Source organism: Cibotium barometz, chromosome 45, assembly GCF_041138505.1.
Source record: "Cibotium barometz isolate CiBa-2024 chromosome 45, ASM4113850v1, whole genome shotgun sequence".
Classification (NCBI taxonomy): domain Eukaryota; kingdom Viridiplantae; phylum Streptophyta; class Polypodiopsida; order Cyatheales; family Cibotiaceae; genus Cibotium; species Cibotium barometz.
In genome coordinates, this window is record NC_141090.1 from 12829880 (window position 1) to 12901968 (window position 72089).

At 43.1% G+C, this 72089-nt stretch overlaps 1 protein-coding gene across 3 annotated transcripts; it reads right to left on the reverse strand.

Annotated features, from left to right (window-relative positions):
- Nucleotides 1–2441: 2441 nt before the first annotated feature.
- Nucleotides 2442–30011, reverse strand: LOC147612456 (pentatricopeptide repeat-containing protein At2g33680-like). 3 transcript variants are annotated; one of them, XM_086783061.1, is made up of 2 exons: nt 29701–30011; nt 2442–5553 (listed from the first exon to the last, which is right to left on the reverse strand). In XM_086783061.1, exons 1-2 carry the CDS (start codon nt 29886–29888, stop codon nt 3657–3659), a joined length of 2085 nt encoding a protein of 694 aa, XP_086639187.1. In that variant the 5' UTR covers nt 29889–30011; the 3' UTR covers nt 2442–3656. The 3 variants fall into 3 exon arrangements, with proteins under 3 accessions (XP_086639187.1, XP_086639188.1, XP_086639189.1); XM_086783062.1 differs by having other exon boundaries at nt 2442–5570; XM_086783063.1 differs by having other exon boundaries at nt 2442–5549; nt 29701–29981.
- Nucleotides 30012–72089: the final 42078 nt, after the last annotated feature.

Here is a 72089-nt window from a genome sequence, read left to right on the forward strand (position 1 = left end):
GTGCATTCCTGCAACCCTAATTCCAACAAGCTCTGTCATCTCTTCCTAAGGTGATTGAAGTAGTCTTTCTAACTCATTTACACGCTGAGTTTGTGAGATCACAATGTCTTCTAATCCTTTAACATATTGCTTGTACACAACAAGCATAGTTTCAACCATGTGTGTGTGGATAATAAAAAATGATAGCTTGATTGTTCAATCTTGATGAGCAGTACCCAAATAAGCCTTCTCTACTATTCCCAATGAATCGAACAAGATCATGCAGAGTGTTGAATGATGGAGTCTTACCAATTGATGGGTTAAGAGGGTATCGATCTCCTTGAATAATCTACAAATCCACAAGTTTCTTCCTTGCTTCAACCTCTTCATGTAGAGATTTATGATAAATACTTCTCCATGTGCAATAGTCTTTGTCAAGCACCAAGTTGATATGGTGTCTTTTCTTTGAGTGAGGGTCAACCCCTTGAGTCACCATAGCAAGAAGAAGAAAGAAAGCAATATTGAACACAAAATGATGAAGATTCAAAGAGAAAGCAAGAGATGAAAGGAAGAGAGAAAAAGACAGTAAAAAGAAAGGAAGGAAAAAACTCGCACCATGCTCTATGGAAGAGAGAAGTATGTTAGATTCAAATTTTTGAAATAAGGTTAACATTCAAGAGTGTACTAAAGAAGGTAAGACGACTGCCAAGTATAGGTGAATTAAAGACACTATAGATACGTGATGGATGGCATATTAAAGATAATATCCTCTAAATATAAGTAACAAGGACACATTTAATATAGCTATTTATCTTTACTTTTTTAAGTAAATCACTTTGATTAAAAAAGTTAATCCAATCCTTACACGGTCCTAATTTTTTTTGTTTTTGACCCTAATGTGGAGCAAAGGTGCAATCACGCTCCAAGGGGATGTCATGTGCACTCTTCCAAGGTGTAACAAGGACATGCTTCTAAGTTCTACCCATCGGCAAGCTCAGAGGCCAAGTGCTTGGCTGGATTCATACATTTCTAAGCGCATTTGTACCAATTCATTGTATTCTTGTCCAGGCACTGAATGAGTAGCCAAGTGGGAACAACATTATTATTATTATTATTATTGTGTGAAGGGTTGGCTAGCCAACTAGCCCAAAAGTCATTAAAATAAGGAGACTATGGCTGAGGGTCATATCATTCATTCATCATTGAGTCATTGAGAGCTCACAAGCAGTGTGCTACCATTGAGTATCTCTATTCCATTGTAAATAAGTCATGCATACAAATAAATCAAGTAGTTATCTCTTCATCTACCGGGTATCTTGCACAAAGAAGGAGTATGTGCATGGATTCAAGACTCTTCTTAGGCATTAATCTTTAGATTTGTCAAAATAAACTAATCTTAAATCACTTCCACAAAGCACCTATGTTATATCTATGCATAGGCTAGCTCATGTTTATATGGCCCCCATTATCAAGAGTAGCTATGGTTGGGCACCCTAGGTGCCCACGCGACATCCTCGTATTCACACAATATGATGACCTAAGAGGCCAGATGCTTTAGAGACAACTTAGACTAGATTTGGCACATTGCCAAATAGGCTGCATTCTACAATGGACCATTACCCCATAGGTAGACTTTCCTTTTGGACACACTATTTGACAGTACTATGGAAGGTGAAGTAACTGCGTAGCAGTTTCTAGTCCATCTTTATGGGCCTATACGGAGTAGGTAGACTTTACTTTAGACCACACTTTCTGACATTATGGGACCCAAATAGAGCCTAAGATAACCTTGGATGGCCGCGGGAGGTGAAGTAACCACATAGCAAACAGACCAACGGGGTCATGTCATGGCCGCTTTGCATATACAGACCTATAAATACACAGCTATCCCCTTTTCCACACAGCTCATCTGTCATTACCATGAGTTTACTCCCTAGCTTCTATTAGCATATAGCCTCCGTCTCAACAGTTTCGGATCAACCATCAAAGCTCCCTTTCACACAAGCACAAGGCTATTAGACTGCTTTGTCATCTATTGTATCACATAATAATACAGCATTGTTCTCTCTCTCTCTCTCTATTATTGTGCAATTTGGTACTGTGAAAGATTCTACTACTTGGCATTCTCTTGCATGCACCGTGAAGTTTTGTACTGTAAAAGATACTACTTGCCAGCATTCTATTGCATGCACCACACGTTGTATCCTCTTATCAGGCTATGTCCTAACCCTAATCAAGCAACCAACATACTGAGAAAATAGTTAGGAGAGGAAAAAAAACCCTAAGCTCGAATACTAAATGTAAGGTTTATCTATCTAAAGTGCAAGTGAACAATGAAGATAGAAAACGCAACAAAAGAGCACAGGCCATAGTTACCAAAACGTCCCAACATAATGAAAACCACCACCTCCAAAATGTTTTGAAAACCGTAAAATCTGAAAACAAAAGCGGATCCCAACACCTTTTCATCATGCCATGTCATAGGGTTAATTGCATTCCATGAAGTTGATGAATGTGCGAGGTTACAAGTTGGTTGAAGGTGCACCACATTGGCAATTGTACAACTGCCATTACAATGGCACTCACTTTCCATCCACAACAAGGTAAGACAATATTTCAGTAAGGCTAAGCTTAATGTGAGTTGCCTTTCCTAACTTGCCAATCAACACTTTCCAATGTTGGTGGAAAAGGTTGACTTGCAAGTTCAGATACAAACATCATAGGAAAAAAATCTGAGAACGGGATTGAGGCCGGCCTAGCCCAACGCCAAGTTTTTTTTTTCCGACTGGCCTTAGGCCCAAGATCCTACCGTAGTTACCATTTTTCACCACCTGTAGGCGCTTTTGTATCCGCCCATAGGCGATGCCGCCGAGGAAGCACCCAGTGGGGTTTTGAACCCAAGACCTCTTGGTCCTAGACAAACACTTACACCACTTGAGCTATCACATCAACGCCAAGTTTTAACAACTATGCCATGGGCACATACGGATACTAAACTTCTGCATACTATATCACTTAAGCAAGTAAAACCTCTCTATACAAGCCTCCTAAGACTATTGCTGAAGGCTAAAAATGAAAATAAGGCTAAACAACTTGCCCAATCTACCAACCAAGCCTTCGTGAACCTCTATCAACACACGAACGCTGGCTGCAACTGAAGGGTAACTAACCTTACTGCCGATCCCTTGGTTTCCAGGGCTGTTCATACGCTATGGAGAGGCTGGTGAGGCAAAGGCTGAAGTTCAACAACAAATTGATGAAGAATGGGGAATCTAAACGCAGCCCATATTTAGCAATTTGCTCGCCGTCTGCTGGTTGAGCTGCTTCTTGCTTACAAACATAATTACTTTGCTTGCTAAGGTTCAAAATTTATGCTTTGACCAGGTGCAGCTACACTTAGGCACCTTACCAGGGCGAGCCCTATCCCTGCCTGGACACTGTCTGACCTGCCCTGCCTAGAGCTGGTCCAACCTGCCTTGCCCAGACACAGTCTGGCCTGCACACGCATGTAAACTCACTCCAACTCTTCGGTCCTTGGGCAGCCCGTCCCTGATGAGAGTTGCCTGCCCATGTCCAGATGCACGAAGCCTCTTCCACTGAGGTGATTTTGATGGAAAATTTTATGGCTCTTAAACCCATGTTTCAACATGTAATTTCCCCATTTAAGCTAAATTATCTTATCTATCATCTGCTACATGCATGTTTGACAGCAGTATGTATGACGGAGCTTCCTTTGGATTAATGTCAATGATACTTTCTGCAGCATACTGTCCCCGCTCTCTATCACCGTGGAAACTACATGCAGCTAGAAAGCTTTTCCATGCCACAGAATCAGGTGATATTGGCATTTTTTCAATGAAATCCTCCACCTTTTCCAGCTGTCCAGCTCGCCCCAAAAGGTCAATTACACACCCATAGTGCTCCATTGTTGGTTCTATACCAAAATCTTTACTCATTAAAAAGAAATGATTCAAGCCTTCAAGAATCAAGCCAGCATGGCTGCAAGCAGACAGAACACTGATAAACGTGACTTCATCAGGCTTCACGCCTTGCTGCTGCATTTGTTTGAATGATCGGAAGGCCTCATTGTAATGCCCATGCTGGGTATATGCTGCAATGATGGCATTCCATGAAATCACATCCTGCTCAGGCATTTTACTAAAAATTGCAAATGCATCTTTCAAACTCCCACACTTGCCATACATGCTCACGAGAGCATTCCCAATTATACAAAGTGACTCTAACCCATGTTTGGTGATGCTTGCATGGATGGACTTGCCCTCGGGTAAAGATGCAAGGATTCCACATGCAGAAAGTACATTTACAAACGTTATTTCAGTAGGCTTGACACCCTCTGAAAACATTTGCCAATAGAGTTCAAGAGCCTCGTTGCCATCCCCTCGCTGAACATATGCTGTGATCAATGCATTCCAAGTGACCACGGTCCGTCCACACATTTTGTCAAACACAATGTGTGCATCCTGAGGACACCCACACTTGCCAAACATGTTTACAATCGCACTCGCTATGACAAAATCCAATTCCAAACCACCACTCACTATCATATGATAGATAACCTTACCATCCACCAAATTTGCCAGGCCTGCACAAGCACTAATAATGCTAACAAATGTAACCTCATTAGACTCTATACCCTCCTGCTGCATTTGCCTGAAAATTTGAAGAGCCTTTTCGCCATGTCCCAACTGCACATAGGCTGTTATCAATGCAGTAAATAACGTTACATTTCTTTCATGCGTTTTGGCAAAGACAATCTCTGCATCCTCAAAGTTACTGCACTTGCCATACATGTTGATAAGTGCAGTTTCAATAACGATGTTTGACCCAAAGCCACTTTCAATAATGATGGCATGGATCAATCTACCCTCCTCTACAGCTCCTGGGCCAGAACATGCCCCAAGTATAGTGCTAAGACAAAACTCATCTAGTTTATTTTCTGTTTTGAGCATACATCTAAACAGCTCTACGGCATCTTTGTCTTGCCCTTGCTGTGCATATGCTGCTATCATGGCTGTAAAGGATACTACATTACGTTCACATAGCCTGTTGAACACCATTTCTGCATCACTCGTACTCCCACACTTGCCATACATGTTGATCAGTGCAGTCCCGATAACAATGTCGGTATCGAAACCACTATACACGACAGTATCATGAACCAATCTGCCTTCATCTAGAGCTTCTAGGTTGGCACATGCACCCAAAATAATGCCGAAGGTGAAGTTAGTAGGGGGGACAGATTTTATCATTTGGTGAAACAAGTGCAAAGCTTCCACATCATGCCTGCGGTGGGTATATGCTGCAATAATATTATTCCACGTGTACACATTCCGTACCTTCGAGCTGTCAAAGGTAAGTCGGGCTTCCTCGAGAGCCCCACATTTTTCGTACATCTCAACTAGGATGTTTCCTAGATAGCGATCATCATCGAGACCATTTCTAATAATGCAGTCATGAATTTGCATGCCTTCTACAAGAGTCTTGGAATCAATGCATTCACGCAACAAAGATGCATAGTTATCAGGATCTGGATGTGTGTGCAGCATCAACTGTCTTTCCAATGTGCAAACCTGACATAGAGTTAGAATTTATTCCAAAATTTGGCGCACGCATGTACACATACACACACACACACCCACTTTTTTTTGGTGAAGTCTATTTATATTTATGTTACAGTAAGCAGTCCCCAGAAAGAGGACATGCAGCTACAACATCAAAAGATAGCAATGTATGACAAGTATGCAGGGTAATCCAAATCACGGGCACGCAGACAGTCGAAGAACAATTGTCGCAGAGACGGCCGGAAGAAGTGGTATTTAGCTAGAGGCGGATCACCAAATACTCTATGGTTTCTATCTTTCCATAGAGTCCAGAGAGCCTAGTAGCGAACCCAAGTGAAAAAAAGATCATACCCCTGCCTAGCAGGAAGAACTCCAAATAGCCAGTACAGTTTGCCAAAGGAAGCACTAGGGAAGCGTGCGTGCAAAAGCTGCCAAAGAAACTATAGGAAATCACGAGTCTCAGGACAATGCCAGAAGAGATGGGCCATGGACTCCCACAGGGCCATACATCTGTGACAAGTTGATGGACTAATGTGTCTGTGTGCCAAAACCTGTCCAACTGGGCAAACCTCAAGCATGACCCGCCACAAGAAAACCCGCTGGCAAAGCGGCAGTTTGCAAGCCTAGAGATGCCACAATCTTCTTTGCCACCAACGTGCATCACGAGTCATAGACCAAATGACATTTGCATGATCTGAAATCCAAGGGGGTGGCAGAAAAATCTTATACAACTTGGCTACTGTTACAGGACTGAATATTTTACCTCTTTTTCTTAAGCATTGTAATCATGTTTTGAGCATGTTTAACATTCACTAATCATGTTTTGATATGTATATGCATATGTAAGTTTGTACACGTGTGAGGATATAGATACATGTTTAGTATGTGTGTGAGTACATGTTTGTGCATGCGCATTTGTATGTACATGTGCATGTTTTTGGTCTTTCTCTTACCTTGATGCAAGAGCAGCAGCTGAGGCATCCTGTGGGTCAGCGGTCAGCCCAGTCAACAGCTGATGTGGCACTGGTGCAGGTGACGTGGCACACTGCAGTTGAGTCGACTAGCTGCAGGCGTGCCTTGTAGATGGCTGGCTGCAGCAGGGGATGACATGGCTGGCTGACGTGGCTGGCTAGACTGCATGTGTGCAGGTGCTGCCACATAGCAGGCGCTGCAGTGCAGCCAAGCGCATGAGAAAGAAGCGAAGCAAAGAAGCATGGGCGCTGGGCAGCAACGAAGCATGGGCGCCGGGCAACAGCAAAGCTCAATGGGCGCCGGGCAAAGAAAAACGCGAAAAAGAAAAGCATGGGATTTTATTTTTTTCGAAAAGCTAGGCGCCGTGTTTTTTTTTTTGTTTTTTTTAAGAAAGAAAAAAAAAGAACTATTCGATAAGTTTCATGGGAAAGCTTTTGTAATAGTTTTTGGGAAAAAAAGCTCTTCTATTAGATTTTTCCTAAGGGGAAAAAGCATAGCTTTTTTCCCCAAACTTGTATAAATAAGGGGCCAAGGCTCTCGTATCCCACAACACATCTTCGGTACTTCACAAGCGTTCTGCACCCTATCATCCCCAGACCAATGGACAAGCTGAGAGTACTAACAAGATTCTCTGCACAGCACTCACAAAGATTGTTGAGGGACATAGGACGGATTGGGAGCAAAAGTTGCATATAGGACAGCCTATAAAACATCTGTGGGCACAACCCCATTTGAGCTTGCTTTTGGGCTAGATGGAATTCTTCCTATTGAATTTCTTGTACCTACCCTACAGGTTGCTAAACAATTGAGCTTTCACAGAACATTGATGAATTGGAAAAGCTTGATGAGACCCGCAATTGGCGGTAATGGGGATGTATACCGAGAAGAGGAGACAAAAGCAATGGTATGATAGAAATGTAACAACTGGCCGATTCAAAAAAGGGGACCTTGTGCTCTTGTACACACTTAAGGAAAGCTAGAAGGAGATCTCCTCTACTTGGAGCAGGGGGATTTCTTCTTGGGAATTGTACAAGGGCTACGCCGACTTGAGTTATAAATAAATACCTACGGGGGGCGCCACGCTTTGGGGCCAATTGGTCTTTTGTGCAGGAGCACTCTAGCTCCACTTATTTATTTTCTTCTTCCAAATTTATTATTCCAGTTCGTAAAGCGATTAAAGTGTGATTAAGTGTGTTCACCGCCCGTCAAGTTTCTGAAGGCCGGTTTCAAGGTTCCATTGCCGGGATTCATCGTCAACTTTTTCAAGAGGACGAGCCTGTGGTCGACATATTTAATTCTATGGCTGGAACTAGTGCAGAGATGAAGGATTTATGTTCGGAAGAGGACGACTACTTCTATGAAGATTAGGAAAGCGAGCAAGAAATACCTTCCGATATGCCAGAACTTGAAAATGATGATGCCACCTATGAAGCAAAGATGCAAAGCTTGATGGAGCGATTAATGGAACTCGCGAAGGACTCACGTTTCCACAAAACTTCAAAGCCGATTCTAAACCACAGAAGCAGGGGTCTGAGAAGAAAGCTAAGCCTCAACATTCGGCTCCCATCCACCCAAATTTTCAGCCATACCCCGATTCTTCTTCTTCTTTTCCCCCACCTATCCATGGAAACCCTTTTAATACTTCTCATCCTGGTTACTTTGGCGGAGGCTCTGTCTTTCATTCCATGCCGGGTGTACCCAACATGGGCATGACTTGGGAGCTATGGTATGCATGGAGGTATGCCAGGAGGTATGTATGGAACTTTTGGTGGTGGTGGTGGAAGTGCTTTTGGTATGCCTGGTATGGAAGGTGGTATGATGGGCATGGGATCTAATGCTGTGGGCAATTCTTTTCTCAAACCACATCCCTATGATAATCTTGTTCAGGGCGAGAAGCCAAAAGATTATAAAGAGGGTGGTGCTGTAATAAAGTTTGATACTTTTAGTGGTGCAAAGGATCGTTTGAAGGTTCTCACCTTCATTCAACAGTTTGATGCAGCATTTTCTGGTGGTAACTTCACAGAGGCATCTAAGGTACGAAAGGCAGCTTCTTTCCTAAAGGGTAATGCTCTTCAATGGTGGTCAACACTTCTTCATTAGGGAATAGCACCAAGCACTTGGGTGGAGTTCAAGCAAAACTTCTCTTCCTTATGGTTGACACCGACTTTTGAGGTGGATGTTATGACAACTTGGCATCGATTAGATTCCAGAGATTGTAGCAATCTGGAAGAATATAACAAGAAATTTTGGGATGCTCTGCTAACTGGTCACATCCTTTAGGCCCGTGTCACTAGTTGAGCAGGTAGAGACATATTGCTGTGGGTTACCCAAGGAGCTTCGAGATTATTGCATCAAAACAAAGGTCATTAATATGACTCAGATGATAGAAAATGCTCAGACTGGATATGCCATGCTTACTGGTGAGATGTCAAGATTCAAGGATCAACGTCTCTTCTCCAAGAAAGTATCAAAGGAGTCAAAGGAGACCAAAAACACTAAACCACGAGAGAAGGGGCAATCCAAGAAGAGAAAATTTCAGCCCTTACCTCAAAGGACAAATGAGGAAAAGAAAGAGCTTATAGCTGGCAACAAATGTTTCTCTTGTGGAGAAGCGGGACATCGGTACTATAGGTGTCCGAAGAGAGCACCTAAAAACGCAGATGACTCACAGGAAGAGTCTAAAACCAAGAAACAAAAACCGCCTATTGGACTAGTACCTGACTTGATAGGGTTGAAGCAAGGGGATGCATCTTCAAAGATATGCAGAGCATGGGGAAGACTTCGAGATCAAGAGGTTTTGATCTTTTTCGATCCTGGGGCTCGTGCAAACTTCATCACCCCTGAGCTTGCAGCAAAGTTGGGCATCAAACCAGAGGAGATGGGTGTGTTGCATGAGGCTACTTTGGCTTATCCTGGATATTCGATTGAGGTTACACCGATCATTGGGAAACTGCGTCTCAGTGTGCAGACTTACACGGACAGAGAGGATAATTTCTTCATAATGCCTTTGGAGGGTTGTGATGTTTTGTTGGGTATGCCTTGGTGCCATAAGGTTAAAGCGGTAGTAGATACTTTCAACAAGAAAATCTCTCAGTAATAAGAATAAGGAACACACTCTTAATGTAAAGCTTCAAGGAGAATCTATCCTGTTGTATCGGCCTCAGCCATTTCTCGTTTAGTAAAGAAACATCTTTCTGTTTACTTAGTGTTTGTTAAAGAGAATCAAGATACCACATATTCTAACCTGTCTAAGTTGGATAAGGAAATATTGGATTTTCTCAAAAGTTTTCAAGATTGTTTTTCAGAGGCTTTGCCAAGGGGAGTTGCCGCCTACTAGGCCTGAGGATCATGGGATTGACTTGATTCCTGGAAGTTCACCACCGAAGAAGCCACCCTATAGAGTGAGTGCAGCCCAACAAGAAGAGATTATGAGCCAAGTGCGTGATCTGTTGGACAAAGGGTTGATTCAGCCGAGCTCTTCGCCCTATTGTTCACCAGTGCTTTTGGTACAAAAGAAAGATGGTTCTTGGCGGATGTGCATTAATTACAGGGCACTGAATAAGATTACTATCAAGAATAGATTCCCTATACCTTGAATTGATGATATTTTGGATCGGTTACAAGGAGCAGCTTACTTCAATCGCATTGATCTGAAGAGTGGATATCATCAAATTTGCATCAGGCCAAAAGATGTGCACAAGACAACTTTCAGGACAACTTTTGGACTTTATGAGTTTTTGGTCATGCCTTTTGGTCTTACGAATGCTCCAACAACTTTTAACAGAATGATGGATCGGATTTTTCGACCCCACCGTGCTTTTGTGGGCACCTTCTTTGATGATATGATTGTGTTTTCTCATTAAGAGAAGGAGCATCAGGAGCATTTGACCAAAGTCTTTGAGGAACTCAGAAAGCATAGATTGGTTGTCAACGAAAAGAAGAGTGAATTTTTCATGCAGGAGATTCACTTTCTTGGGCACATAGTGTCTAAGGATGGCGTCAAGATGGATCCAGCAAAAATTGAAGCAATAAAGAATTGGCCGGATTTGCAAACTATTCATGATGTGAGAAGTTTCTTAGGACTTTGTTCATACTACAGGAGGTTTATCCGATTCTTTGCTGCAGAGATTGCTTCACCTTTACATCACCTGACCAAAAAGGATGTAAAATTCCAATGGACAGAAAAGGAAGTGGAAGCTTTCAACAAGCTTAAGGAAGGTCTAGTTTTGGTTTTACCGGATCTTCATAAACCTTTTGTGGTACAGTGTGATGTATGCGGGAATAGCGTTGGAGCTATTCTTATGCAAGATGGACATGTTATTGCTTATGAGAGTAGAACTTTGTCACCAACACAAAGGAATCTACAAGTATATGAGAAGGAGCTTCTTGCGATTATTCATGCTCTTTCTACTTCGAAGCATTACCTTCTTGGGGCTGATTTCATTGTTCAGAGTGATCATCAGACTCTTCGCTATTTCCTTACCCAAACAAAGCTTTCAGAGAAGCATATGAGATGGGCAAACTTTTTGTCCATGTTTCACTTTCAGATTGTTCATGTGGATGGCAAAAAGAATGTGGTAGCGGATGCCTTGTCTAGGAAACCACATGTGGCTGCCGTCTCCATTATCTTTCATCATGAACTTGATGATATGCGAGAACAGTATGCTCATGACTCAAGTTTTGAGCGGATTTTTGATCGTTTCACCGAAGGAGAGCGAGTTGATCATTATTCTCTCAAGGAAGGATTTTTTATGATGCATGACAAATTGTGTGTCACATCTCAGTTGAGGCAGAAGGTTTTGACAGAATGCCATGCTCCGCCTTATGCAGGCCATCATGGTATTGAGGCTATAGTGAAGGCTTTGGAGGCATTCTTTTATTGGCCTACTATGTGCAGGCATGCTGATGCTTTTGTTCGTGATTGTATCATTTGCCAGAAGGTGAAGTATGATCGTCAAAAGACACCTGGGTTACTTCATCCTTTGCCTATTCCAGATAGACCGTGGGAGAGTATTGCTATGGTTTTTATCTTTGATCTTCCTAGGACAAAGAGTGGGAATGATGGCATCTGGACTATCGTAGATCATTTCAGCAAGCAGGCTCATTTCATTCCAGTTAGGAAGAAGATTTATGCAGAGCAAATGGTGAGGATATTTTTGACGAATATCTTCAAATACCATGGGATGCCCACATCTATTGTTAGTGACCGAGATCCTCGAATGACAAGTTTATTTTGGAGAGCATTGTTCGAGAACATTAAGACTTCGTTGAAGTTCTCATCGTCTTTTCATCCACAAACAGATGGGCAATCGGAAATTGCCAACTCAGTTGTATTGGATCTTCTAAAGTGTTATGTTTCGGATCATAAGGAACAGTGGGAAAAGTATCTTCCTTTGTTGGAGTTTGCTTACAACAACACCATTCACACTTCGACGGCAGGTAAGGCACCTTTTGAGATTGTGGAAGGCGGGAAGAAAGTACCTCCGATCCTACATACAAAAGATAAGATCTTCGAGGCAGATCGTTTTGTGGAGAATATGGATGAGGCTTACAAGAAGATCAAGGTGGCTCTTCAAAGGACTCAAGAGAAACAGAGGAAAGCAACAAACCTTCATCGTCGATTATTGGTTTTTGATTTGGGTGATTGGGTGCTTTTGAGATTTGAGAAGGCTACACTCAGGAAAATGAAGAGCTTAAATACTAAATTGAGTATGCGGTACTATGGGCCTTTTCAGGTGATTGAGAAGATGAGTGATGTTTCCTATCGTCTTCAGTTACCGGATCATTGGAAGATTCGTAATTCATTCCATGTGAGTCTTCTTAGACCTTTCAGAGGTGCAGTGCCTACAAATCAGGTTGATGAGCCACAACCAGAGGTAGAAGAACTTGATGAGATTCTTCAACCGGAACAAATTTTGGCACATAAAGAAAGAAAAGTCAGAGGAAAAGTTTCACGTCAATATTTGGTGAAGTTTGTGAACTATTCACCTATGGATTCGAAGTGGATGGAGGAGGGTGACTTGGCAGATTCACCGAGGATACTACAACTTTACCTCGAGGCTTTTGGTTTGGAGCCTACCTTAGAAAGTGCTTCAACAGGTTCAGTTGTGGATTCTGGAGTACTACCTGTTACTCAAGAGGGGGGTGACTCTGCTCCTTTGTCACAGAGTTCACTTGGATGAGATCTGGAAGTCGCTTGGTGTTCTTATCAGTACACCCGAGATACTGAACTGAGAGTATATCTGCCTATGGGATTTCTATGATATATGTATACTAGTCACATGGTTTGATTCGTGGATATACGAATCTCTTCAAAGAATGGGGACGCCTATTCTAGACTTTTGTTTCATATGCTTCAATGTTTACTCATGTTCATGATATACTGCTAATAGTGGGTCCTATGGGATGGCCATGAGCAGAGCAGGTAAAGCATCCAGGGAGACATGACTATTCACGAGGTGGATGCTCTTGATTTATGTTATTCAGATGTTTTGTTTCACTTGGCACGACATAGCTTTCTCGTTGCTCTCTTAGGTTCTGTTTCAGTTGGCAGATCCTTTGAATGAACAATCGAGGACAATTGCTTTGTTTTAAGAGGGAGGTATGTTACAAGACTAAGTATTTTACCTCTTTTTCTTAAGCATTGTAATCATGTTTTAAGCATGTTTAACATTCACTAATCATTTTTTGATCTGTATATGCATATGTAAGTTTGTACACGTGTGAGGATACAGATACATGTTTAGTATGTGTGTGAGTACATATTTGTGCATGCCCATTTGTATGTACATGTGCATGTTTTTGGTCTTTCTCTTACCTTGATGTAGGAGCAGTAGCTAAGGCATCCTGTGGGTCAGCGGTCAGCCCAATCAACAGGTGACGTGGCACTGGTGCAGGTGACGTGGCAGGTGACGTGGCGCACTGCAGTTGAGTCGACTAGCTGCAGGCGTGCCTTGGAGACAACTGGCTGCAGCAAGGGATGACATGGCTGGCTGGACTGCACGTGTGCAGGTGCTGCCACGTAGCAGGCACTGCAGTGCAGCCAAGCACAAGAGAGAGAGAAGTGAAGCCCTGCAGCAAGCGTGGGCGCTGGGCAGCAACGAAGCTCAATGGGCGCCGGGCAAAGAAAAACGCAAAAAAGAAAAGCGTGGGGTCCCCCAAACTTGTATAAATAAGGGACCAAGGCTCTTGTATCCCACAACACATCTCGGGTGAAAGCTAGAAGGAGATCTCCTCTACTTGGAGCAAGGGGATTTCTTCTTGGGAATTGTACAAGGGCTACACAGACTTCGAGTTATAAATAAATACCTACGGGGGCGCCATGCTTTGGGGCCAATTGGTCTTTTGTGCAGGTGCACTTTAGCTCCACTTATTTATTTTCTTCTTCTTCCAAATTTATTACTCCAGTTCGTGAAGCGATTAAAGTGTGATTAAGTGTGTTCACCACCCGTCAAGTTTCTGAAGGCCGGTTTCAACTACCGTAACATCCACTAACAGCAACAGAAAGCAGCCCGGACCATCAGAGTAGAGGGCCCGATGCATAAGCTCAAGATGGGGTATAGGCTAAAAGTCCTAGAGCATCTGTGAAAGTGCATGCCAAAGGAAGCCCAATCCAAATTGTCTGACTGCTGCTGGAAAAGACAATACATTTCCTGCATCATCAAGCACATCACCCATATTATGGATCCATTTTGACTGAATAAAATATGAACGTCTGGGCTCTTGCAAAGCCAGTGGAAGTGCAAACACCTTCGACCAATGCAAGCTCTCAGCACGCAGAGAGTTCCCATCAAGAGTGTCCCATCCAGTCTATTTAAGATGAGAGAGAATGTGTTTCCAATCAGAAAGCATACAGGTCACAAAAGAACATCCCTTAACTTTGCCATCGATGTGTCCAAGAAGGAAATCCCACTGAGTTGGCCACCAGTGTGGCCAAAGGCATCAGCAGTCAAATGTGAGAGCAAATGGCGCATCATGACAGCCCAGGGCTAATCACCTTGCATGAACTCAAGCATCATTTTCCCCTCGTGTGCCAAAATGTGAATGTGGATATTGAGAATATCAAGTTCCCCATGCATCTTTGGTGAACATAGGTGTTCCATGGAAGGTAACCTAATGCCCTTACGGCCATGCTGCGACCACCATAAAGTCTCTGTAATAGTACACATGAAGCGGGCTATGTCTTGCTTGCCAAACATCATCAAAGGCAAAAGAACTGTATATATGCAACCAAGCTCAATTGGACTATGCGCAATCAGACATGCAACGGCCAAGTGGCTAACTTCCAATATTCCAATTTCTTTTTCAGCTTGGTAAGCACCCATTCCGTGTGCTAACGCCTAGTGACTGTCCACCCCAAAGGGTAACCAAAATGTCGCACAAGTTTCGTAGGTGGAACAATCTCCCCAAGCCAAAGAAGGTTATGCCAGTCTTTCGCATGCAATGGCAGAAGCCTAGATTTCTGAAAATATGATCATGCATGTCTTGATCTCAGATTCAGCCCAGGGTTTACGGAAACACTTAAATGCATTGGACAGATTTTGCAGGGGGAGAGACCTTACGGTCAATTTGGGCAAAACCAAGGTTATGGTCTTCAACACATGTTATGCAATCGCCTCATGATTTTCTTTCATATACAGAGATGCCCCAGTGGAGATTGTGCAGAAGTATGTGTATCTAGGAGTCACTTTTACAGGCCCTTTGTTTTGCATGACCACAACTGCCATTGACCGACTTGCGAGGGGGAACGCCTCCCTAGCCCGTATGGAGAGAGAGTGTTTCCAGGCACATTTCCAAGAACCCCGCACTAAGTGCTGGCTCTTTGATACTCTAGTACGACCAGCGGATATGTATGGTGCAGCCCTTTGGGGGCCAAGCCTAGGGAAGGATCACTAGAGGAGCATAGAGAGGCTACAGGTGATGATGTTGTCAGTCATCATCACGGATAAATGCCCCACATGATGGTGCGGGGCCTATGAGACCATAGATGCATTGAGGATGGGAGTATGGAATTGCAATGGAACTCTATGGTCAGACACGGGAGGCTTCACAGAGACTTACACAAATAGGGATATTATCTTCCACACAAAAATGCATCAAAGTCCTAAGAGAGGGCTACCCAAAGTGGAGGGTTATGCATGGGAATTAGCTTTCAAAGGACAAAACACGCACCACTGGAGGGGTGCGTGGCTCGGGAGGAGTGGCATGCTTGTTTCGCCCTCATTTGAGAGGGATGCTCACAATGGTTAGACACGATGAGGAGGCTCGTTTTATGTGGATGCGATTAGCCAGGCCTGGCTTGAGAGTGATGCATATTGCAATATGCTACTTCCCACCGGAGAAATCAGAATATGCATGCAGGTTGACAGAGAAAGGCCCTATGCACCATTATTTGCAGACATTGCAGAGTTCTCCCAGCAGGGAGAGGTCCTCCTATTAGGAGACTTTAATGCACGGACAAAAGGGGAACAAGTGCAGACATATGACTTACAGGGAGATGCCATTATGTTGTCAGAAATTGACTTGGCTGAGATGGGCCTCCAGAGGGCCAACCAGGATATGGGGAATGCAACATCATATGGTAGACACTTCTTGGAGATGGGGGCTATGCATGAGCTGGTTATATATAATGGGTTGTCCAGATGGCCGCAGTCGGACAACCTTACATCTTTTCCGCATGGGGGAGGTGGATTACCTCATGGGATCTCCCTCTCTTATACCACACATCTCAGACTTCACCATCCCTCCTCCCCCCATACTAGCTGACCACGCATTACTTTCTTTCACGATCTCATGCCCCATCGTACCGCCCACCCTCACACCCCCTGTCACCACCTTCACCCGGATTCATTTCCATCATGATCTTGACCACATCTACGAGGACCGCCTCTCCCGCCACATTTCAGCTCTCGACTTATCCCCCCCTATCTCCACCATCACATCCCAACTTTCCTCCATCATCCATGACTCTGCCCACGCCAGCTTCCCGTACACCACATGCTCCATAGCAAGTTTGCCAATGGGATCCCAACCCTAGAATGGATGGTATGATGAAGAGTGCAAAACCACCACGCTTCGCCTCTTACGCGAGAGGGAACATGGGCTGATTTCAGCACATAAGATGCAACGCATCTTCCGTACATTCACTCGCCGAAAGAAACGGGCATTTCTCGCCAGACGAGAACAAGAGTTATACTAGCTCTTTTTGAGCAAGGACAACTCAGAAGCTTGGCGCATTCTGGAAGAAAAAAGAGCACCTACACCTATCACAGATCCTAGCCTTTGGGAGGCCTATGCACGACAACTGTATGATGTGCCAAACCAGCCTATACCACAAATGTCACACATCCCTAGGCCTCCATCATCTTATCTCTTTGATTCCCTCAATGTCACTAGGGCTCTTAAAAAGCTGCATAATGGGAGAGCAAAAGATCATGAGGATCTATGCGCGGAACATTTCGCCCACAGGCACCACGTATTGGCTCCCATTCTTGCCAGTCTTTTTAACAGAGCACTCTGTGAAGGCTTCCCACCCTCCTGGACTACCAACACCATTGTCCCCATCCACAAAGCAGGAGATCCCATGGACCCAGGTAACTACAGGACTATCATGATTGGTCACACAATGGCCAAAATCTTTGGGGCCGTACTAGAGGACATGATGAGCTCTATGGCAGAGAGGATGGGAAACATAGCATCAAGCTAGGCAAGCTTTAGGAGAAACTTCTCCACACTAGACCATATCTTTACTTTACGGGCTATCATAGAGGAGGCGAGGTCCTCAAAGAGACATGTGTATTGCTGCTTTGTGGATTTTCGCAAGGCCTTTGACTCCGTCCCTCGATCTCGTTTGATAGGGCGCTTGCAGGAGCTTCAGTTCTCACATGAGATTATATGGGGTGTGATGGCACTATATGAGGCAGTACTCGGCTGAGAACGTGCATCCGGTGGAGCCTCGGGAGATATATGTAGCACTATTGGGGTTAAGCTGGGCTGCCCACTCTCACCTACACTCTTTGGCCTATACATTGATGAGATCGCAGTATTTGTGGATAGTTTTGGAGGTAGAGGTTCACCATTGGCTCAGACAGTAGTGCCCATATTGCTATATGCTGACGACATAGACAATCACTTGGTGGTAGCATTGGTTTAATCTTTCTACAGACCAGACCACAGGTGTCACAGCTTTTAGCTGGGATACCTTTGTCCATGACCTAAAAACCAGATTCCTCCCGCCCCAGTACATGACCGGTCTGGCCGATGAGTTCTATGGACTCAAACATAACGGATCCCCAGTGCTTCAGTTTTTCGGCAAGGTTATTCTTTAGTACAACAGTTAGGGCTATCTGCGCAGGCCAAGATGGAGCAATTCATTCGTGGATTGGATCCTAACATTCGGTTCATAGTTCGTAACTTTGAACCCAGTATATATGATCGGGCTTTGACTCTCGCGCTCAGAATGAAGAAATGAAGATGAACGGAGGCAAGCCCAAGCAGTACATCACACTCCAGTACCAAACCCCAACCGGGGAAGGGTAATTCGTCTTCTAAAGACACTAAGGCAGACAACAGTCCTAGCTCTAGTTCAGGGGGTAAGGAACCCAAGCCTAAGAAGACCCCTGAGGAAAAGGCTAAAGCAGGCATCACTGGAGACTACCTTCCTCCAGAGGAGCAAAGACAGTATCATTCAAAAAACCGATGTTTTTTCTGTCATACCATTGGGCATGGTAAGAAGGATTGTCCAAAAAGGCAAGCAGGGCAAGCCTCCAAAGAGCCTTCTGTCACAGTTGCCGCAATATCCCCCGCTCCTCCAGACCCGCCTGCCACCACCAATGTGGTTCAGATCTTACCTTCTATGCATCCCATGCCATCCATGGTACTTGATGCTAAGCAGGAGGGTGAGGCAACAACCACACAGAAAAGCCTGATCCGAGCTTATGGCTCTGCCAAGGGCCGACAGTTCATAATCCTTTTTGACATGGGCAGTTCTAAGGACGCCATCTGAAACCGGCCTTCAGAAATCTCAGGCGGTGAAACAAACACTCCCACATAAAACACTTCATCACCCATGGGAACCTGGAAAAGGAAACAAACAAGGGGAGCTAGAGTGCTCCTGCAAAAGTACAAGGACACCGATTGGCCCCAAAACACAATGGCGCCCCTTGCAGTATTTCTTTACTTGATCAAATATGAGTACAAAGTACAACTTGTCGAATCCTCTACCAACAGGATCCCTTATAGCTTTTCACCCACGACTTCCAAATAAAAACTCTCGCTACTATTACAGCAAAGCATTCCATAGAGAAGGCACACCTGTACGACACCTCCCTGCTTGAAAAGATCTTCTCCATCTCAACCATGGATCCCACAAACCCTTTCCCAAACAACAGTTGGGCTGTACCAAACCATATGACCTTCCTATAGTCATAGCTTGCATGTAACTGTTAGCATATTCATCCCCAGATTCTGCTCTTTTATGGTGCCCATTTGGTCTCTTTTGCATGGCCCTTGCTTGTGGGCTGTCCACCCCTTTTTCTACTATTTTTCTGGGATTTTTCCCAGCCTTTCTGGCATTTACCAGTCGGCCATGTCCAATAGCTCCAATCGGCCTGTTTTGCAGCTCCAGTCGGCCAGCATTCCTTTAATATAAATAGTGGGTGCTGGCCTCTCTTTTTTCATTCAGTCTTGTACATATTTTTCTCCCTCACTTATGAGAATATCTGCGTCTCTTGCTTGGGACTGTTTTGCTTCAGTATATTCAGCATAGTTCTCTCCATATCTCTCTCTCTCTCTCTTGCACTCTATGGTCTAAAGCAAGCTCCGCGGACTTGGTACCAACGGATTGATGAGTTCTTTCAGAAGCTCGGCCTGCACCGTTCTCACGCAGATTCGAACCGTTATATCCTCCTTTGAGAGGGGGCTGATTGTTATCATTGTGGTCTATGTTGATGACCTCATCTTTACAGGTTTTTATTTTGTGTGGATCCGTTCTCTTATGGATGCTTTGGAGACAGAGTTTGAGATGACGGATCTTGGCCTCTTGCATTATTTTCTTGGCTTTGAGATTTGGCAGACCTCGAAGGACATTTTCTTCTCTCAACAGAAGTACACTCGGGAGATTCTCAACAGATTTCAGATGACAGGGTGCAAACCAGTATCTTCTCCTATGGATATTGGTGAGAAGCTTTCTTCACTTGATGCTTCTCCAGGGACTGATCAGGGACAGTATCGGGTTCTTGTCGGTTGTTTGGTATTTATTGGAGGAGCTCGGTTGTCCTCCTACCGGATCTACTCTTCTTTGGTGTGACAATCAAAGTTGCATCGCCATCGCCAAGAACCCTGTGTTTCATGCTCGTACGAAACACATTGAGATTCAGTATCACTATTAAGTGAACGGGTTCTTGCTGGAGATTTGCGTTTGGAGTATTGTCCTTTTGCGGAGAATGCTGCAGATTTGTTCACCAAGCCGGTTTCTCAGGCTTCCTTGACTCTCCTCATCTTCGGATTCTCGGAGTTTGTTCAGCATCTGGTACTGAGAGGGGGTGTTAGCATATTCATCCCCAGATTCTGCTCTTTTATGGTGCCCATTTGGTCCCTTTTGCATGGCCCTTGCTTGTGAGCCGGCCACCCCTTTTTCTACTATTTTTCTGGGATTTTTCCCAGCCTTTCTGGCATTTACCAGTCGGTCATGTCCAATAGCTCCAGTCGGCCTGTTTTGCAGCTCCAGTCGGCCAGCATTCCCTTACTATAAATAGCGGGTGCTGGCCTCTCTTTTTTCATTCAGTCTTGTACATATTTTGCTCCCTCACTTATGAGACTATCTGCGTCCCTTGCTTGGGACCGTTTTGCTTCAGTATATTCAGCATAGTTCTCTCCATATCTCTCTCTCTTGCACTCTCTGTTCAGCACATTCTAGTGCCACTTTGCTTCCGCTCTGTGCACTCTTTCAGTAACCTCGAGAAAACTAGAACCTGCTCACATGAATCCAAAGACATGTTTTACACTTGAAACCAAAGACCTGTATCTGATAAACCATAGACCTGTATCCATAAACCATAGGCCTGTTTCCTCGATACCAAAGTCCTGTTTCCTCTCGAAAAACCAATGTCCTGTTTCCATGACAGATATACCATCCAAACACGGTTGCCAAAACCTAGAGAGAGAAAGATAGAGGACGTGTCAAGCAATCCCTGAATACACGTAAGTCCCAGATGAATAGCAACACACATCTCTTCCAAGAACATCATCCTGTGCATCTTAACTTGATCCTCTGTATCCCAATCTCGTAAAACAAGGTCTGCAATCCACGATGTAAGAGAGAACAATAAAGGCCAAAGTGACCTATGAGACCAAAGTTACAACCATGTGACATCTGATACACTGTCTGGAAAAGAAAAGAAAGAACTGAAGGTAAGTATCCAGCCCCACAATACATCAATAGGGGGCATCCGGAAGCAGCAACTAGGGAGGTGGGAAGCTAATGCTACTAGTCAAAATGGGGTACATGAGTACATGGATACATGAATACATGAATATGGGGGAGTACAAAAGTGACAGTGAGTACAACAGTATATGGCTGGAGTCGTAATCATCCTAGGAGCTCTAGCACGGGTCTCTGCCGGATGGCCTGGATATCTGCCATAGTGAGATGCCTGGTCGGACGAGCCCGATGCCATGCTCTGAATCCTCCGGTGTAGGCACCATCTCCGATGTGAGGATCCGCGAACCCTCGCGCATCTAGATCTGCCCAACTGGATAGCTCTCTCAACTAGAGTCCCACGGGGTGCCCACTGCTGGGCTATCGGCTGTGTGTCCTCCCGGGTAGTCCCTCTAAAGAAGTCAGTAATCTGTCTCTGTGTGGACTCCCTGCCAGTCGGGTGTCTGCTCCTGATAATGGACTCACTGAGCCTGCGGATCTCCAGGAGATAAAAACCCAAGCATCGCTGATCACAATAGTCCATGACTCTAGCCAGTGGTCCAAATCCCTCTCTGAAAAGGCAATGGTAGCGCCCTCGAATCTCATAATATGCTGTGCAGCGAGACAGATGTAGTGCTCCTCCGTCTCTGGCTCTATCCAACAAATCTGACAAATCCTGTCCCCTGGAGGTATGCCTCTAAATCTGCCTGTCTCTATCTCTAATTGGTGTGAAGAGGTGCGGATCTGCCCAATGGCGCACCTCAATCCATGAGACAGATGGGTATCGATGTAGCTCGGTCTAAGTATAAAGCCATCCTCAGTGGTGCGGAGAAGATGGTCTCTATAGAAAGCCATCTTCGTCCCCAACTCCTGTGAGGGCTCTAGCCATGTCCTCCTAGTGTCCAACTGAATGAGGTCCTGTCTGATGACTCTACTAATCTCAGAATGTGTCAAGGTGAGAGAGGGTGCCTCCAGAGAGTACTGGAAGGGTGAAAGTCTGTCTAAACTGAACCCGTGGAGCTCAAACCAGGATGCTATTTGCGCATACCAACATGAAGTGTCTCCCTCCATGGCTAGCTGATGAGAGGACTCTAAAGCAAGTCGTGCATACCGGTGTCGGGGAAACTCCCAGGTGCTATGAATGAAGGACACTGATCTGGCAAGAGCCTCGACTACGATTGGTGGTGCTCCCATCTCGGCTCTAATAATCTCATGGGGTACCGAGGCCTTAGCCCGAATCATCTTGGAGATCATGGACACAAGTGGTCTCTCCATCGATCTCCATCCATCGTATGTGCATCCTGATCGACTGTCATGGACACAAGTGGTCTCTCCATCGATCTCCATCCATCGTATGTGCATCCTGATCGACTGTGATGATCTAGGCTAGGCCCCCAGATCTATACTCCATATAGCATAGCCGATGTGACCAGCGTGTCAAAAAGCCACAGCTTAGTGCGTGGCTCCTGAAACTGTACCTGTGAGCACATCCTCTCTAGACCTCCTAGTGCTCAGCCACGTGGCGTAGAGAGCCTCCCACCTGACACTCGCCTGGCTGCCCGACTGGCTGCAGAGAATCTCCTGACTGGCTGCAGAGAATCTCCTGCCTGGCTGCCCATTGCTGGCTGTAGCCCAGCTGCCTGCTGGTGCCCCTCTGCTGGCTGTAGCCCAGCCGCCTGGTGCCCCTCTACTGGCTGTAGCCCTAGTGCAGCAGAGCCCTGGTCTTCCATGCGCAGCTGCCAGCAGCACCCTGTAGCCCATACACGCAGCCATCTGGTCGCCTGCCTGGCTGCCCGATTGGCTACAGTCCTTATGCACAACCACCTGGTCGCTTTTGCTGGTTGTATCCCATGCGCAGCCACCTGGCGCCCTCTGTTGGCTACAGCCAGGTGCGCAGCCAGCCTGTAGCCTATGTGCGCAGCAGCCCTGCTTGAAGCCCATGCACAGCACTTGCGCCCTGTAGCCCATGCGCAACAGCGCCCTGTTCTTCCACACGGCGACCACCTCAAGGGGATGCGCCATGCCACACGATGATGATCCACACGGCGACCTGCTCTCCAGTCTGCCACCCTTCGCCCTTTATAAAGAGGCGATACGCTTTTCATCAAAAACGCCAAAAGCAACAACAAAAACGCCAAAAGCAACAGCAAAACGCATGCTTATAAATATAATAATATTTTGAGCCTTCAAAGGTTATTAAACCTTATAAACAATAAAATTCCCTTTTGTCCCCTTTCACACTTGGGCTGGCCACTATCTATGAGTTTCCTTTTCATATCCAACTGAGGCCTGTTCACACTGTCTGTGCCCATGCCCGTGCCCACCTACTTGTTGTCCAGAGGGAAAAACACAGGGTCGTAACACCATCTCTCCCCAGTTGGCTACCAACATGAGCTGTACCTTAGTGCCCTATCATTTGGAGGTAGACGGGTTTACACCTGGTCTCCGCACCCACATTTGTGACATGATCTTAGGAATCCAATGGTTTCGTCAATATGAACCTATTCCCAATTGGAGGCAGGACACCTTTATTATCTCTAAAGGTTTTCCTGAGCTTATCATGATTCGGGGAGATAGGAGCATTCTTGGCATTCCTATGATTTCTCATCTCCAGGCCCAACGAGCTATTCCCAAGGGAGTAGAAGGAGCATTAATTTATGCTCAGACAACTTCTATCTCATTAATAACCACTGTCTCATCTGCTTCAATCCCTCTGCTGGCAGATCTCCTTTCACATTCAGACATTTTTAAGGATGATTCCCACCCAGTATCCCACCCGCTTGTCCTGTGGATCATCGTATCGATTTGGTCCCTAGGGTAGAACCTCCTAGCAAGTTTCCCTCGTCTTTCCAAGACTTTCAAGGGCAAGCTAGAACAACAGTCAGTTCTTAAACATTTGAAACATGTTCCTTATGGACGCATTTTCACAGTCATCACAAACCACCAAGCACTTAAGTGGCTCTCGACGATGCCAAGTGCCCAGTGGAGTGCTCAGCACACTAGACAGGGTCAGCTCTTCCACCAGGTTGGAGGAATGATCAAGTACATCCCTGGTCAGCATAACCCAGCAGATGGTCTTAGTAGAAAGACCAGCACCCAGACCAATCAGGAGTCTACCATTCTCAACATCTCTGGAAAAGACTTAAAAAGCATAGAAGATCAGTATGTCGATTCAGAAGAGTTTGGTACTCAACCCTGTTTGGCCTTCAATTTTGAGCCTGGCCATTATTCAGTTCACACACATGCAAGTAAGTTTAGACGAGATATCCACTTCAAGAAAGGGGGTAGGGTCTATCTACGTATCATGAAACAAAGATTGAAACAAGTGGGCAAACGTTGTCCCAAGCTTTCATTCCGTAGTTTTGGACCTTTCCCAATAGTTAAGAAGTTCAGTGATGTCTCCATGAAGTTAAAGTTGCCTAACAGTTGGACAATGCATGATGTTTTCCATGTTTCTTGGCTAAAACCATATGTTGGACCAAAAGTGTTTGATGTTTCAGATGAACAGCAGCCAGACGTGGTAGACGAAGCAGAAGTCATCGAGCCCGAGCAGATCCTTCTTCATCGTTGGAAGCATGGTTCCGGTCAACGGATACATCAGTTCTATACGAAATTCCGAGATCGAGGCACCCACGAAGCCGTATGGCTAGACGAGGGGTTCTTTCAAGAGTACCCCCAGTTGTTGGCGGACTACTTGGAAGCCATAAACCTGCCGCCAAGCTAAGCAGGAGGGAATGTCACATGCACTCTGCTGTAATATGCGGAAGCTTCGGATGCAATTCCTTTCCGGAACGCAATCTGACCATCCACTATCTGTGTGGGAGACTTCCGGAGGCTTCCGGAGGCTAAAAACCAACCGTCCTTCAAAACAGGAGTCACTCCGAAAGGGGTAGTCCACCGGCGTCTAAAAACCAACCACACGAGCGAGAAAAATTTTGGTTTCTTTGCTGAATCTTTGTACTTGAAGTAGGCTCTGATACCACTGTAATATGCGGAAGCTTCGGAGAGGAATCGGTGACTTCAATACTTAGAAATCAGCACTCTTTTCGCGACGGATATTAACGCACAAATTGAAAGGAGAAGTGCAGAAAATAGAGAGAGAGAGAGGGAGAGATGGAGAGGACACAGTATTGGGTCCCAATTACCCTCTGTAGGGCCCCCACCACGGATGGTGTATTTGCTTTATTAGAATGATGAGAAAATCCGAAAGAAAATACAGCAATCTTGGACCTTTTCTTGGCTGGGAATACCCTGCCCTTTACCTGAATCCTTCACCCCTTTGCTTAGCACCCTCTTGGCTTTGTCTAGCCTCTTATGCTTGAGCTCTTGGTGGAGAATGAGATGATTGAATGGGATTGTGGGCTCTCCCTTTTATACTAGCCCAACTACAGCAATCGGCCAGTACTACTGCAGTCGGCCAGCATTAAATGCTCCCACGACTGGAAATTCAGCATAAAATACTGAAAATATTCACATAAAATGCTGCTTTTTTTCTTTAAAAGGCTGGACATGATGCGCCTGCTTCTGATTGGCTGGACAAAGCCTTTGCAAACCTCAAGAGGGCTGGGCAGCCTGTATGGGCTGCCCCATACCTGCCCTACAGCCATGCAAAGGCTATTTTCTCCTGAAATTTGCCTTTAGCTTGCCCTAGGGCTGTCCTACAGCCCCTCCATGGCTGGTGGGTTTAGCCCTCATGGGGGTGGTTCTACACCGTTCCCATGCCCACACTAAGATCCGGGGTAGCCCTATGGGCTGGCCCCTTGTCCCAAACACTAACTACTCAGTGATCTGGCATCCGGTACCATACCAGACACAAAACCACTGACATCATTCTAGAGGGAGACTCACAGCCCGGACTGGCACTGTTTCATGTGCAGGACAGTGCATTTTCCCATCATTTTCAGCATTTTATACACATTTATGCTTTTATTATTGGACATGAGCGGCCAGCTCAGTAGCCAGCCGACTGGCTCCATGAGTCCATATAAATAGAATCCTTGCATAATCATTCTCTCATTCAATCACATTCAGAATAAGAGCAATCAAGCGCTTGGCATCTTCAACACAAGGAGCAAAGCGATTGCAGTTTCAGCCACCAGCCCTCAGCGTTTATCTCCTACAGCCCTAGGCGCCTCAAACGCATGAGCATTCAGCACTTTTACATAAACAAAACGCAGCAGTTTCAGCATTCAACCTTGCGTTTTCTGCATCCATACAGTTTTCAGCATTCATCTATTCATCGTTTTGCTCCAACCACTTGGTGAAGGTAAAACGCAACATTCATATTCATCTACAGCATTTATACTCAGTTTAGAACAGTCCCAAACAGCCCCTCTCTCAGCCCTAGCTTTGCACCCCTCCCTCATTCCATTGGGAAGAGTGCATAGGCTCGAGATTGGACATCTTTGGTGCTTCTACACCAGTGCACAGTTTAGCCCAACACTTGGTCTTCAGAGGTCTTGCGTTTGGCTTATCGTCAGTCACACCGTCAGTCTCTTTAAAAATAATAAAGCAAATACTATCTTGGTAACGGGATAGGGGGCCCTTCAGTGGGTAATTTGGGACCCCATACGGTGTACAGTTCTCATCTCTCTCTCTCATATCTCTCTAAAGTTTGAAGTATTAAAGTAGATTGCTAAACTCGCGAAACTCAAGATACACAAGACGGTGTGTGCATTTGTGTGACAGGATCCTCCAATAAGAATACTTCCGCTGCATGTTACACAAGCTGTCCAAATCTGGCATATATCCAAAGAACAGAATCAGAGGGCTCATGAGCTAGCTAAGTATGTATTGGTTCCAGATGTGCATGGGATAAAGCTTCAAGAACCTTTATATCAAGAGAGAGAGTCTTTACATGAAGAGGAACATGTCCTACTGACTAGAAGAGATCTGAGTGCATCTAGCAGACAGACAGTGCTAAAAGGACCATGAAATATGTGCTGATAGGAGAGCAGCTATATCACAAGGGCTCAAATGGGGTCTTAAGGAGAGTCTTATACCATGATGAGATACAGCAGTGTTTGGCAACATGTCATGAGGAAGATTGTGGAGGACACTATGGAGCAAATATCACCAGAAGGAAGATCTTAGGAGCTCAACAAATGTGGCCAAGTATGAACAGGGATATCACCCACTGGTGTAGAAGCTGTACAGAATGGCAAGCCTTCCAAAAAAGTATGTTGGTACCAAAGCCCATGCAGCATGTTCTGAGTTATGGGGCATTTGAGAAATGGGGAGTAGATGTCATAGGACCTCTTCCAAGAACCAAGAACAAGAAGCTCTACATCATCACTGCAGTAGACAATTTGACCAGGTGGCCAAAGGCAAGGGCAGCCAGTAAAGCAGATACAAAGCAAGTAAGTCAATTTTTATATGAGATGATTTGTTGCAAGTTTGGGGTTCCCTTAGAGTTGGTGACAGCTCAGGGCAAAGAGTTTAGAGCCAATTTGATCCAGGATCTGACCAAGTTGCTACATATCAAACACAGGTTCACCACCCCTTACCACCCTCAATGTAATGGGTTGGTAGAGAGCTTCAATGGGGTTTTACAGAGGCTGCTATTCAAACTTGTGGAGGAGCATCCTAGAGACTCGGATCTATATCTGGACAGAGCATTGTGGCCTACAGAGTTTCAGAGAAGCATGCAATAGGGTTAACATCCTTTCATTTGGTTTATGGGGAGGATTGTGTGCTACCCATCAATGTCATGTTACCTTCTATGGGCTTTATGCTGCAACATAGTGTAGAACAAGAGGAGCAAGAGCGGAACAAATGGGCCAAGCTACATGCTCTTTTGCTAGATAGAAATAAAGCAATCAAAGGGTATGAGAGGGCAAGTCAAAATAGGATAGAGAGGTTCAATGAAAGATGGGGGAACAAGGGTTTGACTGAGGGCATGTTGGTATTGAGGTATAATAGTGTTCTGGACAACACTTTTCAAACCAAGTTCAGGGTTAGATGGGAAGGGCCATATGTGATACATCAAGCTTTCTCTAATGGAAGTTACCAGCTCAAAGACCTGAATGGTAGACTACAGCCCAACAGAGTTAATGGATTGAGGCTAAGGCCTTATCACATCAAGATCATGTGAAGTACACAGGATGGTGGAACACTTGAAAGTGTTCCACTTTGGGGTTGGGGCAATATATGAGAAGCATTTTGGTGATGCTTGTAAAAGGGATCAGAGCCCCATCAAAAATCCATGCTAGGTGTGAATATGAGAAGAAGTAGTTCTAAGTAGAACTTGTATCTTGATAGTCTGGGGTTTGATGGTAGCAGACTGGGTGCATGTGTATAGTGATGAAAATGAGCTATAGTTGATGATGTCCATGGTGGTGATACATGGTCATATGCATCTGACAACCACATGGAAACCCCTTCACATATGGCAACAGAGATCTTTTGGTGATTGGAGCTCGTGTCAGCTATGGGATGGTTGTACTTGCTAGGAGTTCATCAAACAGGGAGCTTCCTCCTCTTTACTTTGTTCAAGCAATTAAGCATTTAAAGCGTGAAGTTGCCATCGTTTTTTCGCCTTGTTGTAGAGAGCTCAATTGAGAAGGGATTGCTGTAAGATTTGTATATAACATAATGTAGTTTGGATGTCTAAAGTATTTTGTATCTGATGGTTCAGTATTTGGGCAATTGACTACTGATTGTGAATCCTGAGTCTTGAGCTTGTGTGTGTGTTGAACTAAAGAAATCAATCTCTGGTTATACTCGTTTAATTTCAGCAATTGGGTGGGTTTGATTGGGTCTCAAAAATTGATCAGGGATAGCTAGTTTGGATTGGGTCTTTAGTTCGTGCAAATCATCTGAAGGCAGATCACCAGTGAATAGGTGATTCTTGATTGGATGGACTCCAACTGGAATTGAACAAAATCAATTGGGAGACTCTACAGCAAATAGTTTTGTTTGTGTTTTGGATTTAGATATCTGAAGGGACACAAAGGGTTAGCTACTCTGGATAGCCAGGAGTGGAGCCAACTTGGGACAAATCTGGTTTCAAGAGGATGGGGAAGCAGGACAGATTTCGACTTGAATAGAGGGCTGGTTTAGGATCAGATCTGAGGTTTGAAGAGAGTGAGAATCTTTGGGTTTAGGGGATTAGTGAAGTGTCACGGTTTGGATCAGCCTCCTTAGAAGGATAACGACAGTTGGTTTGGACCTATTTTGGATTCACAAGGACTCAGAGGAGATCATTTGGGATTGATAGGTGCTTTAGAGTAGGCGATTTGGGAATCCCCAATTCTGGTATCAAAGTAACTTACCTCTGTGCGGTGTCTGGTGGTGTTATAGAGGCCATCACCCAGAGCCCTCACAATTTGTACACATTACGTACCTTCGAGCTGTAAGGTAAGTCGGGCTTCCTCAAGAGCCCCACATTTGTCGTACATCTCGACTAGGATGTTTGCTAGATAGCGATCATCATCGAGACCATTTCTAATTACGCAGTCATGAATTTGCATGCCTTCTGCAAGAGTCTTGGAATCAATGCATTCAAACAAAGATGCATAGTTGCCAGGATCTGGATGTGTGTGCAGCATCAACTGTCTTTCCAATGTGCAAACCTGACAAAGAGTCCAAAATTTGGCACGCACACACACACACACACACATACACACGAGCACCACAAAAGGTGTAGCTTTATATGGGCAGAAACAGACAGTTGAAAAACAGAGTGAGCATAGCTTGTATTGAATTAAAAAAGTGGTGTTTTCTTGTAGAAATGGGTGAGCAGTTACTTACTTGTCAATAACGGCAGAGACTTTCTTTTGTGTTTTAGGGTTGTGTGGGTTCCTCTTTCTTTCTAGCACCGCCTGCGCAGATGAAGTCAATGAGCTCCTCTGTCCATAGGAAGGCGAAGGCCTGGAGGGAGAAGCGTCCCCTGAGACAAGGCTGCAGGAGTTCCAAGGAACCCAATCGGACAAGGCCATGCACAAACATGCGAAAAATCTGTCTGTGATTAACCTCTGAGACAGAATTATCACGACTATGAAATCATATCTGCGACAGAATTATCACGAATATGGGTGCCCGACTTTGTTTTCAATTAATTAGTTAGCTAGGTTGTGGTGGGGAGCTTTTGAACCTTAGAAATGTGAAAACTTTATAAATGTTTTTTTTTTTTGCTTTGACCTTGGCACTAAGAGGGCCATTATTAAAAAAAGAAAATTGGAGGAACTATCCGGAAGTTTGTAGAGGCCGTTAGTGAGCCTATTAAAGCTCAAAGCCTGCGTGCGCAAGAGAGAGCGAGAAAGTGAATGTTTGATTGAGATAAATGTGATTAATATGTGATTAAATCTAATATGCATTGTGCAATTGTCGTCTTTTTTTTAAAAAAAATTTGTCATCTTGTTTTTTTAATAAAACCTCTGCTCGAATATGAGACAGAGACGTGGAGTCGTGATCTAAATGCCTAAGAGAGATGCGCCAGAGTGTTGAGAACGACAAACGCTTGTCTGAGTCACAAACGAATGTTACATTTTTTTTTACGTGCTTAGGCTCGAGCAAATTAAAAAAATATTTTAATGTATAAACCTTAGTGTATCCATTAATTAGTCCCCGCTTGCGGGCACTAATTAATGGATATGGGCATTAGCCTGAATATGGGTTAAATATGGGCTAATGCCCATATTTAGGCACCCAACATCTTTTTTGAACATTAATATTCGGTACACAAGCTTTGTTAAAGGGGTTAGGTGCATTAATCTTTGTTAAAGGGGTGGATTATGTGGATTAATGTGGGGCAATGGGTAGGATAGCTGGATTAACGTGGGTGGGACAGGTGGATTAATCTGGCTGGGCCGGCTGGATTTAATAATAACACAAATAGAGAGAATACTTGGGCAGTGGTTTGAAGTTCTATAGTTGCTTTTTCACGCACGTTTTTGAGGAATTTGACCATAAAATACTTGAAAATTTTAAAATGGCTGTCACACTAAAATACTAAAAAACTTGCTATATTTTACCAAACCTGTAGGGTAAGGGTGCGTGTCAAAAATCAAGCAACTTTCTTGTGGCCAAGTGTGGCCTATTTCAAATGGCACGGCATGCAAACGCTAATGAGTCAACGATTCATTCATAGCAAACCAAAATGTGCAAAGGTAAACAAATTCATGGAATGATATAAGAGTATAAACAGCAAAATGGATTTTGAATGCTCCATGAACATAGAACCAAGGATATTATTCAGAGTACACCTCTTAGAATTTTGTAAGTAAATGTTCCAAATGAGACGATCCAATGGTTCAATACCGAAAAAAGCCTTGTGGCACAATTTTCTCCTTAAATTTATAAACATAAGGGAATGTGCCCTTCCCCGACTAGAAAATCACTTTCAGTGTTGAAAGTGTATTAAATGGGTTCTTTTTCAGAGCACTCCATACCATGGAATATTGTTACATTGTCACAAGCTTGAACTAGTTATTTTTTAGGCCTATTTTTCATGTAGTTCCTTCCTCGTCCCTTGTTGCTATCTCAAATGCCTGAAGATGCTGAAATTTAAAAAAATTTACAAAAATAAAAGATTTAGAAAAGAGAGATGAGAGAGAAGGAGAAACACAAAATTATAAACAAAAAACTATCATTATAATAGTAGTCCGGCAACGATGTATCTTGCTACCATGATTGTCAAGATTAAAGATTTCATACCACGCACTATTAGAGCCTTTAGCATAGTCAATGAGCTTTGCACCAATAAAGGTAGCAAAGATGATATTAATACTTATAACAATAATGGTAGCCAACACAATGAAAAGGTAGCAAAAATGATACTAATACTTATAATAATAATGGTTGCCAGCACGATGGACCACCTAGACTGAGCTTCGCTCTTCCGAGAACAAATCTAGCCAAGAGAAAGGACCCTGATGGTCTACTATCCACTTGGCCCAACTCCTCCACCTATTGTTCCCCAACCAACACCCGCGCCATGGCAGGGCTAACCCCTGAAATGTTAAGGATAGCCATTGAAATAGAGAGGGGGGTAGCTACCAGCATCACGCCCCTAGCACCATCTCAACCAGTATAAGGGCCCAGACAAGAGCAGAACAAACCCGCTAGCATCTCTAAACACTAAGTTCAATGGGACTGGAGACCCCCTACCGCACTTAGAGATGTTTACCCTCTATTGCAAGATGGGGCAATTATAAAATCACAAACTAATCGACAAACCCAAGGCAACCACTGGCCTTGCTAGCACCTGTGCTTCATAACGCACCTCAACCAAGCTAGGAAGTGGCCCAAAGAGGAATCCTTAGGGTACCAGAGAGGCCCTTACCACCCCTAGTACTCTCACCTCAACCCCCATTGCCATGAGTCACACTTGTTCCATTAGCTAACCCTGACAGAAATTTTCAAAGAAGGGGACGAGGGGGAAGTTGTTGAAGGTCCCACTTATGAGTCTCTGGAGCCAAACAGTCCACCCTCCTAGATTTTAGGCCACCCACTACATGATGGACGGCGACCAAATGTTCCCTGTATACTTAGCTGCTCCAATTCCACGGGGAGGATGGGACATGAATACTATGGCTAAACGACCACCCATGCAATGTTACCATTGCACAGGACCTCATCGAGTAGCTGAGTGTCCAATCAAAAAAGGAATGACAAGTAACTCTGTAGGTGCTTCCGCATTAACCCCTTTATGCGTCAGGTGTGGGAGAGACCACATGTATAAGGAGTATCCGCTCTGAGAGTAGGGACAATAGGAAAAGCTCGTGAACGCTAATCCCAACACTAGCATTAACTTGTTGAGTGTAACAGATGGCCTCATCCGTATGGTCCCTCTCAATACAGTGACCATGTTGCAGAACAGACAAAGGGTCGTAGCTCACACTGCAGCGACCTCGCAAAACCAAGGACATGCAAAGGGTCGTAGCTCACACTGCAGCAGAGATATTGACCTCGCAAAACCAAGGACATGCAAAGGTTTTATCTTCCAAAAATGTCTCGGAACAAGCGCACACAACTAGACGCTCGTAGAGAAAACCATAAAAACTGGCAAAGGGGATAGCTGGTAGTTATTAAGAGTGGTTCAGAAGATGGCACAACCACCCATGCATCCTCTGCTACCTTTAGTCACCCGTGCCACAAGGAGCCAATTGACAGCTCCCTAAAAAGCTAGAAGACAAATTTAGGAATTTTGGGAATTATTCGAGTCCCATTTCTTATAGGATTGGTTGGAAACTCGGTATTTTTGTGTAGTTTGAGCTAACATCTATTTGTTGGTGCACTCTTTGTGCCAATAGATTATATCTTGACACAACTATTTAGCGTATTTGTTTGTAGTTGTATAGATACATACGTCAATGCAACAATATTGGAAGGACAAGGGAAACATGACACTAAACTTAATTGAGATTATACAACACCTTTAATATGAAGAAGATAATGTTAAATACTATCTCCACTTTGAGACATTGAAGTAAAAACATGGGGTTTATTTAATTTGCCAAAAGAATTCTAAATATCATTATAAAAAGGAACCTTAGAAATGAGAGATCTCTAAAGGGTGTGGTGTTAGAAACAACAAAACAAAAAGTAAATCTCAATGACATTAACAATATGCTAAGTTTACAATTGATCCACTGATAAAAACCCATCTTAGACACTATATCAAGATTATAAATCATGATATATATGCTCAAATTTGAGGGACATTTAAGTAAAAACATGGGATGATAATGCCAAAGAACACTTGTTACATTCAATGAGATTGTTACATTTAAGTTTACAATTCATCCAAAGACAAAAATCCTTCGTCAAGATAATAATTGAGTACAAATTGTATCTCAAACATAGCGTTTTCTCATGTATTGCTCCAATACATACAAAGTTTCTCTATCATAAGCTGCTTCATTTACTAAAGTGTTGCAAGTATACTCCTGTTTGTTCTTTGCATAAATCCAACCAAGTAACCATGCGCTGATTGTTGTCTCCAAAAAACTTTGAAGCTCCTCTATATTTTGATTCCACATCTTTGGAAAAATCAAGTAGGTTCCGGGCATATTCCACATTACATTGTAGAGGGTATCATCAAAAATTAGCGTGTTATTTCCATCCAGGTCATGAAAAATTCTCCTGCTACATCCAAGTTTTTGTGGTATATAAATCGATATCCAATAAGAAGATCCGTCTTTTGACATGCTGCATGCCCTGCTATGACCTTAAACTTTTGATGGTGCCAAGGAAAGCACAACTCAAGAATGCGTCGAGTCCTTTGTAGTCTATTAGTACTCCAGATCCATACCTCAAACCATTGCATACAAAAATCAAGGAAAGTGAATGCATCTTGCGAATCAAATGCCAAACACTTGTATTCTCTTCCACAAGATGCATATGTTTGGCCCAGTCTGGACATACATCACCATGTTGCATCTCAATGGTCTTAAGTAAAACACCATTGAGTTCAAGTATCAATACTCTTCTTTGTTTCCTTATTGTATCTGGGGGTGGTGGAACTCTTTTGCCTCTAGGTACATAAGTCACCAATGATTGGTGCCACCTCTAGGTACATAAGTCACCAATGATTGGTGCCACCTCAATAGTAAGTTTTCTGTACACTTGAAATCAAAGCTATATGCTTCAACATATCCTGTTGAAAACAAAATGTTTGGTTAATGGACATTCAAAATTTTAAAAAAATATATTATGTGCCAACATCCATGATATGGATGGTCTTAAACCTTCATAGACAAATGCTCCAATACCTCATTAGTTCAACATTGACAAAAGAGATAATCAAATGACAGTAAGTTTGGAGGCATTTGATTTCTTGATACAATAGTGTAAAGATTTGGCTCGTACAATCCAAAAATTAAACCCATCTAAGCACATTGTTTTGGCCAAAGCCTAAGTCTATCTTATGGGCTTTTAGGTACAAAATGGCTCCAAACATTCTACACCCAACAAGTCTTGATATTTGTGCAGATCCCATACTTCAAACTGCACGTTTAGACCTCAGAAATGGTTTCCTTCGACCTGCAGCAACAACTAGTATGGGTTAGGTTGGAATCTGATTATACTGTCACTCAATGTTTAATGAAACCAGACATTATCCTACCCATAAGCTCAAGTAAGCCTTTTGTAGCCTTGATATGTATGCTTTTGCTGCAACTCCACTTATGAGATGACCACGATCATATCCCAAGCGAGTAGCATAAGCAATAGCATGTTGATCACTCAAAATCCTTCTTTTGTAACACACTTTTAACAAGCTTAGCTGGTCTTTGGATAGTAATGGTACTCCAGCTTTGGATGCCAACATTGCTAGATCCTTGCTTATAGATTCTACTTCTCTTTTTTCCCCTCTTGATTGGACATACTTTAGCTTATCACCATACAATGATAAGTGTGAAGATGCAGAAGATGAGTTTTCCACTTCTTCTCGCAAAAATAGGGAGGTGAATTGGAGCCATTCTTCCAGTACATCTTGAAAATCGATAAATAAATTATGGCCATGTGATATAGGAGATTGACCTAGCCGCTTAAGCAAAATAATAGACCTAATGTCATTTGTATTATTTAGATTTAAAAGGTAGGGTAGAAGGTCATTGCACAGTACGTAGTCGTGCCCTCCTTGAAAACTTTCAGGGAAGAGACAGTTGTCTTTTGGATTAACACATCCCTTGAAAGGGCTATCATCAATAAGCAATGTATTCTTCTTATTGCAAATATCTTGGAACTGATTCCAAACCTTGAGTAAAGATTTAAACAAAGCCTCAACAGTAGGCTTATCTGGCCTATACATTTTTCGAAGATTATGGATATAACATTCTTCTTGTCCCCACACCATAAAGAAATGATATTTCTTATGTGCATACTGTTCAAGAGTATTTACATAGGCACAAACATTCTTGTGTAGCATGGTGGACCAAATACCAACAAGTACTGGCAAATCTCATCCAAAAATTCAAAACACCCGGGGCGAATAACAACTGTGGTGCGACCAATATCAATTCGAATACAATTTGTTTGTGGATGCCTCTTCTCTTCCTTGTTGAGTAAAACTCCATTAAGATCAAGTATAAGTGCATGTTTCTTTATGGTGATTGCACGAGGAATATTTTCTGCATACAATACAGAAGAATGATAACACTTTAATGTGTTTACATACTTAACAATATTAAAACAAGTGATCCTATATTATCAATGAGAGCTAATTACAACAAAACATCCACAAGTTTACTTTCGTTTCATGCTCCCATACTCATCTATGACGATGGCTCCTAGACTTGATTGCATTTCCCTATTGATTGGTGAAGATTGAAATACTAATCTATCTCCATCTCTCTCAAAAGAATATAAACTTCCTAGAGGCCTACTCTTTTGTGTATTGGAACGTAGCTCCTCAACACGTTGCTCTATTTCTTGCGTACTTAACTTGTGATTGTTAGAAGCAACTATACCTGCAAAAACAACTCTCGCTGAGAAACATACTTTTTAACACACAAAATTGCTGAATAAATCATCTTAAAGAACATCCTATTAAAAAAGATATACCTTTAGTTTTCTTGGCACCCTCTGCCACCACAGAGTCCTTGATTTCAACTATTCTCTCTTTATTCGTAGCATATGTAGCCTCATCAATTTCTTCAACACCCTCTGCCACAGAGTCCTTGATTTCAACTATTTTCCCTTTATTTGTAGCATATGTAGCCTCATCCATTTGTTCAACAATCTCTTCTTATCTCTCCTTGGTTGGAAAAGTCTCTTGAAGCTCTTCATTAACTTTATCTTTATTCTCACTAGCCTCAACATTAACTTGCAAATTAGGAATGTCCTTAGTCTCTTTAGTCCTATCACTTGAAGGCCTTGAAGATGTTTGCAAAGCTGAATCATCGATATGATCTACCTCCACCATGTTGTCTTCATTATTTCTAGCATTTAAATCATGAGAGTTGATCTCTCTAGTAGGGCTTTCATGATGATGTTCTAGTTGAGCAATGTTATCTTCGTCTTTCCCTTCTTTGTATATATTTGTAAGATTAAAATAAAATGCTATTACTTTTAGGATTTAAATAATACACCAAGGCTAATACAATACTAGTCATTTTTATATCTACACATATACTTTGTATCCAAACTTAGATTACTAAACTTCGACTGATGTACCATAATGAATTAGGAACCATAACATAAGAGTCAAACTTGAGTTTGAGCCTCACTTACAAGGGCAATGTAAAGATCGCTCAACGTGAGATTGTGCCTTGTGTTGGAAGACATCCCCAAGGTTGGACATAAGTGGAGGTACGGTTGAAACTTAAGTTTGAGCCTCACCGCTACACTAGGATATGGAGTAAGTGTAATTTCTTAATAGTAAGTGTGCGTCATCATTTGTATTAGGCTCAAACTTAATTTTGAGCCTCACTGCTACACTAGGATATGGAGTAATTTCTTAATAGTAAGTGTGCATCATCATTTGTACTAGACGTTGGCATGAAATAAAGGATAAATAGAATAGAATTTAATAGAAAAATGTTAAAAGTGAATCCAAAAAAGCCAATGTATTAATCAAAAGACTAATAATTATTTCAACAAATCCACACTTTGAACAAAACCTATGCTAATATTAGTTGTTGATAAGCTCCTTTCAATGATCACCATTCGTTGTACATTCATAATAAGCACTATCAATGCACTTTTCTACCTTTCTTTGGTTGAGAGCTTGATGGGCTATGAGCATGGAAAGCCTTGTTGACATCTGTATCCCCAATCTTCTCAACGGCCATAGCAACCCCAACATTTGTAGCTTCCATGGCTTTTGCAGAATCCAATATATCATCACCATTCCCACCTTCATCATCATTTTCATGCCTTCCAATATCTTCAAAATTGTCTTCGGCATCCTCATTGAATAGAGCATCATTCCCTTGGTCCTCTTCATTCCTTTGCCCTGCATCTTCAAAGTCTATAGCATCCCCAACTTCTTTATCATCATCTGTGTCATTTTTGTTGTCAATATCATCACCTTCCTCTTCGTCCTCTGTACTTGGTGGGTCATCAATGTGAAGATTTTGAAGGTTCTCTTTTTCTGCATCATCTAGTGTTTGCTTTTTTTGTGCCGCCACACTTGCACCACACCACTCCTGCAAGGACGGGTGACCATCTAAAAGAGCAGAGCACTTTGATTCTAATGCCATCGCTTCCAAATCATCTTTGCATAAAGCAATACATCGTCTCTTCTTTAGCAAGCTCTCCTCTAGCACAACTCCACCACAATATATCTCTACAACATAGCTCTGTTCAGGACAAAACCCTGTGATGAGACCATCAATAAAGCCTTTGTCGATGAATTCTCTATTTTGGCCACTAGAGCCTGATATGAATACATTTTTTGTGAGAACCTTATCAATGGCCTCAAACTTGTCAACCTTGCTGATGAAAAGAATAACAGTTGCAATCTCAACTGTTCCAGATGTCCAGGCATCATCTTTTTGTGTGTGGATCACGCCAAATTCATAGTGCACCTTTGTTGACTGGCTAGAAATCCCTTCGATAAGCATTCCAAAACACACAAGAATATATTCATATTGTGAGTTTAGTGTGTTCAAAGCAAGTGCCAACTTGGAGAAAAATTCTGACGAGAGCTGCTCCTTTGTACCATGTAGATCCATGATTGCCAGTTGAAATGGTACATGCTCTTCACTACAGAAGGCTATAATCTTTGTCATATCAAAACCCACCCCCCTAATTTTCCAAGGAATAGACTCTTGTTGAGATACAATACCCATAGATGCTCTATATAGGTGATTTAGTAAAGTTACGACACTTTTTGGAAGTGAAGGATTTTTTTTTGAACGATTGAGAGCATCCCTAACAAAGGACTGGTTGTAGCTCCTCAATTGGTTATACTCATACTCCCCTAGCTTATATGTCTCACACACCTGTTCCCAAGTCATCTTTTCCCTTGTCAGATCAAAATAGAAGGCGGTTATTGCATCTTTGAGAACTCGATCTGTTTTTAGCTTCCAAGCCATCTCCTCCATATCCATTCTTTGATGGGTTTGATTTCCCTTTTTAAGCAATATTCTCTTGTCAAGAAGTGATGTTTGAATGTCCAAAACTTCACTCTTTTGAAGGCCTAAAATGCACCTAAACAACGTTGGGCCTAGTGTGACTGTTCCTGGTGCCTGCTGAATTTGCCCACTCTTCAAAGTTGGAAGTTTGGGATTTTGATCAAGACCTTTAGTTTGAGTTTCGCCCTTTGTATTTGGTAGCAAGCCTTTTGCATAAAGCCTCATCATCTTAACCCAGTTCTGCCATACATCATCATCACATAGAAGCAAGTGTAAATCATTTTTGACAAAATTCTTATGTAGTGTGTGCTCCGTGGTCTCCACAAAGGCCTGCAAAGTTGCAAAGTAAGAAGTTAGCCCCCTCACTATAGATATCACAAAATATTAGGAGGAATTATGCATCTATGGATTTTCAATCATTTGGAGCTTATGCTCAAGCAGTGCTAAGCTAGTATATAATGGTGATGCTCGATCTAAGGTTTGAGCATCACCTCCATATGCAAATCTAGCACTTGCAAGTGAGGCTCCAACTTAAGTTCGAGCCACAATTAGATATGCAAGTGCTACACCATCACAGAGAGGTGAGACTTGAAGTTCAATTTCAAACCAAACTATTAAGTTTATGTAGTTTGAGAAGAAGCCTTACATGCATCTTTCTTGTGCTACTGCTATACTTAAAACTATAGATCTATAGATCTTTCTTGTGCTACTGCTATACTTAAAACTATAGATCTAAAGAAGAAGTAATGTAGGTCTATGATTTACCAAGATATAGCAAAGAATCAAAAGAGTACCTTCCAAGACTCGTCCATCTTGGGTTGATTGACACCAGGCAAAGGTTTACTAGGGCGACCGTTTGCATGCCATTGTGCTCGAGTTGTAGAAGTTGATCGAGGAATGGCTCCTTTTGCATTGACTTTGCAACAGATAAATTCACATCCTTGGAAATGTCACGAGAAATCTTGGGTGGACAATTTACAATTATCTTTGATCTCCTGAACCTGAATTGCTGACGCAGTGGAGGGGTCACTTTAGCCATACTTAGAGCTTGCAAGCTTTTTGCAGCACTAATGGAGTGTTGACCAGAGATAATCCAATATTCAACTTTATGAATATCTTCTTTTGCGAGTTTGTCAAGGGGTTGTTTTGTAGCACGATTACAGGGCATCAAAATTGCAAGTATCTCCTCTTGCTTTGGGTCCTCAATAAAGTCTTGGGTCAAAATACGAACCCAATCCTTATTTAACCTTCTATACACATAGTTTGAAGGAGCAGGATAACATTTCATCACATCAATGCTGAAGACCTCATTTAGACCAAAGGGATAATATCCCTTCTTTATTTCTAATGAGATAATTGCTTTGCTGCCCTTGTTTAGAGTCTCAACCTCCATTAGCTCGTCATCGGACGCATCTATCTCCTTTGAACCACTTGCTGGTTTTGTCCTTTGCCTCTTTAAAGAGATTTCTTGAACCTTTGTAGAGTGCTTTGCCTTTCTCTTCTTTGCAAGTGCTTGCTCCTCTTCTTGCACCTGAGAGCCTGCCATGTCTTTAGCTGCTATTGCGCTTACATCAAGGACTTTTATTTTGTCACTCTCCTTTTTATGTTTTGAAGAAGTTGCACTAGCATTTGTAGATGCTTCAAGTGCACTCTTCACTATGGCCCTGCCTTTTTTCTCCACAATTTTCCTAACTTGAGTGGTTGTTGTCTCCTTTTCAGGTATGGACTTTTTTTGTGAATCCAAAGCCTTCTTTGCATGCCTCACTGCTTTCACCAGGTCCTCCACATTATCCACCCCTGAGTATTCTTGATTGGAAAAGTCAATGATCTTCAATCCTAACTTTACAATAGAATTGTCCTTTCCTAGTTTACTGCCAGTCATGTCTGCTGGGTGAAAAGTTTCCAATGATAAGCAAAACTTATTTGCTTTTGTAGTTTCTCCTTCTAGCAATACAGTGCATGTGAAGCATGGGTTTGCTCTTGCATCCACATCATCCTTAGCGCCTACCACAATCCCCATATCTCCATATGATGTATCACCTTGAGACAGAAACAAATGGAGGACTCCTTTGAAGTTTGCACTAGCATCGTAGCTATCCACAAACCATTTTACTCCTTCTTTGTTACTCAATTCGAAGGTTTTATCCACCTTAATTATATGAGTGACACTTTTAGCTTGAGTTGTTGTTTCGAGAGCATCCAGAGTAAAGATTGGTGCACCATGTGGTTGCGAGGCAGCGGGCGCTCTGCTAGCTTCCATTCCTGTGAAGTAAAAAAAAAGTTTCAAAACCTTAGAAAAAAATGGATTTAAATGCTACATATCAAATCAAAACCTATCAAACTTAAGAAACTTAATGCATGCTACAAAAAGTTTTCTTGAATAGCAGGGGCCTCACTTGCATTTACTTAATCTATACAGAAGCTCGGTGGAGCCTAGATCCAAGTTGTGCACTCATATGCTAGGGGTACGCTAGCATAGAGAGACAAGGCTCAAACTCAAGTTTGAGCCTTAAGGCAAAGTTCCATGTATGGGAGGCTTGAACTTAAGTTGGAGTCTTAAGGGGCCGGGGTGCACTAGCATGGAGAGCAAAGGCTCAATCTGAAGTTTGAGCCTTAAGGGACCGGGATGCACTAGCATGGAGAGCAAAGGCTCAAACTCAAGTTCAAGCCTTGAGGCCAGAGTACACTAGTATGGAGAACAAAGGCTCAATCTGAAGTTCGAGCCTTAAGGCAAGTGTACACTAGCATCGAGAGCCAAGGCTCCAACTCAAGTTCGAGCCTTAAGGCTGGTGTACACTAGCATGGAGAACAAAGGCTCCAACTCAAGTTTGAGCCTTAAGGCCAAGGTGCACTAGCATGGAGGGCCAAGCCTCAAACTTAAGTTCGAGCCTTAAGGGGCCGGGGTGCACTAGCATGGAGAGCAAAGGCTCAATCTGAAGTTCGAGCCTTAAGGGACCGGGATGCACTAGCATGGAGAGCAAAGGCTCAAACTGGAGTTCGAGCCTTAAGGGGCTGGGGTGCACTAGCATGGAGAGTAAAGGCTCAATCTGAAGTTCGAGCCTTAAGGGACCGGGATGCACTAGCATGGAGAGCAAAGGCTCAAACTGGAGTTGGAGCCTTAAGGGGCCGGGGTGCACTAGCATGGAGAGCAAAGGCTCAATCTGAAGTTCGAGCCTTAAGAGACCGGGATGACTAGCATGGAGAGCAAAGGCTCAATCTGAAGTTCGAGCCTTAAGAGACCGGGATGACTAGCATGGAGAGCAAAGGCTCAATCTGAAGTTCGAGACTTAAGGGACCGGGGTGCACTAGCATGGAGAGCAAAGGCTCAAACTCAAGTTCGAGCCTTAAGGCCAGAGTATACTAGCATGGAGAACAAAGGCTCAATCTGAAGTTCGAGCCTTAAGGCCAGTCTCAGGCCAGTGTACACTAGCATCGAGAGCCAAGGCTCCAACTCAAGTTCGAGCCTTAAGGCCGGTGTACACTAGCATGGAGAACAAAGTCTCCAACTCAAGTTCGAGCCTTAAGGCCGGTGTAGACTAGCATCGAGAGCCAAGGCTCCAACTCAAGTTCGAGCCTTAAGACCGGTGTACACTAGCATGGAGAACAAAGGCTCCAACTCAAGTTCAAGCCTTAAGGGGCCGGGGTGCACTAGCATGGAGAGCAAAGGCTCAATCTGAAGTTCGAGCCTTAAAGGACCGGGATGCACTAGCATGGAGAGTAAAGGCTCAAACTCAAGTTCGAGCCTTAAGGCCGGTGTACACTAGCATCGAGAGCCAAGGCTCCAACTCAAGTTCGAGCCTTAAGACCGGTGTACACTGGCATGGAGAACAAAGGCTCCAACTCAAGTTCGAGCCTTAAGGGGCCGAGGTGCACTAGCATGGAGAGCAAAGGCTCAATCTGAAGTTCGAGCCTTAAAGGACCGGGATGCACTAGCATGGAGAGTAAAGGCTCAAACTCAAGTTCAAGCCTTGAGGCCAGAGTACACTAGCATGGAGAGCAAAGGCTCAATCTGAAGTTCAAGCCTTAAGGCCGCCGGTGTACACTAGCATGGAGAACAAAGGCTCCAACTCAAGTTCGAGCCTTAAGGCCGGTGTACACTAGCATGGAGAATGAAGGCTCAATCTAAAGTTTGAGCCTTAAGGCCGAGGTGCACTAGCATGGAGAGCAAAGGCTCAAACTTAAGTTCGAGCCTTAAGGGACCGGGGTGCACTAGCATGGAGAGCAAAGGCTCAATCTGAAGTTCGAGCCTTAAGGGCCCGGGATGCACTAGCATGGAGAGCAAAGGCTCAAACTGGAGTTCGAGACTTAAGGGGCCGGGGTGCACTAGCATGGAGAGCAAAGGCTCAAACTCAAGTTCGAGCCTTAAGACCAGAGTACACTAGCATGGAGAACAAAGGCTCAATCTGAAGTTCGAGCCTTAAGGCTAGTGTACACTAGCATCGAGAGCCAAGGCTCCAACTCAAGTTCAAGCCTTAAGGCCGGTGTACACTAGCATCGAGAGCGAAGGCTCCAACTCAAGTTCGAGCCTTAAGGCTGGCGGGGTACACTAGCATGGAGAGCAAAGGCTCAAACTCAAGTTCGAGCCTTAAGGCCGGTGCACTAACATGGAGAACAAAGACTCAATCTAGGTCGAGCATTAACACATAAGTTCTATGTAGGGGAGGCTCGAACTTAAGGTGGAGTCTATATCCAAGTTGTGGAGTCTATATCCAAGTTGTGAACCCTTATCATTTAGATTATATAATTTGCACAAAGATCAGTTTTACAGGTTCTTGACATATGTGAAGATACAAAAGAGAGCAGCAAGAGGTGCAAACAATCTACGATGAGCACTGACAAATGGCACACTTAGCGTGCAATCAAGTAAGCGTTTATATCGGTGTAGACAATCAATTAAAGAAGGACTTACTTGCTGTGTAAAGTATTCAACTAGACGAGGGAACACACGAAACGCAGATGGGCGCACAAAAGTCTCCGATGTCGCACACAGAAAGCCTCCAAGATCCAAGATTATCGCGCACAGAGAACAACTATTTGAAACGCAGGGCTGCAGAGACACAGGAACCAGAGATTATTGCGAATAGAGAATTGCTCCAGGGTGCGCAGCTTTTTGTCTGGGTGAAAACGCGAGGTCGGCCGTCCTTGTTTTTTTGGCGAGGGAAGCGAAGGCGGAAATTTTCTTTGTGCAATTGAGGTCGGTGAGGGAAGGCGAAAATTTTTTAGGGTCGGGTCGACGGGGAATTTTGGGGTGCGGGTGGGGGGAATTTCGAAACTCGGCCGTTGGGGGGGAGTTCGAATTTCGAATTTCGTTTTGGGGGGAAGTTCGAATTTCGAATTGGGGGGGGGGAGTTTGAATTTGAATTTCGGGCCGGGGGGGGCTGGCTGCGCGTTGCACCGGGGGAGGAGGAGGGGTGTGGGCGTGTGCGCCGACGGAGGACGAAGGGGGTGGGGGTGGTTGCGTCGGGAGAGGAGGAGGGGGGGTTGGCATGTGCGCCACGACGGAGGAGGAAGGGGGTGGGGCTAGTTGCGCCGGGAGAGGAGAGAGCGGGCTAGTTGTGCCGGGAGAGGAGGAGGGGGGGCTGGCGTGTGCGCCGACGAAGGAGGAAGGGGGATGCGCCGAGAGAGGAGAGAGCGGGGTGGGCCACACGCCGTCGACGGAGGAGGGGGTGGGGGTCGGCGTGCGCCGACGGAGGAGGAGGGGGCGGGCCGGCGGCCGGAGAGGAGCGGCAGAAAGTCGGGTTTCGGTTTCATTCCCCAAGCCCAAGCCCAGGCCCAGGCCCAGGCCCCAGGTCCCAGGTCTTTTGATAATAGTTACTTACACTTTTGGTGATATACCCATCTTCACCCACAGCCCACTTGTTCTATGGGATTATCCTAGCTTCCCTCTCTATTCCTACTTACTTGTGTAATAGACAAGGCTCAAACTCAAGTTCGAGCCTTGAGCTTGACCTTGAGCTTGAGATTTCTTGTTTTCTTCCCTCTTTCCCCATACACCCAAATATACTTATGAACTATGCGATTAAAAATTCAACTAAAATCTATATAATGCACAATGGCTCATTCCCCAAGCCCAAGCCCAAGCCCAAGCCCACCAGGCCCAGGTCCCAGGTCTTTTGATTATAGTTACTTTCACTTTTGGTTATATACCCATCTTCACCCACACCCCACTTGTTCTATTGGATTATCCTAGCTTCCCTCTATATTCCTACTTACTTGTGTAATAGACAAGGCTCAAACTCAAGTTCGAGCCTTGAGCTTGAGATTTCTTGTTTTCTTCCCTCTTTCCCCATACACCCAAATATACTTATGAACTATGCGATTAAAAATTCAACTAAAATCTACAATGGCTCATTCCCCAAGCCCAAGCCCAGGCCCAGGTCCCAGGTCTTTTGATTATAGTAACTTTCACTTTTGGTTATATACCCATCTTCACCCACACCCCACTTGTTCTATTGGATTATCCTAGCTTCCCTCTCTATTCCTACTTACTTGTGTAATAGACAAGGCTCAAACTCAAGTTCGAGCCTTGAGCTTGACCTTGAGCTTGAGATTTCTTGTTTTCTTTCCTCTTTCCCCATATACCCAAATATACTTATGAACTATGCGATTAAAAATTCAACTAAAATCTATATAATGCACAATGGCTCAAACTTGAGTTTGAGTCTCACGAAGGAGAAGAGTCTTAAATCCAATGTCCATTTGCTCATTTCCATGTCACATTCTCTTCACTAGCATATCGTTTCTCTCTATTGCTTTCTCTTTGCCTTTGCTGCTGTTGTAACCACTCACCTTTGCCTTTTGTAGCTATGAAACATTGATGGCTAATTGACACCATATCTTGACTCAATATCCCAATGAAACGGTGTGGCCAGATGCAGAGGGTGATGAAGCCTACCTCTTGGGAAACTAGCATATACATGAGGTGAGGATTATCACTTCAATTGGGACCTCTTAATAGAAAACTAGCATATGAAGGTGAGGCTCAAACTTTGGTTGGAGCCTCCAAGCAAACTAGCATCTGTGGTGTTGCATGCAAATGAAGATCAATACAAGGATGCCGAGGATGCAACAAAAAAAGATACTTAGGGCTCTTGTAAAGAGTTCCACTTTGTAGATGAATGTGGGAGAGGGTTTGATAATAATCCCACATGGGGACTTATGGGAGTCCTAGAATTTTTGTATAAAAGGTGGCTCATTTGAGAGCTTAGACACACTTTTGGGCTTAGTTCATATAAGAGCTCCTTTGAGAGACCTACTCTCCCTCTTCTCCATAGAGGTGAAGACTCTTCTCTCACCCCATCTACATCATTGTATGAGGTAAATCTCTTCATTGAATCATTAGCAATGTCATGAGTCTTTCTCATCCTCTTCTCTAATCATTTTACTCTTATGCATGCTTTTAGTATTTCATTTTTGAGTACATGGATTGATTTGAAGCTTTCATGGAAGCTTAATGCTTGAATGTATGCATGCTTGTAGGAAGATAGGAGTGGAGTGAGGTCTTTCTCTTTGCTTGAGTGCATAGTGATTGTATTCCTCTTGCTTGTATTTGTGAATGAATGGGTGTGTAGGAATGAGGACAAGTTGAGCTTGTGTGTATGCTTAGTCTAGTGTCAAGTGATGGTAGCCATGAGCATTCTCTCCATTTGTGGATAAGCTCTTGTGCACCGGTACGGGTCGAATCCCTAGCTCCGAAAGGGATGCAAATCCCATTGGATTGAGCTTAGTGTGGATCGTACTCCTCTTGCTACAAGAGAGAGAGTTTTCCGTCTCTCCATTGGCGCCGCTGCCGGGGAGAAGACTCAAATCCGGTTGAGAGTGTGTGGAAACCACCACTATTTCCTCTTTTGGTTGCAAAACCATTGAGTGATTAGGTTAAGTTTGAGTGTGTGATCTCGGTGTGAGTAGATAAGGTTAGGATAAGAAAAAAACCATTGAGCGGTTGAGGTTTCTCCCGCATTGTTTTTTATGTTTTATTGTTTTATTGCTTTTCAAGTACCGTCATTATGCTTACATTCATTGTTTTTTTTGCCATTTCATGCTTTCATGCTTTTCGCTAAACATATAATTAGTAAAAAATTAAAAAAATAAATAAATAAATGAAAGAGGTGCATTGCTAAGCTCTTCCATAGCTTATGCAAGCTCCATAGGCTCCCAACAAGGGCGAAGCCTGCTTAAGGGAGAGAGGGAAAGAGAAAGGTGAAAGGAAGAGAGGTATGTTGAAAGCGTAGAAGGCGACTTTTCCTTTATGATTTTGTTGTTTTGTTATTGATGGGGAGGCATCTCCATCAAGTGCAGCAAAGAAAAGAATAGGTATATATATATATATATATACTTGCAACCGTGGGCGGCCAGCTGAAAGCCTGCATAGAAGGCGGCCTTTTTAAAAAAAAATAATTCAATCTATATATATATATATATATATATATATATATATATATATATTTGCAGCGAAAGAAGGCGGCCAAAGGCGTGTGAGAGGCGGAAGTGGCTGGCGAGAGGCGGCTTTAAAAATATATATATATATATATATATATATATATATATTTATACGTGGACGTGGTGGCAGCCTGCAGAAGCAATCTGGAGGACGTCGTCTGCATCGAGCGCAGCAGCTAGAAGCACTGCAGTGGGGGGGGCATCGTTTGCATCGAGCGTAGCAGCTAAGAAGTGCAGACCGGGTTGACGGGCTGCGTGGAGGCGACCGGCAAGAGGCGGAGAAGTTGACGGACGTAGAGGCTCTGTGGTGGGCGGCCAGCTGGAAGTGAAGGCGGCTGAGGAGAAGTAGGCGGTTGTGCTGGTGTAGAGTGGCCAGTTGCAAGAAGGCGAAGCTGTTGAAGACCTTTGCAGTAGGTGAAGCAGACGACAGCTAAGAGCTGTGGAGCAGCAGACGGCGGCAACAGAGATTGACGACGGCAGCAGCAGGGTGGCCGTCGACAAGAGCACAGGCTGCAGCAGTAGTGGAGGGAGGTGGAAACGGCTGAAAGCAGAGTGAGCAGAGCAGAGCAGAGCGGCTGGCATTGAAGAAGCTGTAGCTGGCAGCTGTGAAGGCAAGCGAGACAACGAACGGTGCGGCGACGAATCCGGAAGCGAGCGACGAGCAACACGATAAGGTAGGTGAAAATTTTTTATTTTTTATTTTTTTATTTTATTTTATTAATTTTTATGTTTTTTTGTATTTTTAAATAAAACAAAAAACAAAAATATATATATATATATATATATATATTTTATTAAAAAAAAAGAGAGATTAAAAAAGAAGAAAAGAAGAAAAAGAAAAAGAAAAAAGAAAAAAAAAGAAAAAAACAAAATAAATAAATAAAAAACAACAAAACAAAACATTAGGCAAAAAAGAAAAAGAAAAAAGAAGAAAAAACAATTTTTATTTTGAAATCATTGTTCATCATTTAAAATTTTGCATAATTAGCTTGCATTTTTCATTTTTTATTTTTTATAAAATTTTTGTAAATGATGCATAATTAGTATAGTCATATTTTTTTATTTGGCACGAAATTTATTCATTTTATTAAAAAAAAACAAAAAAACCAAAAAAAACCAAAAAAAAAAAACAAACAAACAAACAAAAGGAGGAAAAAACAAACAAAAGAATTTTTTTTTGATTTTTTAGGAGTCTATTATTTTTCGCATATTTTGTAGTTCTTCATTAGTGTAAACTGCATTTTTTTAATTTTTTGTAAATTTGTGCATAATTAGTATTTTTTTTAGTGTGATTCATAATTTTTGTGTATATTATTAAAAGAGGAAAAAAGTACAAAAAATTATAAAATCATAAAATCATTTAAAAAAAAAAGGGGGTGAAAAAAACATTATAAATTTTTTTTTAAAAAAAAGGGTTAGATAGTTACGACACACATTTTCTTTTTAGTTGCCTTTCGTGGTTAGGTAGGGAAAAATATATATATATATACATATATATATATATGTATTTATCAAAAAAACAAAACACAAAAACCAAAACTAAAACAAAACACAAAAAAAAAAAACCAAAAAAATTTGACCTTATGCACTTGCGGTCGGGACGTCGTGTAGATTCTGCCATAGGACCTACGGCACCTTCTAGAGTACCTACGCAAGAAAGTGGGACCCAATCGGTAGGCAATTTGGCAGATATTGCTGAAACCCTTACTGAATCCCAATCCGATACCCTTTCCTCCAGAACAACTAGTTCATTGTCCATGGAAAATCTAGGGCCATCAACTAGTTATCCCGGAGCCCAAAATAGGACACCCACACGATCCTTTAATCCATTTGAAGCCGATACCATGGGGTTAACATTCAATGTGAGACTCCAATATGTCTACACTAATGCTCAAGGAGCTGAGATCTTTAGGGACCCACAACAAAGGTACCTTGTTAAGATCGCAGACATTTTCTCAGAACTTGATAGAGCACCTCTAGTCAATGACCAGGGTAACATGTACATGGGTGGAGATGGTGTTCGCTACGAAGTCACCTACCATCCAGAAAAGGTAGACAAATTAGGGGAGCTCTCTAAAACTGAGTTGTTAGACTATTCACAACTTTCCAGAGCAAAAGAGTCTAGAGATGACTGGCTTATCGAGCCGGCCATGCCTGGACCATCCAATGCCCAATCCTCAAAGCCATCCACCAGAGATGATTTACTTCTTGTAGATCTAAATTTGGACAAGGATAGGAAAGGCAAGAGCAAATTGGATCAGGGGGCTAAAAGTCAATGGGAGTTTGTACGACAAGTTCCTGTGACAAAGGTTTTACAGGATGACCAACTTCAAGAGGTCTATAAGGATTCGTTAGAGGGATACTATGCCACAACTAAATCGCCAGAGCTGGATCTTCCTCTAGCTTATGTAGTGGTAGTTGAGAAGTGTGCAGGACACATGAACAAAATAGTTGATAAATGGGCCAATGAATATCGAACGTTAGATTGGAAAGAGATTAGGGAACTCACGTGGAAAGGACAACCATTATTCATGGAAGTGTTCTCAACACATACAGCCAAACCAGGAGAGACAGCCTTTCTTGGAGAAACTGTTGCTCCTCCCCTACGAGAGTTCACTAGAGAGGGACCCTCAACATCTAGGTGGACCACTGCTAGTAGCCCAACTCTAGCACCACGATATCGTCCTACACCAAATGTGCGACCACAGGTCACACCACCACAACAACATCTTTCCCACTATGACAATCGGATGAGAAGGGAGCCAACTCGGCCTCCTATAAGTGCACCTCCTGAAATGAGGGTGACAAGATCTTTGGAGGGGTTTGGTGAGGCTGGTAATAGGGTACCCACACCAATTTTGGAAACATGTGGACCATCTTTCCAAAGAGAGGAACAATTTCCACTAAGAGCGAGAGGCCGTAAGCCCTATGATGAGTATTCACGACAAGTAAGGCCATCAACTCTTCAGAAACTGGTAAAGAAGTATGAAGGGTCGGGAGATCCATACGACCATGTAGCAGCTTTTAGGCAAGCAGTTCGAGCTGAGCAAGTTGCTGATAAGCATACTCAAATAGAAGGGTTTGGACTCACTCTTGAAGGAAAAGCCCTGGCTTGGTTTCAGGCATTAGAGGCTTCAGACAAAACTTCTTTACGAGTTTTGGAAGAGAGATTCATTGCTGCTTTTTCTTTGATGGGAATTCAACATGACACGGTAGCACACATCTACTCTTTCAAACAAGGTGAGAATGAGAGTGTTAGAGACTGTGTAAATAGAATGAAGCAGTACATTAATCGTTGCCCAGAAGATGAGAAGCCCGCCCAAAGTCGATTAATTTCTCTCTTCTTAAAAGGCCTCAAAAATTCGACACTGCATACACATCTCTATGCGAAGAAACATACAAGTTTCAATGAGTGTTGCCATGATGCTATGGATTTCACCGATAACTTCAAGTTCCAAGATGGTTCTGGCCCTGAGGTGAAACCTAGAAATCAATGGGGTGATGACCAAAGTTCAGGGTCTAGCGCACTAGTAAATCCAGACCAAATAGCCAACCTAGTGCTAAGGAGATTAGGACAGACCTATCGTCCACCCATGCAGCCACAACAACAGCAGCAGAGAATGAGGAGTATACTTCCTACAGGTCCTCATCTTTGTGGAGCATGTGGCGGTGACCATAAAACAGAAGACTGTAATACCTTTTCTCCTCTAGTCACAAACCAACCCACAAAAAAGTGGTGCCAAGCCTGTGCTTGGAACTTTACTCATACCACACAGGAATGTACTCGCATTGCGAGAATGAGACAGGAACGTGAGCAGCCGAGGGGTGGAGTGGCTCCACAAATGTATCAACAGTATACTAGTTTTGAACGTAAGCCACCGATGACACAAGAACAAGCACGACCTGTTCTTGGTGCTCAACCTCCTGCTCCAGGGACTGCTCCTGTGAGGGTTGTCGACTATGACAATTCAAATATGTGTAGAGAATTGGTAAACCCAGGCTATGTGGAGGAAGAATATGTATCATATTCATCCAAAGAAAATATCTTTGAAAGTCCCGCATACCCAAACCAAGCACTGGTGGAGAGTCAACCAGGGGAACAAAACTCTTTAATGTTGCTAGGCGGCTACCAACCTAGGACTCCAGGCCCCTCAGGTCAATGGCAGCCAAGGAAAGTAGAGACCAAACCAATGGGCCCCTGTTATGAGTGTGGAGAACCCCATTGGGCTCGTGATTGTCCACATCGCTCAAGGCAAGCATCTCGGTCAAATACAACAGCACAACAATTTCCACCAATAGAAAGATATTGTCTGGGGTGTTGTGTCGAACACTTCCCGAAGGATTGTCTGTTGAAACCACATGAGGAAGGCACCTCTCAACCAAAGGTTTCACTCAACCTTGTAGGCACAGTTCCATCCCCACCTTCATCTGAGAATGAGGATGTCGTGCCACTTAGAGTCATGACTAGATCACAAACACGAAATGCAGAAATGCAAACTGATGAGACACCTCGAACTAGGGACGCAAAGACAAATCTAGTGGACAAGACCCTACAGTCCAGTAGAAAAAAGACCACTAGGAGAAAGAAGAACCGAAACAAACAAACTAAAAGTGCATCCACTTCTAGTTCTCAGGAATCCTCTAAACAAGACATGAGGGATAAAACTTTTACATCCCAGGAAGTGCGAGAGGAACATCAACCTCAACCTGAGCCTAGTGTTAAACAAGATAAGGCTAGTACGACTGAGAATAGTTCTGGGGGTTCTGTTTTTGTGGATAAAGTGAATGAGACTCTAGAGGCCATCATTGATGCTCATAGAAGTCGCATTGCAGCCTTATCTGAGCTACCCAAAAAGCTTCAAGAATACCCAAACCCTCGTGAGGAGAAGATCAATCTAGCTGTACACCAGCAACTCATTAGGGAAGCTCAGTCAATAATTGAGGGACCACCACCACCTATTCCTCGTGGCCCAGCCTCTCTTAAGCCAACATTAGAAACCATACCAGAAGTGTCATCAAGTCGGGAAATGAAAAGTGAGCTCATTTCACAAGCTCAGAGCGAAAGGTCTGCACCAATTGACACTCCATTAAAAGATGACATTCTGCCATCACCTAGCCTTGTCTTCCCATGCAATGATGAAGTTATTGATGCTAATGAGGACATGGCAAATGACATGTGGGCCGCTGTAAATGAGAAAATAAATGAAAACATGTCTTCTGTTAGTTCGCCTCCATTCTCTGAGGTGGATTTTACCAGAGATTCGGAAAACAAATTTAGACACCCAAGCATCCAGGAGGAAGGTCAAACAATGGTTTCTCCTAGAAGTAAGCATACAATGAAAACCTTACCATCATATCTGGGAGAATATGAGAACTGTTCTCAAACCTTGAGGATACCCTCCATGCATAAAAGGTTGACAAAGGAGAAGGATATGAGTATGGTGCAGGCTATTTTGTCAGCACCAGTGGCTTGTACCTTACCTTTGCTTGAGTTGATAAAGATTAAACCTGAGTTGTGGAATGATATTGCCACATGTTTGTCAGAGCAGGTATTGCTACAAAAGGGTCACCATGAGTGTACTATACACCCTGAGACAAAGCATGTAATGCCAGTTCCTATCAACAAAGTAGGAAAATTTTGTGAAGACGATCAGGGAAATGCTACCCTCCCATTGGAAGTGCGAAAAGTATCTTCAACTGCAATACTTGATAGTGGTGCAGGAGTGGGCATTGTGACAAGGTCCATTTGGGAGAAATGGGGCAAACCAGCTATTAGGAGTACCAGGATGTGCTTGCAGCTAGCAGATGGAAGCTTAGAACATCCCCTTGGGCTGCTTGAGAACATATTGGTCACCACATGTGGGATTGAATATGAGCATACCTTTGCAGTGGTGGATTTTGGAAAGCATCCAAACTATGAAGTGATATTGGGTAGACCATTCATGCGACAATTTCAAATGATTCAAGATTGGGGATACAATTACTTGTACCTCAGACATGATTCTGTCATCACAAGGGTCAACCTAAGGAATCACTCGTATCGTGATGTAACAAGGTCTCCAATAGATGAGTTTGATTCTGCTTCATCTGAGGGCTCAAAAATTACATTGTCAGATGGGCGAGAAGATCTATGGATGTGTGGAGCCTCCTGTAGGGATTTCAACACTGAGAGACTTAAGGGTAATCGAAGTGTATCAGACGAGGCATACATTCCACAACCCTTCCCTGAGCATTTAATTGATCCATTAGAATGGAGTCATGTCCTTGCAACATTATCGACATGTGCTTTACCGAAGCCAATTCAATTTTGTGACTCAGATGGATATGATATTGTTCCTATACGAATGGTACAACCACATAACCTTCGAGATGATTTGTACTATAGGAATGCATCCACAACAGCATTGCATGTTAAGGAAGTCTCGGCTACTCCACGAGCTTTATCGTGTCAAAAGGGTAATGTTTCTACCTTACCCAACCCACAATCAAAATCTGCTCTTAAAGCTCCAAAACAAATGATGTGGATAATTGATGAGTACTCAAGTGAGGGCCATGGCTGGTATGTTCCAACTAATCTAGTTGCTGCTCAAAGAAGGCCAGGCAAAAAGGAATTATCAATGTGGCTACCCAAAGATGCGTACAAACTTGTACCACCTATTCCAGTTGCTAAGCCTCTTAAGAAGCACATCATTTCCAAGCCTAAACCTCGGATTGTTACTCGATGGGTCCCAAAACATGTGCTCAAAGCACAAGGCTATTATGAGGGTGCAACATCAATTTGGCTTCCAAAATGCCATGGATTGCTAAAGGTAAAAGAGTGTTTCAAAAAGATTCCAAGAGTCACCCCTGATTGCCCATATCAGTGGGTGCAAAAGAAATCAACACAAATTCCCCAAGAAAGGAAAGGTGGCTGTGATAGCACCTACAAATCTACTTGTGTTGATCTTCCTAAAACATGTATTGAAACAACTGTTGCCCCTATTTCTCCTTGTTTCACAATTCAACCATCAACTGGTGTACCTAAGACAAGTCCAAAGGAGTCTCATTTGAGCATAGAGTCTGGTGCTTCAATGCCTAAATCTTCTTATCTTGCTCAAATTCCAAAACAATTGATAAAATTCGCACCCAAGAAGGACATACCTAAAACCAAAGATAAGGCATTAGCACTACAAATGAAGCTCTTTGGTAGATCAATGTTTGAATAGTGTGGTTCCTTACGCCTTTAGACAATTATGTTCTTTTTGGGATAATCTCCACCATCAGCGCAAGAGTAACTCAGTGACTCCACAATAAGAACGATAAGCCAGGGCACTTTTCTCCCATTGGGTTTTTTCCCCTCGGCTATATTTGGTGATTGGCACCACTAACAAATTTTATTCTTTTGTTTTTTCTTTGTTTGTTAATAAAACTTTGTGCAGAGATCTCAGCTTAAGAAGAGCATCAGATACACCCCTACAGTCCACCTATCGTGCACACAAATTAGGAAGGGGGGAGATATGCTATGCCTACAGGGATCAAGGAGAAGCAGTCTGCACAAAATCAGCAATTATTCAAGGCAAACGAACAACATCAACAGGGCACTACAACAGGTGTATGCAAATCTTAATCTTTATTTCTTTAAGTGCTCTTATCTTTCGAATATATGGTTTGCATGTACACAATATTGGCTGGTTTGAGTTTTTGATTTGTAGTAAAATATGGTGAGTGAATTCTAGACTCTTAGAAGACTTAGTAAAAGATGTTTCTATCCAAAGACAGTGTAGGATATATACCAAGGGAGTATGCCAAGTACTTATGTCTTCAAGGTATATTAGTTATCCCTAGTGGTAGTTACCTCTTAGATATGAGCTAGGTGCTAGGAGAAATAAAAATTTATGAAAATATACCCTACAAAAATATATATACAAGGTGAATTGCGACATGAAGTGTCTACTGCCATGCGAAGTGCTTGGTAGGACATGGGGATGTCTCAGCACCTTGGGGCCGATGCCTTGGTTTCCATGGGGTGAACACTGATGTCTAAACACTTCAGAAGAAGAACTTTGAGGAATCTATCGCCTTGATAAATGTTGGTAGGACTCGGGGGTACACTATGGGCCCTCAAGACCGATGCCCTCATCTTCAGGGGGTACCCCTTAGGTCATAAAAGAAAGAAAAAGGGTCTGTCGCCCTTGAGATACTTAGCGGTCTTTAGATTCTCTTGGCGGAGGTCTCTTGGCCATTGCTTGGGTCTCATGGGGATAGAACCTTAATCTTTATCACCTTCTACACACATATCAAAAAAAAAAAAAACAACAAGAGAGAGCTCCAATCACCTTTGCTCATACTTAGGAGTAGGGTTGCCACTTAGGAGTAACTTACATACTGATAGGACATTGAGACTGCGGTCATAACCGGAGGTGTACAAAGACACTTGCCTTTGCATAGCATTATCTACTACCTAAGTCTCACTTTGACTAGTTTTTACTCACCTATTTTAGTACTAATTAAAACTATAATCAGCCCTGCACTTGTATGCTCACGTGTGAAAATTATCATTGCTGATTTTTCTTTTCTTTTCTTTTCTTTTTCTTTTTCAATAAAATACTTCAATGTATCAATTGTTTTTTGTTGCAGCTCTTGCTACTACCGCGCTCGAGGACGTGCGCAAAATAGGAAGGGGGGAGTGTTGCATGCAAATGAAGATCAATACAAGGATGCCGAGGATGCAACAAAAAAAGATACTTAGGGCTCTTGTAAAGAGTTCCACTTTGTAGATGAATGTGGGAGAGGGTTTGATAATAATCCCACATGGGGACTTATGGGAGTCCTAGAATTTTTGTATAAAAGGTGGCTCATTTGAGAGCTTAGACACACTTTTGGGCTTAGTTCATATAAGAGCTCCTTTGAGAGACCTACTCTCCCTCTTCTCCATAGAGGTGAAGACTCTTCTCTCACCCCATCTACATCATTGTATGAGGTAAATCTCTTCATTGAATCATTAGCAATGTCATGAGTCTTTCTCATCCTCTTCTCTAATCATTTTACTCTTATGCATGCTTTTAGTATTTCATTTTTGAGTACATGGATTGATTTGAAGCTTTCATGGAAGCTTGATGCTTGAATGTATGCATGCTTGTAGGAAGATAGGAGTGGAGTGAGGTCTTTCTCTTTGCTTGAGTGCATAGTGATTGTATTCCTCTTGCTTGTATTTGTGAATGAATGGGTGTGTAGGAATGAGGACAAGTTGAGCTTGTGTGTATGCTTAGTCTAGTGTCAAGTGATGGTAGCCATGAGCATTCTCTCCATTTGTGGATAAGCTCTTGTGCACCGGTACGGGTCGAATCCCTAGCTCCGAAAGGGATGCAAATCCCATTGGATTGAGCTTAGTGTGGATCGTACTCCTCTTGCTACAAGAGAGAGAGTTTTCCGTCTCTCCATTGGCGCCGCTGCCGGGGAGAAGACTCAAATCCGGTTGAGAGTGTGTGGAAACCACCACTATTTCCTCTTTTGGTTGCAAAACCATTGAGTGATTAGGTTAAGTTTGAGTGTGTGATCTCGGTGTGAGTAGATAAGGTTAGGATAAGAAAAAAACCATTGAGCGGTTGAGGTTTCTCCCGCATTGTTTTTATGTTTTATTGTTTTATTGCTTTTCAAGTACCGTCATTATGCTTACATTCATTGTTTTTTTGCCATTTCATGCTTTCATGCTTTTCGCTAAACATATAATTAGTAAAAAATTAAAAAAATAAATAAATAAATGAAAGAGGTGCATTGCTAAGCTCTTCCATAGCTTATGCAAGCTCCATAGGCTCCCAACAAGGGCGAAGCCTGCTTAAGGGAGAGAGGGAAAGAGAAAGGTGAAAGGAAGAGAGGTATGTTGAAAGCGTAGAAGGCGACTTTTCCTTTATGATTTTGTTGTTTTGTTATTGGTGGGGAGGCATCTCCATCAAGTGCAGCAAAGAAAAGAATAGGTATATATATATATATATACTTGCAACCGTGGGCGGCCAGCTGAAAGCCTGCATAGAAGGCGGCCTTTTTAAAAAAAAATAATTCAATCTATATATATATATATATATTTGCAGCGAAAGAAGGCGGCCAAAGGCGTGTGAGAGGCGGAAGTGGCTGGCGAGAGGCGGCTTTAAATATATATATATATATATATATATATATATATATATTTATACGTGGACGTGGTGGCAGCCTGCAGAAGCAATCTGGAGGACGTCGTCTGCATCGAGCGCAGCAGCTAGAAGCACTGCAGTGGGGGGGGCATCGTTTGCATCGAGCGTAGCAGCTAAGAAGTGCAGACCGGGTTGACGGGCTGCGTGGAGGCGACCGGCAAGAGGCGGAGAAGCTGACGGACGTAGAGGCTCTGTGGTGGGCGGCCAGCTGGAAGTGAAGGCGGCTGAGGAGAAGTAGGCGGTTGTGCTGGTGTAGAGTGGCCAGTTGCAAGAAGGCGAAGCTGTTGAAGACCTTTGCAGTAGGTGAAGCAGACGACAGCTAAGAGCTGTGGAGCAGCAGACGGCGGCAACAGAGATTGACGACGGCAGCAGGGTGGCCGTCGGCAAGAGCACAGGCTGCAGCAGTAGTGGAGGGAGGTGGAAACGGCTGAAAGCAGAGTGAGCAGAGCAGAGCAGAGCGGCTGGCATTGAAGAAGCTGTAGCTGGCAGCTGTGAAGGCAAGCGAGACAACGAACGGTACGGCGACGAACCCGGAAGCGAGCGGCGAGCAACACGATAAGGTAGGTGGAAATTTTATTTTTTTTATTTTTTTTATTTTATTTTATTAATTTTTATGTTTTTTTGTATTTTTAAATAAAACAAAAAACAAAAAAAAATATAGATATATTTTTTTAATTAAAAAAAAAAGAGAGATTAAAAAAGAAGAAAAGAAGAAAAAGAAAAAGAAAAAAGAAAAAAAATAAATAAAAAACAACAAAACAAAACATTAGGCAAAAAAGAAAAAGAAAAAAGAAGAAAAAACAATTTTTATTTTGAAATCATTGTTCATCATTTAAAATTTTGCATAATTAGCTTGCATTTTTCATTTTTTATTTTTTATAAAATTTTTGTAAATGATGCATAATTAGTATAGTCATATTTTTTTATTTGGCACGAAATTTATTCATTTTATTAAAAAAAAACAAAAAAACCAAAAAAAACCAAAAAAAAAAAACAAACAAACAAACAAAAGGAGGAAAAAACAAACAAAAGAATTTTTTTTTGATTTTTTAGGAGTCTATTATTTTTCGCATATTTTGTAGTTCTTCATTAGTGTAAACTGCATTTTTTTAATTTTTTGTAAATTTGTGCATAATTAGTATTTTTTTTAGTGTGATTCATAATTTTTGTGTATATTATTAAAAGAGGAAAAAAGTACAAAAAATTATAAAATCATAAAATCATTAAAAAAAAGGGGGTGAAAAAAACATTATAATTAAAAAAAAAAAGGGTTAGATAGTTACGACACACATTTTCTTTTTAGTTGCCTTTCGTGGTTAGGTAGGGAAAAATATATATATATATACATATATATATATATATATATTTTTATCAAAAAAACAAAACACAAAAACCAAAACTAAAACAAAACACAAAAAAAAAAAACCAAAAAAATTTGACCTTATGCACTTGCGGTCGAGACGTCGTGTAGATTCTGCCATAGGACCTACGGCACCTTCTAGAGTACCTACGCAAGAAAGTGGGACCCAATCGGTAGGCAATTTGGCAGATATTGCTGAAACCCTTACTGAATCCCAATCCGATACCCTTTCCTCCAGAACAACTAGTTCATTGTCCATGGAAAATCTAGGGCCATCAACTAGTTATCCCGGAGCCCAAAATAGGATACCCACACGATCCTTTAATCCATTTGAAGCCGATACCATGGGGTTAACATTCAATGTGAGACTCCAATATGTCTACACTAATGCTCAAGGAGCTGAGATCTTTAGGGACCCACAACAAAGGTACCTTGTTAAGATCGCAGACATTTTCTCAGAACTTGATAGAGCACCTCTAGTCAATGACCAGGGTAACATGTACATGGGTGGAGATGGTGTTCGCTACGAAGTCACCTACCATCCAGAAAAGGTAGACAAATTAGGGGAGCTCTCTAAAACTGAGTTGTTAGACTATTCACAACTTTCCAGAGCAAAAGAGTCTAGAGATGACTGGCTTATCGAGCCGGCCATGCCTGGACCATCCAATGCCCAATCCTCAAAGCCATCCACCAGAGATGATTTACTTCTTGTAGATCTAAATTTGGACAAGGATAGGAAAGGCAAGAGCAAATTGGATCAGGGGGCTGAAAGTCAATGGGAGTTTGTACGACAAGTTCCTGTGACAAAGGTTTTACAGGATGACCAACTTCAAGAGGTCTATAAGGATTCGTTAGAGGGATACTATGCCACAACTAAATCGCCAGAGCTGGATCTTCCTCTAGCTTATGTAGTGGTAGTTGAGAAGTGTGCAGGACACATGAACAGAATAGTTGATAAATGGGCCAATGAATATCGAACGTTAGATTGGAAAGAGATTAGGGAACTCACGTGGAAAGGACAACCATTATTCATGGAAGTGTTCTCAACACATACAGCCAAACCAGGAGAGACAGCCTTTCTTGGAGAAACTGTTGCTCCTCCCCTACGAGAGTTCACTAGAGAGGGACCCTCAACATCTAGGTGGACCACTGCTAGTAGCCCAACTCTAGCACCACGATATCGTCCTACACCAAATGTGCGACCACAGGTCACACCACCACAACAACATCTTTCCCACTATGACAATCGGATGAGAAGGGAGCCAACTCGGCCTCCTATAAGTGCACCTCCTGAAATGAGGGTGACAAGATCTTTGGAGGGGTTTGGTGAGGCTGGTAATAGGGTACCCACACCAATTTTGGAAACATGTGGACCATCTTTCCAAAGAGAGGAACAATTTCCACTAAGAGCGAGAGGCCGTAAGCCCTATGATGAGTATTCACGACAAGTAAGGCCATCAACTCTTCAGAAACTGGTAAAGAAGTATGAAGGGTCGGGAGATCCATACGACCATGTAGCAGCTTTTAGGCAAGCAGTTCGAGCTGAGCAAGTTGCTGATAAGCATACTCAAATAGAAGGGTTTGGACTCACTCTTGAAGGAAAAGCCCTGGCTTGGTTTCAGGCATTAGAGGCTTCAGACAAAACTTCTTTACGAGTTTTGGAAGAGAGATTCATTGCTGCTTTTTCTTTGATGGGAATTCAACATGACACGGTAGCACACATCTACTCTTTCAAACAAGGTGAGAATGAGAGTGTTAGAGACTGTGTAAATAGAATGAAGCAGTACATTAATCGTTGCCCAGAAGATGAGAAGCCCGCCCAAAGTCGATTAATTTCTCTCTTCTTAAAAGGCCTCAAAAATTCGACACTGCATACACATCTCTATGCGAAGAAACATACAAGTTTCAATGAGTGTTGCCATGATGCTATGGATTTCACCGATAACTTCAAGTTCCAAGATGGTTCTGGCCCTGAGGTGAAACCTAGAAATCAATGGGGTGATGACCAAAGTTCAGGGTCTAGCGCACTAGTAAATCCAGACCAAATAGCCAACCTAGTGCTAAGGAGATTAGGACAGACCTATCGTCCACCCATGCAGCCACAACAACAGCAGCAGAGAATGAGGAGTATACTTCCTACAGGTCCTCATCTTTGTGGAGCATGTGGCGGTGACCATAAAACAGAAGACTGTAATACCTTTTCTCCTCTAGTCACAAACCAACCCACAAAAAAGTGGTGCCAAGCCTGTGCTTGGAACTTTACTCATACCACACAGGAATGTACTCGCATTGCGAGAATGAGACAGGAACGTGAGCAGCCGAGGGGTGGAGTGGCTCCACAAATGTATCAACAGTATACTAGTTTTGAACGTAAGCCACCGATGACACAAGAACAAGCACGACCTGTTCTTGGTGCTCAACCTCCTGCTCCAGGGACTGCTCCTGTGAGGGTTGTCGACTATGACAATTCAAATATGTGTAGAGAATTGGTAAACCCAGGCTATGTGGAGGAAGAATATGTATCATATTCATCCAAAGAAAATATCTTTGAAAGTCCCGCATACCCAAACCAAGCACTGGTGGAGAGTCAACCAGGGGAACAAAACTCTTTAATGTTGCTAGGCGGCTACCAACCTAGGACTCCAGGCCCCTCAGGTCAATGGCAGCCAAGGAAAGTAGAGACCAAACCAATGGGCCCCTGTTATGAGTGTGGAGAACCCCATTGGGCTCGTGATTGTCCACATCGCTCAAGGCAAGCATCTCGGTCAAATACAACAGCACAACAATTTCCACCAATAGAAAGATATTGTCTGGGGTGTTGTGTCGAACACTTCCCGAAGGATGATAACTTTAACTGGAGCCTCCTAGCAAACTAACATATGATGGTGAGCCTCATGGAGCCTCCTACTAACAAGCTAGTATATGCAGGCAAAGGCTCAAGCTTTAGATGGAGCCTAGTCTCCTAGCAAATTAGCATTGATAGGTGAGATTCAAACTTTGGTTGGAGCCTGAACTCATGTTGAGATTGAATTACATTTATAGTTTTGTGTACTACCGCAAAAACATCGCTTCAGTCTTTCTTATTGAGATTTTGATTTTCTCAGGGATTGCAGGGTCTAAAACAAGGTGCTTCAGTGTTTCTCATTGATGGTTCTGCAAGGAAGGCACGTTGTCATGCCATGGCACATCTATGGTGTGAAACCATGCATGTGAGGCCATTAAATGCAAATCCAGATGCATGGGATTAAGTGCCACAGTGTATGGATGGTGTCAGGATAATGATGTGGATAACTTGTTGGATGATGCATTGGAGTAGTGTATGGATGGTGGTGAGGATAATGCTATGGATGGCTTGTTGGATGATGTAATAGAGGGATGGAAGAGGGTGTTGTAGCCCTTTGACCTAGGTGGGTGATGAGGTGCTAGATGATGTTCTTGATTTAAATAGAGCTGTATAGGAGGATTAGTGTGAAGAGAGAGAGTTTGAAACATAAAGAGAATGTGAAAACATGAATGTTTTCAGCCCAGAAGGGGCTATATGTGAGATGAATCCATGGCCCCATTAAAGCATGCTATGTAGGTAGATGATGTGTACATAATGTGGTATGTGATGGATCCCGGATGGCAAAAGACTGCGCATGGACAAATGGATAAGAACGCATGCATCAAATGAATATAGAAACTATATGGCAACCACGAGGAGCTGGGTGACACAGGTTTCCAAAAGAGTTGGAGGTGGCGGGTGATGCACAATGGGAAAACAAAAAAGGTGTGTCGCCTTGCCTTGTAGGGGGGCTCTGATTGACGAACTGCAGAGAAAGAGACGTGGAGGAGTCACCATGCTGCAACCAAAGAAGGGGGGGCCTCCAGTGTGAAGAGCAGCGCAGCTGTGCTGACAGAGTGAGCCTTGTGAAGAAAGGGAGGCGCTCCAGAGAGGGTGTGAGCAGCGACAAGTGCAAGGAGAGGAGAGGAAGACTAGTGTGTGGCTGGCGACAACAACTGCAAGGAGAGGAGAGGAAGACTAGTGTGTGGCTGGCGACAACTGCAAGGAGAGGAGAGGAAGACTAGTGTGTGGCTGGCGACAATTGGACGATGGCTTGCTACAGGCGCAGAAGAAGTGTTGCCGCCTAGTGCTGGAGGTTGCCACCACGACTGTGAGAGATAAAGGGTAATGAGCTTGCAAGAGCTGGTGGTTCTGCAGGCACCAACCAGGGGTTCGAGTGAAGGGCCAGTGTGAAGTTTGGGCACAACTGCAGCCTTACACAGAGGGAGGCCAAGATCTTGTGTTGAGGATAGGAATTCAAAACTGGATGGAGAAATACACGCATGAATGCAGTCTACAAAACAGTAGAGCTTGATGAATTGGGCTGTCGGCATGCATATGCTAAAGATATGTATACCTTTGTATTTGATGATGTCTTGTGAGTTTTATTTGTTTTGTCTCGTGAGTGTTGTTGCATGTCAATCATATTGTACAAACATATAGCATATGTTATGTGAAGATCTTTCATGATGATGAAACTCTGATGATGATATATGAAGTCGAAGATGAGTGTGTCTTGTATGAGTTGTGGAGACAATCCCATTGAATGTATGCCTGAGACAAGAAATTGAGATAATACCATGCTATACCTTGTTCTATGACAAGTTGAGAAGACATTTGATGCTATGCTAAGGTCCCTTGCCTTACAAGGGGGGTGCTCCTTTTTTGTGTACATGGTGAGTGGTTACTTTAGTTTGGGTAAAGGAAGATTCATGAGTCTACAAAGGCGAGAGAGAGCGAAGCCTTGGGTTCAGCAGACAGGCGAAGAAGTTATAATGTTATCAATCTTGGATTTTGGTTTGAGCCATGATGCTTATGATGGTTTTTGGTACAACTCATATGTCTTGCTAAGATTTGGTATGTAAATATTATGGTTCCAGCTTCTGCTGGTGGTTCCCTTTGAAGAGATATATATTCTGTTTCCTTGGTGGGATTTGAAAACGACTCTCACAGCCAGAAGTCTCGCACTTTCCCAGTGATACCGCCCATGTCACGACAACGCGGGGTTATTCATTCCATTGATGCATCTCAAACATGTGGTTTTCAATTCATTGGTGAGACATGTGCAGCAATACATGGTCAACAAAGCTTTGATGACACATTTCTCATTCCATTTGCCACAATGGATGCAAGAACAATGTCTCAAGCAGTTGGAAGCATCATTAAATGGCCATTGGTCAACCTTGTTATGGACAGAGACATTACTAATACCAAAGAGGATAATTTTGCGGAACTTCTTGTTGATCAAGAAGATCACTTTATAGATAGGGAGAGCTGGAAAGAGAAAAGTGTCATCCTCTGGGATGACAACAGATCTACAAAACTTGGCAATGGAGTAGTATTGCTGGTCCACCCATACGAGGCTATAAATTGTAGAGAACTAGGGGAGAGTAGCTTGGGTGTCATTATAGAAGGATCTTTGCATCCAAGTTCAACTTGTGTTTCAGGTTTGAATTTGGTTAGTTGGCCGATCAGGCAACTCACATTTGAGAATGGTGAACCATTAGTGCAGGACACAGAATCTTCTTCTATTGATGAGGGTATTCAAGATCACTTCATGCAAAAAAATATTGACAGCCTAAACAATTCAAGTGATGAAAAAGAGGATGATGATGTAGAGGGCAATGATGGCGATAGTTCTGATGACAGACACCATGATGCCATGATCACTGACTATGATATCATTGAAGGGACAAATAAGAAAAGGAGCTATGTCCATAAGGTAAGGGTAATGAAAAATTACGATAAAACCCATGGAGCTGGCAAAAAATGTGATGTTGCAAACATTCACAACGTCGCAACCATTGATTGTTGCGAGAACCGATGTTGTCAAATTGGAGATAGATCCAAAATCATGCAAGCTAGGGTACACTTTTGGGGACAGAGCTATAGTACACGATACACATTTGTACTAGATTGCATGGGCATGGCCTATAGACAAGGTCAAGATGACGAGTGCTTTGAGTTCACATTTGATGGGAAGAAGGTTTGTAGTAAAGCATGGTATGTAATGCATGGCATCGGTAAGTCGACGTTCTATAGGCTCAGAAAGAAGTTCTTGAATGGTGCATGTAATGTCAGTCATGGCAACAGTGGGATAATACGGAAGGGCATGACACATGTTGAGATGGCAAAATCAATCATACAGGGCTTCATAGATAATAATGCCGATCAAATGCCACATAGGTCAAGGACAACTATGCATGGAGCCCGCGAGACCCAACGTGTTCTACCAACAATGTACAAACAGGTGGACATATTGCGTGAAGTGAATGACACACTTGTCTCGTTCGAATACCGGCCACTGTCACAACCATCATTCTCAAGATTGTGGAACACAGAGTTCAAGACAGTTAGTTTATCAAAAACCAGCACCTTCTCAAAATGCGACATTTGTACGGCAATCAAGGTCAAGTTGGAATCAACAAAAAATCAAGAGGAGCGTGCCAGATACATGGCATAAAGAAGGGCACACATGTTGCAACAAATGAGTTGTAGAAATCTATACTATGCTTGGAGGAGCTCTTCCGAAATGAACCCAAACAGGTATTTGTGTATTATACTGCCATACCACAATTAAACCAGTTCCTAAATCTCTCAATGGGGTTGAGAGGCTTCTAGTATCCTTAACAGGAATGCTCACTCATGGACATGGACAAACATCTTATGGTCACTTTGCCTTGGGGTTATGGCCAAGTGATCCCAACTTCACAATTTCATCTTTCTCAAAATGTTTAAGAAACTTAGAAAGAGGAGAGCAACACATGTATGGTGACTTGAGCTCACAAAACTCAGATGTTGAACCACGAACAGATCTTTTTGATTGTGTTTTGTCTACTATATGGCCCTGTATCAGCATATGGAAGTGCTGAAGGAGAGAAATGCATATTGCAAGCAGAGCATTGAGGATGCAGATGCAAAGACAGAAACAAATGTGGATACAGAGGGAAACTGTTCTTCACATATGCAGTCAGCAGTCTTTCATACTAACACACATGTGCAGGATAGGGGCAATGGAAATGCCTCAAGTTTAATGCCATCAAATTCAAGGACATTTTTTAAGAGATTGCCAAGGACGTTGTTGTTGCAACTTGACAATTGTGGTTCTGAAAATAAGAACCGTTATGTATTTGCCTATCTATCCCTATTGGTTACACGAGGAGTGTTTGACATGGTGCAGCTTGGTTTTCTTATGGTTGGTCATACTCATGAAGATATTGATGCATTGTTTAGTCGCTTCTCTGAGAAGTTGAGGAAACAAACCATTTTCACATTTCCACATTTGATGAAGATCTTTAATGAGTGTGTTAGCATGCATCTAGCACCCTTTATCCTACAAAAGGTGGCAGACTTCAAAGGCTTTGTCAAGGGATGCTTACATGATGGAGCCGATAGCTTGATTGGGCATTCAAAGCCATTGCAATTCAGGTTTTATATGAGTGATGGAATACCTTCGATGCAATACAAAGTACACCCCAAAAATGTTGATTGGTTACCAGAAAGCGGTATAGAGTTATGGAAGAGAAATGACCAGGGAGGACCCAAGCTTCCTGAAGGTTTTCCAAAAGTATTGCCACCCTTTGAGTATGTTAGGAAAATGAGAAGGTTGTGGAGGTCAATTGGTGGAAAGAGCACTTGCAAGAGAAAGGAGACCAAAGTGATTATGCTAAGTGGATCAATCCGGTCCTTGCCTATTGGGAGAATCTTATGCTAAACATGCAAACCCCTAGTGCAAGGGAAGACATTGGATTTTATGACTTTTGGCCAAGGAGTGTATGCGAAAAAGCTGAGCCTCTTAACCTTCAAGTGGAGGATAATGTAGATGAAGGGTTTGATGTAAATGAGGACCATTATTGTGGTCTAATGCGCAACAAACGTGCTGAAGAGTTCAACCCGACTCTTGATGTGTCTAAAGGAGATGTTGTGCTTATACAACCTTGTGATGCAAATTACCCAATATGGTTGGGAGTGACAACAAGTGATGTTGATCAAAACAACAACTCGATAAACTACCTACAAGTTCAGATGTAATATTGGGCACCAATTTCAAAGAAGAAGAATGCAAGTGATGTGGAGGTTTATAAAGATTGCTGGAACAAGTATTGGCGAGAGAACAGAAATGATCCTCAGCGGAAGTGGGAAGATACTGGCTGCATCATTTGGGCATGGAAGCCCAAGGATGGACGACTTCCAGAGAAAATCAAGATTCCAAAGGCTATAATACTGAAGGCCAAACAGAATCAATTGAATCAACATGTCAGTGCAGTTGAGCAAGAATGATTTGTTAGCACATGGGCAACTAGCTTCGTAATCTTTTAGCAATGTTGTATGAAGTTACCAAACTCATAGTTCAATCATTATTCAGATTGTAAGGCTTTCTTAAGCTTTTAGATTTATGGTTCACCCATTGTTCAAGAATTTTGATTCAATACAGATGGTGATCTTTTTAATTCTATCACCTAGACTTTCTTACAACTTAAAGTTACATTGAATATCCTTTCTTTGTTAAAGTTTCTGTGTTTGATGGTCAACTGGAGGCTATGTGATATAAACAAGCTTAATTCTTGGTGTGCATGTGTGTGTGTGTGTGTGCAGGCAAATTTACATCCCACCACCAACATCATATATACTTGTTACAAATGTACAATATTATATAAATCATATCACATTATTCAAATTCTTGTTGAGAACATCCAATAATAAATCTTGCATATCGCACAATAAACATTGTATTGGATCTAATAAAAGAATGCTTGTTGAGAACATCCAATAATAAATCTTGCATATCGCACAGTAAACATTGTATTGGATCTAACAAAGAATTGTCCCAAAATTGTGCATATTTCCCAAAATTCCTAAATTTAAGTTCTAGCGAAATACCCTAATCACATCGAGGAAAAGGAAAGGCTCTTTGTAGCCCAAGAATTGGTCAAGGACTGCCAAGATTAGATAGAAGATGAGCCTCCAATAGCTTACCTACTAGAGCCATTCCCCTTGGTCTCCAACATGCGACCTATTGAAGAGGCTCAAGTATATAATAGAAAGCTCCTAGAATCGTCACCCCTTCATAGGCCAACATAAACAACACCACCCACACGATAGCTACCCCCCACCAAGGAAACTGGGGAGAAATCGGATAGCTGAATATCTCAAAAACTTGGGGAGAAATCGGATAGCTGAATATCTCAAAACTTGGGGGATGACCATCTCAAAATAACAAACACAGAGGTCCCAATCTAAATACCCTAAGCTTAAGGACAAGCTAAGGTGACCTTCCTCAAGGAACAACATCTATGCTCCCAGACATAGCATGACTCTCCTCCTTTCTCTCTTCTCAAAAGAACAGACACAGAGGTCCCAATCCAAATACCCTAAGCTTGAGGGACAAGCTAAGGTGACCTTCCTCAAGGAACAACATCTCTGCTCCCCCCAGACATAGCAGGACTCTCCTCCTTCCTCTCCATCTCAAAAGAACAGACACAGAGGTCCCAATCCAAATACCCTAAGCTTGAGGGAACAACATCTCTGCTCCCAGACATAGCAGGACTCTCCTCCTTCCTCTCCATCTCAAAAGAACAGACACATAGGTCCCAATCCAAATACCCTAAGCTTGAGGACAAGCTAAGGTCACCTTTCTCAAGGAACAACATCTCTGCTCCCAGACATAGCAGGACTCTCCTCTTTCCTTTCTTCTCAAATCCAGATCCCCATTGGCACCTTGCTTCAAGGTAGCCTAAGCTTACGGCAGGATCTAAAATATTGGATGGAGAGACGCCTCGGGGTAGGCATGCATGAATCCATGGAGCTAGATAGCTCTAATAAGACCAAGGAAGATGAACTCATTAAACCCCATGAGATCATTGGCACCCCCACAGTTTAAGTCAATAAACTTAGATAATATTTTGAAGGCGATGAACTCAATGATGCATTGAGCACATGCTCGAACGAGTCATAGGAAAGAAACCCTACAGCTTCCTAAATGGATTCTGTGGCTACAATCAGGTATTGATCGACCCCAAGGATCAACAAAAAATTGCCTTTGCTATTGAATGGGGAACTTATGCATACCACATCATGCCTTTTGGGTTGACCAATGCCCCTAGCACCTTCCAGTGTCTGATGTGCACGGCCTACAAGGAGTATCTTTGGAAATTCCTTGAGGTCTTTATGTATGACCTTTACAGCAATTCCATGTGGAAAGCACACCTTAAATGTTTACAGAAGGTGCTAAAAAGATGCAGTCTGAACCGTATTTCATTGAATCCTCTCAAACGCCAGTTCTGGATTAGGCATGGAGTTATCCTAGGACATATTGTCTCCAAACAAGGAATCTCCACGGATGATAGCAAGGTGCGGCTCATTCTTAAGCTACCCCCACCAACCAACTTTAAGGAAGTCCAGCGCTTCATGGGACACATTAGCTATTATTGGCATTTCATTTTCATGTATGCCAATATAGCTTGCCCCCTTTACGGACTCCTGATCCTCTTTGAGTGGACAGAGGAATGCCAATAGGCTTATACAACCCTAAAGAAAGTCTTGGCAAGTGCTTCTATTCTAAGGTCCCTCAATTGGGACATCATCTTTCATGTCCACATCGATGAGGGAAACACCCTAAGGACACTCCCATGTATTACTCCCGAGCAACCTAGTGGGAAAAGGCTTGGAACTATAAAAGCCGGTTTCTCTTGTTTGTAACTCATTCTCCCATTTGTGCAATAAAAGTGGAGTGTTCTCGCTCCCTCTCTCTTGTAACTCTAATCTAGCATGTGTGGTGTGCTTAGGGTTTGGGTTTGGGAGTGATTAGTGCTAATCACTTGTTCTCTCTTGCTTCCCTTGTGCTTCCTCTCTCCCTCTTTCTTGAGTGATTAGGCTACCGACGGTGATTGTCTTCCGTGAAGATCCGACACGATCTTCGCGAGAGAGGCCGCACCACACGTTGGATTAGAGTAATCGCCTTGGTCTGTGACAAACGAGTGTGGGAGGATGGTGGTGAGCGGCTCTACCGTGGAGCTCTTAAGCCTAGCTACGGATTGGCAACTTCTTTTTTCTAAAAAACAACTTGACGATCGTACCTTCCGTACCGTATGGATGTACCTTCTAAGTGTACGAGCTTACTTCCTAAGCGTACAGACGTGCCATCCCCAATAATTTTTTTTACCACGATCATACCTTCCTAAGCGTACGAACATACTGTCCTAATAAAAAAACTTTAAAAAATACCATGATCATACCTTCCTAAGGTCACGGGCATACCTTCATAAAGCCACGGGCGTACCTTCATAAAGCGTACAGACGTACCGTCCCAAAAAAACCCCGAAACAAAAATAAAATTTTTTAATCTTTAGTGGTACTTATGGTCTACCGCTCTGACTCACTAGGGTGGTTTTTACACTCATAAAACGCCTCAAAAGACCATTTTTTATCTTAAGGGTGTGTTCACGCGTGAGGCAAAAGAGAGCCAAAACTCTTATTTTTGGGCCCACGTGCACACCATTTAAGATTTTCTAAGCTTCCCTGTACACCAGTGGACACCTTTTGATCATGGTTGCATGCCCCAACAAGTGCCCCCATTCCATTCAGCAGCACCCTACCACCATTGCACATTCACATGTGGTCGCCACACCAAACATATTTTGCCATGAGAGCGAAACGATTTATGAAGAGCCCCTCCTCTAGTGGGGCCCCTCCATACATACACCTCGACATGGATACCCCGAGCACCCTCACGTAACTTCTTCTCTATCCACGGATCTATTCCCACCCCCCACCCTTGCACCACCTCCCCTTGAACCACAACTCGACATTCCAAGCTTAGCACAAGCTCTAGGAAGGGGAGGGTCCCAACAATTGCACCCACAAACCTCACATACACAATCCATGTGGAAGAAAATTTTCAAACATCTGCCAAAATTCCAAGGAGTTGGAGACCCCATATTCCACATAGAGGTCTTTAACCAAATTTGTCATGCATTTGAAATTTTCGACGACGATGCAACCAAAGTCCATCTCCTTGGACTCAGCCTGTAAGGCAAGGTAGTGCAATGGTTCCAATCCTTGGACCCTCAGCACAAAGGCGCTTTCAAAGCAATGAGAGAGGCCTTCATTCTTGGCTTTGTCCCCTACTACGGGACCAAATGGAGCCCCATCATCTAACTGTTCCAATTGGAACAAAAACCAAAGGAAACCTTATGCGACTACATCGCACACATCAAGTACCCTGATTTACATTGCGAAGAGAGGGAAAAATTGAGTAACAATGGACCGTTTCCTCTTAGGCTTGCACAATCCAAGACTTCACGACCACATGTTGGTAAAGGACCCCTCCACTTTTGATCAAGCATGCAAATGGGCGATCTTTCTCAATGATAACATGCAAGAAAGCTATTCCACACAATTGGATCCCGCGCCAATGACAACCCAAAGCTCATTTGTAACATTACCTTCCTCTCCTCCCAGACACCAAGCCTTATTGGTAACACCACCTCCAACTCAATACTCACACATACCGCCACTACAACCTTCTCCAGTGCCCATCTTTCCACTCCGACCGTTGCCTCTCCAAGCAAACCCCACTGATCATGGAAAGATTCCAATGAGGTCCATTGCTAAACCCCTGGAGCCCATGCACTCTCCCCCCCCCCCCTTGCGGCACTCCTAACACATCATCTCCCTTTTCTGGTGCCTCACATGGACCCTAAACTAGTTGTGCACGCTATAGGTGCACAAATAGGGAAACCACCCCTTATGTGTTTCCTCTGCTCTCAAAAGAAACGTTGGCCAGTGACACCACAATGTCATGGCTATGGAATCGAACATTACTTCAAGGATTGCCCTTTGCAATCAGTTTCATTCCATAGTCGAAGACATGCCCTCCCTTAATGTGTTGAGCATTTAACATGGGAAGATATCCCACTGTCCACTCAAAGAGGAGAGGTAAGGTACCACTAGAAGCTCTAGATTTTAAGGGCATGCACTACCCTCACTCACGACGACTAAAAAAAATAAAAATCAAACTATCCTTGAGATCTACGAGAGTCCCACCGATCACTAATTTTTTAGTTTTTACCTATAGATGACTCCGCCAGCTTTGCTTACTCACAAGTACC

Excerpts from the sequence above, each read along its gene's own strand:
- LOC147612456 (XM_086783061.1), bottom strand. The coding sequence starts at position 29,888 with ATGGCCTTGTCCGATTGGGTTCCTTGGAACTCCTGCAGCCTTGTCTCA. Across the intron at positions 5,554-29,700 it reads GTCTCTGCCGTTATTGACAA|ACAGTTGATGCTGCACACAC; the intron begins GTAAGTAACTGC and ends CACATTGGAAAG.